At 44.4% G+C, this 58,583-nt stretch overlaps 1 protein-coding gene across 2 annotated transcripts; it reads right to left on the bottom strand.

Annotated features, from left to right (window-relative positions):
* Window positions 1-1,423: 1,423 nt before the first annotated feature.
* On the bottom strand, window positions 1,424-57,511 carry CNGB1 (cyclic nucleotide gated channel subunit beta 1). 2 transcript variants are annotated; one of them, XM_073307381.2, is made up of 18 exons: window positions 57,266-57,511; window positions 55,204-55,360; window positions 38,851-38,958; window positions 32,978-33,135; window positions 31,909-32,079; window positions 31,054-31,262; window positions 30,375-30,425; window positions 29,608-29,694; window positions 21,555-21,619; window positions 20,555-20,677; window positions 19,712-19,853; window positions 19,162-19,321; window positions 17,457-17,554; window positions 17,286-17,369; window positions 15,881-15,999; window positions 12,875-13,021; window positions 9,764-9,959; window positions 1,424-3,318 (listed from the first exon to the last, which is right to left on the bottom strand). In XM_073307381.2, the coding sequence occupies exons 1-18, from the start codon at window positions 57,495-57,497 to the stop codon at window positions 3,109-3,111; spliced, it is 2,517 nt and encodes an 838-aa protein (XP_073163482.1). In that variant the 5' UTR covers window positions 57,498-57,511; the 3' UTR covers window positions 1,424-3,108. The 2 variants fall into 2 exon arrangements, with proteins under 2 accessions (XP_073163482.1, XP_078704208.1); XM_078848082.1 differs by lacking the exon at window positions 17,286-17,369.
* Window positions 57,512-58,583: the final 1,072 nt, after the last annotated feature.

The raw sequence follows: 58,583 nt of genomic DNA, 5'->3' as shown, positions 1-58,583 counted from the left end.
CTGTTTGACTTCTTCAAGTGATTTAGGACCCTTTCCCCCCCAGATTAGACATTTTGACACCATTCCAGATTACCTATCATGTTGATTTCCCCCACATCCCTAAACAGCGTTATGGTAGGTTAGTGACATTCTGGACTTGCACGGGTGGCTTGGCTTTGCATTCCCTGCCTTTCATCAGTTCAGCTGAGGCAATACCGCTTTCATGTCCACTTCCTTAAAGATGAAAATAATTTAGGTTTTTAAGGCATATCAGCTCCATTGGCCAATTATTGGGAGTGGACCACAGCCACCCTGGTTGAAATGGCCCTGTCACCGCTGGTTCTCCACTTGTAAGGTAACTTCCTTCTCTTCATGTGTCAGTATATTTATGCCTGTATCTGTCATCTTCACTCCATGCATCTGAAGAAGTGGGGTTTTTTTACCCACAAAAGCATATGCCCAAATAAATTCGTTAGTCTTTAAGGTGCCACCGGTCTCCTCGTTGTTTTTACTAAGAAAGCAACACATGGAAACAACCGTGCTGTGTTTTCCAGATGGAAGATTGAAAAAAAAAAATAGGAGCCTGATTAATAGGCAAGGACAGTAAAGACAAAAGGGAGAATGAATCCATAATAACTGGCACAGGTGCTGAAATGGTAGAACGCATCTGCTGGAAACCGGAGGATCGGTTAGGGGTCCTCCCCATCCACAAATGCTAGATTTCAATGCTTTTAAAGTGACATTAAAGAATAAGGAAATATAAAAAACAGGAGTGGGGATAGAACTAAACACTGGCCTGAGCCAACACGTTTACCTTAAACTCAGTGGGACTATTGAGCATGTTGACTTTCTTTTTAAAACCTATTGTTATACAGGAAATTTGAAGCGCTAAGAGGAATAAAAGCATGCAGTTAAAAACTAGAAGCAGGGAGATGCTATGGGGAAATTGAGCCAAGATTTCACTCAGGGACTTTTTCAGGCTGTTAACCTCTGATAACAGTGAGTTCAAACATTAACAGTGGCTGCTATTAAAAATTTGGTGACAGTTGAAAGGCACTCTGAAACTTTTACAAAAATCAACCAACAAGTAAAAATAAGAATTCTGGGTGTATTGTCTAGCTAGTTGGCTTTATGGTAAATTTTACCACTGAACTTCTTGATTTGTACAGAGAAGGTGAGTCTGTCCAGGTGCTCACATGGAATATGGCATAAAGACTCATAGTTCTATGGCAAATTTGTAACATTAGCTTGGGGTTGTTCACGTTGTATATTTAAGTCTGAGAAAGTTCTCCTAAATGCTTGCACATAAAATTTGTTTTGTTGACATATAGCAAATTAATAGACAAAGCTAAAACTAAGCAGGAATTTTTAACACATTCTCTGTTCCTGAAATGAAGCCACACATGATGAACAATAATCTAAAAGTTTAATGAAAATGCTTTGGAATATGAAAGCCACTGCAGCAGAAGGCATATTATTCATTTAAACTACCCTTACAAACCAGATCAAAATATACCCAGGAATCAAAACCACATTTTCACCTACAATATTTGCACAGATTTTTTGACTTTTTAAATGTTTATATAGTGAAAAAATACTATACACTATCCACCAAAATGTAGGAAACTAAATAATGTACAAATCTTCATGGGATAAGAAATATTCAGGGAAGTTTCAATACTCTTATCAAAACTCAAGTTTTTACCTTGCAGTGTTAAGAGCAGTGGTGACTTCAGCTTTACTTGTAACATATCTGAGTTCCTTAAACATGCTGCAGTCTGTAAGAATTCTTAAGAGAAATCAAGATGCTGCTAATCAGCATTGACATGTATTTCTGCCCCCAGAGAAGCCCACATAGCTTCTCCGACGATCATTCTTGGGAGGGAGAAAACTTGTATGCATGATAGTAAATTGTGAAGAAGGTGTAAGGTAAAGGTCAGTAATTTCATATCCAAACTTTCCCTGTAAAAGAAGATCTTACAAGTGACAAATGTACAGTGTACACATGCATGTAATTCTTACAGTGGTATCCTACTCATTTAGCAGCATGGCCTTGCCATACATAAGCTTGTGAGGTCGGCACTACTAATTAGCGCATGAGTATTTGTTGAATGAGTGAACTTACATTTTAATACATTTTGGGACTGCCCCATGTAGCAAACACCTTATTTCTTCTTTATGCAAAGAAGAAGGGAAATGTTTCATGCAACCCAAATGAAATTTCTTGGTTCAGACACTAAACCAAAAGATCAATCACAGTACTTTCTATTGGCTGAGGACTGAACCAAAGAGATGACAAGCACAGTATTACAATAACAAGCATTGTGCAAAGCAGTAGCCTGCTTCCTTAGAGGCAGAGGGTCTGAGATCCAACAAAGGAATTGCAAAGATGATGTTAAAAATGTTGATAAGCCTATGAAACCAAGCTATGTTCATATGGTGACACATACACACCCCCCATTGAAAGAAATTAATTATACACTTGTTTGCATATCTCGGAATTTGGAACTCGGGAGAAGTCCTGTCTTTCAGTGCTGCAGTCAGTTATGCTAATTTTCTTTGCTGTTCTTTAGAACCACATCGGTTTTTCCATCATTTCCGCGTCTTACACAGCATCGCCTATGACAACTTTGCAACAAATGGGCAGGAATCTTGGCTTTTCTTTTGTTTGTTTTTAGTAAAGTATGAGTCACATTTAGGGGGGGAAAACAACTGCAACCTTCAGAAGGGGCTGCACTGATATCTGATAAAAACAGACAGTAACCCTTCAGAACTGTAAAAAGCCAGTATTCGTTACTGCAGGGCTCCCTCACTGTAAGGCTGGATTTGGAGGCAAGAGGGTTGGCCGGGTATTTAGTGGGAATGTTTATAAAGGAGTTCAATAAATGTTGGACTTCCAAAGTGCAGAAGCTTTGTACAGTTCTAGGCCCTATGGCAAAGATCCTTATCAACAGCGGTCTTGTGGTCTAAGTACCCAAGAAAGGCAGAGCATATCAAGTTGGCTTAGTGAGCGATGCTACTAGCCATTGCACAGAAATCGGTAGCCAGTAAAAGCTTCTAGAGGATGCAGTTGTCTGGCTGAGACTCATGGCAGTGGCCTTCTAAGAAGGACAGGGCGTTGTTTGCTTCTCATTTCTTTTCTTCCTTTTCTGAAACCTCCACAGAAAGAATCTGTTCGTTGCTTTGTGGGGCAGAACTCAAGCGAATAAAGACTGAATTATCTGAAGATTTTGAGACGATCTCCTCCTCCTCTTCAGTGTGGTCACTTGATCTGCAGGGTGCTTTAAATGAATGATGGCGGACTGGTAATTTCAGCAGAACTGGAGTGGATTTGGGCTCCTGGAACACAAATAAATCGAAGTAAAAGTGATGAGGCCCTAGCCCATGATTGGGATCCTTAGGAACTACCACAGCATTGGTAATATGAATTAATATGTCTGGCAGAGAGAGAGAGAAAGGAGAATTTCAAGCCATTTTACTGAGTCCGAACTCATTATCAAGATTTTGTCTCACTATGATGTTTTCCCTTTTGGTATGGGAAGGTGAATTATATGCGCAAGAAACAGCTAGAGATCAAAGACTCACAGACTTTAAGGCCAGAAGGGACCATCGTGATCATCTAGTCTGACCTCCTGCACATTGCAAGCCACAGAACCTCACTCCTGTAATGGACCCATAACCTCTGGCTGAGTTACTGAAATCCTCAAATCAAGATTTAAAGACTTCAAGTTACAGAGAATCCACCATCTTCTCTCGTTCAGACCAGCAAGTGACCCAGGCCCCATGCTGCAGACAGAGGAAGGCGAAAAACCTCAAGGGTCTCTGTCAATCTGACCTGGGGGAAAATTCCTTCCCAACCCCAAATATGATGACCAGTTAGACTCTGACTTTGTTGGCGAGACCCACCAGTCTGACACCTAGGAAAGAATTCACTGTAGTGACTCAGAGCTCTCCCCATCTAGTGTCCTACCTCCGGCCATTGCAGATATTTGCTACCAGCAGTCACAGATGGACCACACGGTATTGTAGGCAATTGCATCCTACCATCCCCACCATAAACTTATCAAGCTCAGTCGTGAAACCATTTAGGTGTTCTGTCCCCTCTTCTCACTTTGGGGGCCTTCTTCTAGAATGTCACTCCTCAGCCGGTTGGAAACCTTTGTCTAATTTCAAGCCTAAACTCGTTGATGGCCAGTTTATATCCATTTCTTCATGTGCCAACATTGGCGCTTAATTTAAAGAACTCATCTCCCTAGCGGGTGTTTCTCTCTCTGACAGAGAGTGATCATATCTCCCCTCAGCCTTTGTTTAGTTAGGCTAAACGAGCCAAGCTCCTTAAATGTCCTCTTGTAAGGCAGCTTTTCCATTCCTCTGATCATCCTAGTAGCCCTTCTCTACACCCGTTCGTTTGAATTCATCCTTCTTAAACATGGGAGACCAGAATTGCGCACAATACTCCAGGGAGGTCTCATCTGTGCCTTGTATAATGGTAATAACACTTTCCCTATCTTCACTGGAAATGCCTTGCCTGATGCATCCTTGGATTGCATTAGCCTTTTTCATGGTCACATCACGTTGGTTGCTCCTAGTCATCCTATGATTGACCAATACACCCAGGTCTTTCTTCTCCTCTGTTGCTTACAACTGATATGTCCCCAATTTACAGGAAAAAAAATCTTGTTGTTAATCCCTAAATGCATGACCTTGCACTTTGCACTATTAAATTTCATCCCATTTCTGTTACAAAATAATCTGGATGACCTTGAAAGTTAGAGTATGATATTCTGGTCCTCCTCCATATTGGCAATACCTCCCAACTTCGTGTTGTCTTCAAATTATGTTAGCACATTCCCACTTTTTGTACAAGGTCATAATGAAAATATGAAATAAGATTGGTCCCAAGACTGATCCCTGAGGAACTCCACTAGTAACCTCCCTCCAGCTTGACAGTTCACCTTTCAGTTTGACCCATTGTAGTTTCCCCTTTAACCAGTTCCTTACCCACCTTTCAATTCTCCTATTAACCCTCATCTTCTCCAATTTAACTAATAATTTCCCCATGTGGAACTGTATCAAATGCCTTATGGAAATCCAGATAGATGAGCTCTACTTCATTTCATTTGTCTAAAAACATCAGTTCTCAAAGAAAAAGATCAGGGTGACCTGGCACCTTATGATAACCCTTGTTGTATTTTATCCCAATTACCTGTATGTCCATAACAGCTTTTTTTTTCTTCTTCAAAATCTGTTCCAAGACCTTGCATAGAGTTGAGGTCAAACTAACAGGCCTGTACTTTCCTGGATCACTTTTTTCCTTTCTTAACAATAAGTACTATATTAGCAATTTTCCAGCCATAGGGTATGAATTCCGAGTTTACAGATTAATTAAAAATCCTTGATATTGGGCTTGCAATTTTGTGTGCCTGTTCCTGTAATATTCTTGGATGGAGGTTATCTGGATCCCCCGATTTGGTCGTATTAAGCTGTTTGGCTTTGACCTTCACCTCAGATGTGGTCACTTCTACTTCCATATCCTTGTTCCCATGAGCCACCCTGCCACTACCCCTAAGCTCCTCATTATCCTTATTAAAAATTAAGGCAAAGTATTTGTTTAGGTGTTGGGCCATGCCTAGATTATCTTTCACCTCCACCCCGTCCTCAGTGCTTAGCTGTCCCACTTCTTTCCTTGTTTTGTTTTTATTTATATAGCTAAGAAACATTTTACTATTGGTTTTTTAAGTTCCTTTGCAAGGTCTAAATTTGCTTGGCTTTTGGCAGTTCTCACTTTTCCCTTACACTTTCTGACCTCCAAGATATAGCTTTCCTTGCTGATCCATCCCATCTTCCATTCCTTGTAGGCTTTCTACTTTCTCTTAATAACCTGTTTGAAGAGCATCTTCATCCAGTTTGGTCTGCCTTCCCTAGGAATTTTTCCCCCCTTGCTTGGGATGCAGGCTTCAGAGAGCTTCTATAACTCTGACAAAGTAATTCCAAGCTTCCACCACATTCAGATCCTTGAGTTCTTCAGTCCAGTCCACTTCCCTAACTACTCCCCTTAATTTTTTAAAGTTTAACCTTTTGAAATCGAGGACCTTAGTTGCAGATCTATTTTTGTTTATTCTTCCATTTTTAAATGGAATTAGCTCATGATCACTCAAACCAACACTGTCCTGTACAAACAGTTCTTCTGAGGTCTTCGCTACTTACCAATACTAAACCTAAAATGGCCTCACCTTTTGTTGGTTTGGTGACTATTCGGTGAAAAAATCTGTCCGCTATCACATCCAGGAATATCTGGGCCCTACTATTACTCGTAGTCCTTGTCCTCCAATCTATATCTGGAAAATTAAAGTCTCCTATAATCACTCAACTCTCAGTAGTATTTATTTCATTAGAAATATTTTAAAAGTCTCTATCTATATCCAAATCAGACCCTGGGAGTCTCTAGCAGACCCCAAGCACTATCTCAGTCGCATCTCCGATAGCTTTCTTCCCCAAAGTGATTTTGGCCCAAAACAGATTCCGTTTGATCTATACCATGATTTGTAATTTCTTTACATTCTGCCTTGCCATTGATACACAATGCGACTTCAAACACCTTTACTTTTATTTCTGTCCTTCCTGAACATCACACCCCCTCAATACCTGTGCGCCAGCCATGACGACTAGTCCACCAGGTTTCCATTATCCCTAGGATATCTCTCGTCACTTCCTGCACCAGTTGCTCTAGTTCCTCCATTTTGTTACCCGGCTCCTTGCCTTGATCTACAGGCATCTTAATTGTTTCTGCTTGGCTTTGCCCAGATTCCTCGTCTGATTAGGTACAGTCATTCTACTGGCAGTATCGCCAGCCTGACTGTTGATGCCAGAATCAATGACACTTTCTCCTACCCTGTTGTTCCTTTCTCCACTGCTGTATCCTCTCTTACTTGATTTTCCTCCTGCTCAATATTAGAATGAGGCTTGGAGATTACATGAGCATCTCTCAAACATTGCCCCCAAATTCCTACTTTAAAGCTCTTTTAATCTGTTGCCAACCTCCATCCCAGATGTCTATTTCCCTCCCTACTCAGGTGGAGTTCATCCCATGAGAACAGTCCTCTGACCACTGGGAGGCATTCATGGACAAACATCCTAAAGCCCTCCTTATTGCACCACTGCTTGACCCATCTGTTGATCATCGTCACCTTGTCTCGCCTTCGTTCTCCTCCTCTAGGGACAGGCAGAATCCCACTGAAGATAACCTGAGCCTCCATTTCTTTAAGCGTCTTCCCCAGCCTGGCATACCCTCCCCATTCATGCATTCTAATGAGACTCTAGAGGTATCATTTGTTCCCACATGAAGGACAATCAGTGGATTCTTTCCTTCTCCCATTAAGATAGTCTTCAGCTTCAGATCCACATCCTGTATCTTAGCTCCTAGCAGACAGCACACCTTCCTATTCTCTGGATCACCTTTGATGACAGGCCTGTCTGTTCTTAGTAGGGAGTCTGCAGTCATGTAGACCTGCAACTTCCTGGTGTTGGTGCAATTCTCCAGCCTTCCTCTTTCACTTCTTTCTGGCTGCAAATCCTGTTGTCTTTTGTTCTCATTTGCGGTCTTCTATCAGACATCCTCTATTCTCTCGAGGCTTTGAACTCTGGCTATGTCCCATGGACTTTTCCCCTCTTCCTGTAGGACTAGCTGCTCTTCTCTTCTTCCTTGCCCTCCCACCAGGGTCGTCCCTAGCTATTCTGGGGCCCTACGCAGCCCCCCCCCATGGGGGGAGGCCTCTGCAGGAGGGAAGCAGGCCCCAGGCCTCCGGGGGTGGGGGGGGAAGCAGGCTTGGGGGGGCAGGGGAAAACCACCTCCCAGCACTCACCAGCAGCACGGCTGGGGCCGGGTCGCTGCACTTCCCACCGCCGGCGAGTGCAGGCCCGGCCCTGCTGCAGAGTCGGAGGTGTAGGGGTGTGGCTGGGGGCAGGGGCCCTGGGGAAGAGTCAGAGCAGGGCTGGAGCAGCACGCAGCTGTGCAGGGCACCAGGAAATTTGTGCCCCAAATTTCCTGGTGCCCTGCGCAGCTGCATACTTTGCGTATGGGTAAGGATGGCCCTGCCTCCCACCCTCTGTTATGGCCCACTGCACCCCTTTGTTGTCCAACTCAGCAAACCTGTTTCTCAGCTCTATTTCTCCTTTGCTAGCCCGTCTTTTCCTCTGCCTTGTTCTTATAGCCATATGCTTACACCAGCCACTTCCTCATCCACCATCTACCCTCCCAGTTCTCCAGTCCAGCTTGCATCTGCAAGTCTCGAGATTTCCCTTCAGCCTCCCCTCACCTTCCCCCCCCCCACCCAATCAAACCCCCTTCAAAACTCAGCCATAGTTTCCACCTGCATCTCCAAACCTTGGATCTTCTCTTTCAACAGATCTGTCCGGCAACACTTTAAACAAAACACCTGTCAGGTACCCTATCCAGGCTAATGTACATCCCGCAGGTTCCACCTCATTATAGTGCAAGTTAAGTGTGAAAGCTTTCTTTATATGGTTTAGTCATTGTACTTCAATTCTAATCTGAAATATCCCCAGGATTTATCCTAGTTTATCATAGTACTAGTTTTCCAACAATGTGTAACAGTCTACTGGGTAAGTTGCCAGCTGGATCTCTCTCTCTAAAAGCATAGGCCTCTCCAGCTTACATCAATTAGCTGGAAGCAGCAGCAGTCTCAGAAACCTCTTTACGCGGACCAGCTACTGGAGAAGGACAAAGACCTACCTGTGTTAATGTGGGTTATGAATGGAATGCCTAAATTACGGAATTCATTCTCCGTTACTATCCAGAATGTGTCGTGTATGTCAGCATCTATATTCTCTGCCACTTTTAACTATTCTTTCATTATTGTTGCAGCATTTAATTGTATGAAGCCTTCTTATTCTTTTACGAAGGACACTAGAAAGACATTGCATTGTTCTGTGTCTTTCTAGATACATATACGGCCCTCTTTACCATAGTAGCTTAAACACTACTACTAAGCAAAGACTTTCAGTTAGGATACTGTCTGTATAATATAGTGGTTATAATACACAGGTATATCTAATTAATAAAATCACAGTCCTTTAGCATAGTCATATTAAGGCTTTTACTTTCTTAAATTCAGCAAATCATATGAAGATAGAACCACTATTGAATCCTGGAGCATGACTTCTGCTACAGTTATACATCTACAAAGTTGGACCGATAAGATTTCCCTGTGGATGCTGGATATCTGGCTGTGTACTTGTCTGTCACTTTAACATAATATGGATTGGCTCTATGAATGTTACACAGTAGAGTGATTGTGTGATGTGGATATATGTCCACTGCAGACTAGAATGAGACCTAAATTTTTCACATTATTAGGATCTCCCCAAGTGAAAAGCTAATGTGTTCTCCTACTACATTAGCCCACTGGATTACAATGCCTTCCTGCAAGGGTTTCCTCAATCCATCTAGGACCACTGTTCCATTTATTCCATATTGCTCTCAAATTTAGTCTGACTTCATGTGAAATGAGTTGATTATCTCAGCTGATTTCCTGACGGACACATTTCTGTCCATGATTGCCATCAGTTGGTGCCCTTGTAGATAGTCCCAGCAGAAAAATGAAAGAAAGAATGAACGTGTAGATTGTGATTAGCCAGCGGTTCATTGTTGTTCAGCTGAAATATAGACTCTATGCTGTTTCTTGTTAAGTCTCCATCAACAGTGTTGCAAGATGATAGTTTCATTGTGAATGAAAGAACAAAAACTCCAATCCTTTGTTCTTACCTGCATAGCTTGCATTGCTTTCAGCTCTCTCAATTTCCATCTGATATGGGCAAGCTTTCCTTTGCCTCCAATCTTTCCTGCAGCTACCAGGGCAGCTTGAAAGAGTTTAGGTGTCCCAGGTCTTGGAGGAATGATAAGCGCATCTTTTGGCATGCCTTTTTCTTCTTTGGGTTTATTGTTATTTTTCAGCATTTTCCTAGAAAAAGAAAGAGACTAATTTTGTCCAGAGATATGCAATATTGGATTAATTTTCTAACACAGACAGTTCAGTTTTGCAGCAGTTAAAGGCACTCTCAAAACATTAGACTTGGTTGCAGAGTAGAGCTGGGAAAATTATGAGAAAAAAATCCCTGTGAATATGAAATTCAACAAAGACAAATGTGCAGTGCTACATTTAGGGAAGAAAAACCAAATGCACAAATACAGAATGGGGGGATAAGTGGCTTGGCAGCAGCACTGCTGAGAAGGATCTGGGAGCTGTGGTGGATCACAACCTCAACATGAGTCAGCAAGGTGATGCTGTTGCAAAAAATAATAATAATAAATTTAAAAAAATACAATTTTGGGTTGCATTAACAGAGACATAGCATGCAAGTCACAGGAGGGGATAATACTGCTCTACTCAGCGCTGGTTAGGCCTCAGCTGGAGTACTGTGTCCAATTTTGGTCACCAATGTATAGAAAGGATGTAGAGAAACTAGAAAGGATCCACAGGTGAGCAACAAAGATAATGAAAGGGATGGAATGCAAGCCATATGAGCTAAGGCGGAAGGAACTGGGTGTGTTTAGTTTGAAAAAGAGGAGATTAAGGGGGGATATGACAGCGGTCTTCAAAAACTTGAAAGGCTGCCATAAAAAAAGATGGAAAAAATTGTTCTCTCTTGTCATAGAGGGCAGGACAAAAAACTTCAAACTGCAGCATGACAGATTTAGTTTATATCTCAGGAAAAACTTCCTAACTGTAAGAACAGTAGGACAATGGAACAAACTGCCTAGGGAAGTCCTGGAATCTCCTTCACTGGAGGCTTTCAAAAGCAGGATGGATAGCCATCTGTCTTGGATGGAAAAGGAGTACTTGTGGCACCTTAGAGACTAACCAATTTATTTGAGCATAAGCTTTCGTGAGCTACAGCTCACTTCATCGGATGCATACTGTGGAAAGTATAGAAGATCTTTTTATACACACAAAGCATGAAAAAATGGGCGTTTACCACTACAAAAGGCTCTCTCTCCCCCCACCCCACTCTCCTGCTGGTAATAGCTTATCTAAAGTGATCACTCTCCTTACAATGTGTATGATGGAAATGGCCCACCTTGATTATCATACACGTTGTAAGGAGAGTGATCACTTTAGATAAGCTATTACCAGCAGGAGAGTGGGGTGGGGGGAGAGAAAGCCTTTTGTAGTGGTAAACGCCCATTTTTTCATGCTTTGTGTGTATAAAAAGATCTTCTATACTTTCCACAGTATGCATCCGATGCAGTGAGCTGTAGCTCACGAAAGCTTATGCTCAAATAAATTGGTTAGTCTCTAAGGTGCCACAAGTCCTCCTTTTCTTTTTGCGAATACAGACTAATACGGCTGTTACTCTGAAACCTGTCTTGGATGGGTTAGACACAACAAATCCTGCATCCTGGCAGGGGGCGAGACTAGATGATCCTGGCAGTCCCTTCTAACCCTGTGGTTCTATGATTCTGCTTTGGTTGTGTTTGTTCCCATGTTGCATTCACAGTTCCTGTGTACATTCGAGTGATAAAGTTTTAGTGGTACAAATGTGTACAGAAAACAAATTTAGTCGCATGCATCATTCTCTGCAGAAGCCAATTTTAAACGTGCATACACAAATTTCAGAGCCATATTATAGCTACATTAGCATGTACATATGTCCATGTCACTTGCACTTTGCCCACCTTCCCATGTCCCTCGGTCTACTTCTAACATTCCAGCATGCCAGCTAGGCAGTAGTAGAATTCCAGACCTCTGTGCTGCTGAGTTGAATAGAATGAAAATTAATTAATGAGATTAAATTACTAGAGGGGAAAATTTAGGCTGAATATCAAGGAATAATTTTTCCTCAGGATGTGGTAGCAGCCCCATTGCTTGACACGTTTAAACTTAGACCATACAAAACACCAGTAAACAGGGAACAATTCTGCAATGTCAGAGGAATAAACTAGATGCCCTAATTAGTCTTTTCCATTCCTGAAGTGTAAATGATATCCTGACACACCTAGGATGAAAAACAGCAATAAATTAGGAAAGGAAATTAATAGCATTCTCCTCAGAGGGGATTTTTAGTAGTCAGAATGTAATTACTTAAGACTCAATTGTGACACCATCCCCAAGGAAGGATAGTTACACTGCTGCACGAGTGGAACAGGAACCAGCCTGGGATTCTGAGAGTCCCAGGCTAGCACCCTGCTCTTGCTCCAAGAGGAGGTGGGAATAATCTGCTCACCTCTATACCTAGTTCAGTGTACTGGCCTTGACACATTGGCTCAGCTGCACTGGCTGGTGCATGAGTGGGGCGAGCCAAGGCTCTGCTCACTCCCCAGTACCATAAATGTGAAACAGGAAGTAGTCACTGTTCACCCTGTGTTGCTGCTTGTGATTTGGATTTTATATGTAGGGGAGCAAAGTGATTCCTAAAGTTCCTGCCTGCAAATTCAGCCCGTGTTGCCGTTTGGCCCTTACAGTAAGTTTTCTTGTAAAAAGTGCCATGGAAGTTTTAAAATGACCCCAATTATTAGTACCTCAGTTTAACATCCCATCTGCAAAACACCGATTCCAACAGCACCGCCATTAGCTCAATGCTAACTCAAAGAGAAGAGCACCATCTGCTGAAACATCAACAATTCCCATAGCACCTACGGTTTTCATCTCTCTCCAAGTCCCGATCAGGTTCAAGTCTGCTTCGTTTATGAGAACTGAGGCCCAAAAAGAAGATGTATGTATAGTCTGGGGTGCTTAGCATTGAAAATTTTCCCTTAACATTTTGTAATTTCTCCAGTGTGCATCCCCAAAGATCACCTGTTCTTTCAGAGTTTGAAAATTGTACTATATCTGCATGTTTATGAGAAATGACATTTTAGCAACATCCTGTCACTCACCTCGCCTTCTTACGCAGCAGCTTCTGAGATTCTGGATAATGCACCAAAATTTCATTCAAGTCCTTCTTCTCCAAGATGAAAAGGTTAGTAAATCCATGAGCCACAACATTTGCTGTGCGACGATTTCCACCTCCCACTGCCAACAAGCTAATTAAAATACCAAGAGATGTTAAAACTATTGTATGTTGGGCCAATACAGTTTTTAATCATTTAAAATCTGAGCTTTTACATGGTTTGATAGCAGAGTTTGTTGCAGGAGACATGTCGCTACTGTACTTGGAGCTCAACTTTTGCCAACCGTGACATTTTACGCATCTAACATTTTAAGTGTTTTGGTGATACATTGGTATGACAGGTTTCAGAGTAGCAGCCGTGTTAGTCTGCTAGTCCGCAAAAAGAACAGGAGGACTTGTGGCACCTTAGAGACTAACAAATTTGTTGAGCATAAGCTTTCGTGGCCTACAGCCCACTTCATCGGATGCATAGAATGGAACATATAGTAAGAAGAAATATACACACGTACAGAGAAGGTGGAAGTCGCCATACAAACTGTGAGAGGCTAATTAGTTAAGATGAGCTATTATCAGCAGGAGAAAAAAACTTTTGTAGTGATAATCAAGATGGCCCATTTAGACAGTTGACAAGAAGGTGTGAAGATACTTAACATGGGGAAATAGATTCAATATGTGTAATGACCCAGCCACTCCCAGTCTCTATTCAAACCCAAGTTAATGGGATCTAGTTTGCATATTAATTCAAGCTCAGCAGTTTCTCACTGGAGTCTGTTTCTGAAGCTTTTCCATTGCAAAATTGCCACCCTTAAGTCTTTTACTGAGTGGCCAGAGAGGTCGAAGTGTTCTCCTACCGGTTTTTGAATGTTATGATTCCTGATGTCAGATTTGTGTCCATTTATTCTTTTGCGTAGAGACTGTCCAGTTTGGCCAATGTACATGGCAGAGGGGCACTGCTGGCACATGATGGCATATCTCACATTGGTAAACGTGCAGGTGAACGAGCCCCTGATGGCGTGGCTAATGTGATTAGGTCCTATGATGGTGTCACTTGAATAAATATGTGGACAGAGTTGGCATCAGGCTTTGTTAAAAGGACAGGTTCCTGGGTTAGTGTTTTTGTTGTGTGGTTGCTGGTGAGTATTTGCTTCAGGTTGGGGGGCTGTCTGTAAGCGAGGACTGGTCTGTCTCCCAAGATCTGTGAGAATGAGGGATCATTTTTCAGGATAGGTTGTAAATCTTTGATGATGCGTTGGAGAGGTTTTAGTTGGGGGCTGAAGGTGATGGCTAGTGGTGTTCTGTTATTTTCTTTGTTGGGCCTGTCCTGTAGTAGGTAACTTCTGGGTACTCTTCCAGCTCTGTCAATCTGTTTTTTCACTTCAGCATGTGGGTAGTGTAGTTTTAAGAATGCTTGATAGAGATCTTGCAGGTGTTTGTCATTGTCTGAGGGATTGGAGCAAATGCAGTTGTATCTTAGAGCTTGGCTGTAGACAATGGATCGTGTGGTGTGTCCTGGATGGAAGTTGGAGGCATGTAGGTAAGTATAGTGGTTAGTAGGTTTCCAGTATAGGGTGCTGTTTATGTGACCACTACTTATTAGGACAGTAGTGTCCAGGAAATGGACCGCTTGTGTGATGGCCATCTTGATTGTCACTACAAAAGTTTTTTTCTCCTGCAGATAATCGCTCATCTTAACTAATTAGCCTTTCACAGTTTGTATGGCAACTTCCACCTTCTCTGTATGTATATATATTTCTTCTTACTAGATGTTCCTATATGCTGTAGCCCACGAAAGCTTATGCTCTAATAAATTTGTTAGTCTCCAAGGTGCCACAAGTCCTCCTGTTCTTTTTATGGGTATGAAAATCACTACATAAAAGTGATTTTATTGTAGTTATTTTATAATATTGTTCTTTAAAAACTAGTTTTATAGACAGAAAAGTACCCACTACTAGTGTGTTACAAATCACTACGGCACTCTGGGCTGCTCTGTACAAGCATTGGATATTAACAATAGTAGTGACTACATACTACTGTAGAAACCACCTTTATGTAGGATAACCAGGTCAGCATTTTAGTTCCACCCTTCTTTATTACCACTGCAGAGTATGTAGATCATGACCACCAGGGATGTATAGATTTTTTTAAACTATAACATTGTTTTCATATTTGTATCTCAAGCTCTTGTTTCTGCTTTGGGGTCGGAGGACCCGAACAGCCAGCCTAACTCATTGTTATCAGGAAGAGAATATATTTACAACGAGCTATTTTCACCGTGCTTTGATTTCACCCATTCTCACTCACATGGATTCCCTACCTAAAGCCATATCAGCACAGGACAAATGGCCTAGAACAGGAAGCTTGCAATGATTTCTTTTCACTCTGCTGGTATTGGAAAGGGGTGATCAAAGGTGGAATAATCAGTTTTCTCCATTTATCTTCCACTTTTTTGAAAATCAACAATACAGTTTATTGAGTGATTTGTTTTTATGCAGGGAGCCCCTCAATATCCTTGTTGCAGGCTTGTGGTATCCCCATTTTTATTTATTTCCAATCATATTGTGGTCAGCCATCTTTTCAGCTGATAAGCACTGCAGAGGACTCTTGTCAATGCTGTTTAATCAGCCAGGATGGTTGTTGATGACCAATATACGAGTCTTTCCCTATTTCTCTTCCCCAAGAGAGTTGCCTTTGCAACTGTCACTAGACAACCAGGTCAGTTCATACTGTGTAGACTCACATAGAATGGAGTCAGGGAGACAATGACAGTTCAAAAGTTTAAAATTAAAAAGTGGAATTTGTGTTAACAGATCTCGGTGTTAAATTGTGACCCCTCTTAATTATAGCAGCAAATAGGTCCTAGCAATGGATCCTCCTTTCCAGATCTTATTTCCAAAATTTTATTTTTTTCCACCTCTGACTTATTTCCCCAACTTCCTTCTAATCTTAGTCTTGGTCTTTATTCTCCCAATTCCCCATCGATCCTCTCTCTGACCTTATTTCTCCAAACACAGATCCAGCTTTCAGAGTCACAAGCACAGTTTTGCCATCAGGTCCTCCAAGCACCTGCACCTGTCCAGCTTGTATAATGTACATCTCTCGGCCAATTTCCCCCTGAAACAAAGATTAGAACAACTTGTGGGGTGTGCACTGGTTATCCTGCTAGAACCCAGAAAGAGGGGAAGAAAGCATATGGAAAAATGTACAGAGACCCTGATCCAAGTTAAACTATTCAATTACTTCATGAATGTTGTTTTATTCTGTCTCAAATCTTTTCATAGCTTTCCACTTGCTGGTCATAAATGCAGGAGGTTCCAAAAGAGGAATAGGGTTTAACTCTTTTTTTTCCCCTAAATATTTCCTTTTGTTGTTTTATCCTGCTTATTCTCAATTGTTATTGTTTAATGAGAATGCACAGCTGCTTCCCCCCCCTGTATTTTTTCCAATTAGTGTTAATGCTGTGCACCTTGAAATCAGCAGAGGTCACTCTTTGCACAATGTGATCAGTATCACCAACACTAAGTGACACAGAGCACATCTTTGCTTTGAATCTCCCTTGCACAACTTAATCAGTTCCTGGTGTGTTAGCCAAGCCTGGCTCTTCTCATTGTTTCAGGTAGCTCTCAGGAAGAGCAGTACGGCAGGTTAAACACAGGAGTGGCCAAAAGGGGCTATACTGTTCTGGGAACTGTTGTGGCTCCCGACATAACCTAAAATAGTGGTTCTCAGACTTTTGTACTGGTGACCCCTTTCATATAGCAAGCCTCTGAGTGTGACACCCCTAATAAATTAAAAACACTTTAATATATTTAACACCATTATAAATGCTGGAGGCAAAGCAGGGTTGGGGGGGGGAAGGGGGCTGACGGCTCGCAACCCCGCATGTAATAACCTTGCAACCCCCGAGGGGTCCCAACCCCCAGTTTGAGAACCCCGGACCTAGAGGCTGCCTTACTTTACAGCAGCCTTGTACAACTGCCTATGGGCGGCTCTACAGCTCACAAGAGCTGGATCACTTTGTACTCTATTCGCTCTCTCTCTTGTCCACAACATAACTCTTGCTCCGATCCACATGCCCAGTATATACCCACTCAAGAGGCTGCACAGGAGGGTAGTGTGAAGCTGCATAAGCCAGCCCTATGCTACTTCTGCACCGGGGGGAATTCCCCAGGAGGCCTTTCTGATCTCTCTCCGACTCTTTGTGGCTGTAGCATCAACCACAATAGGACACCAAGCTAACCAAGAGATGGTACGTCTCCTTGCCAATGCGCTGGCCAACAAAATCCATGTCATTCCACCAACGAGCTTCCATTTCTGGCCCTGCCTCTCCCCCACCCGCATATAGTGCCACTTTATTCCGAGTCTCTAAAGAGACTTTATGTAAAGAAAATGCTTGTTACCTTCTTACACACATAATCATTAGGTAAGTAAACAACAGATCGGAGCCTCTTCAACATGTCGAAAATCATCTGCCTGTCACAGCCCTGAACCCAAAAGAGGAAGTGGAATTACTTAATTTGTAGGAGCCTCTCAGGAGTCAGGTAATGTCCAAGCGGAGAAGTAGACAGTACCTGAAAGAGCGCCACCTTGCTGACTATGTCGTAGTTGACATCAATAGCAATATCCAGCCTCATCTTGTCTGGCAGCTGCCCCATCAGCTCCGATTCGTCTGTTAAAAGGGGAAACAAAATAAAGAACTGGCTACTTACAGAAATGTTACTAAGCTCCATATTGGAAAGCTAGGTACAAGTCAGTGCAGATCGTGCTTTTCCACAACAGGATGCGTTAGCAGGAACAGCAGGTTGTTCCTACACAGGCGGTTGTGATTTGGCAAACAATCTCAATTCAGCTAACTTCATCTATAGAGGGGGGAGTTACAATCTTGGAATGCACTGTTGTGTGATCATGCTAGTTCACTAACAGGCTAGGAATTTGAATCCTGGTACTAGTGTAGTGGACTGTGTAGAAGTATGGGTAAAACAAGGAAGAAATAGAGAAATCAGTGAAATGAGAAAGAAAAAAAATCCCACAAAATCCTTAGGCTTAGTGCCCCAATGCTGTGCTGTCCCTGGTGTTGCAAAAGGACTGCAGTGACTTTCCAAAACTCAGCAGTGCCCCTTTGGGTTTAATTGGAAAAATCTCAGTGCAATTAACTGTGGAGGAGGGAGAATGACAGAATGACATCTCTTGCTCTAGACCAGAGGTTCTCACAACAAATTTTTCGGTGGCCTCAGAGTGCGTCCATCAACTCTTGCTGGTGGCCGCTACAACACTTCTTTCTAAAATATTTAGCTTTAGGAAAAAAACAAATAAATATGCACATATACATGTCCAAAGCATAGTAATTTATTCATGTAGGGTTTTTCCAGATTCAGTAATAAACAGAATGGACAGTTGTGTCTATTCTTTATTGGACCTAAAGAGAAGAGAAACACAAATAAGGTACTTCGCATGTTCTTGTCTTTTGTTGTTTTCTCTTTTGTTTTGGGGGTGTTGTGTTTTTTTTTTTTTAAGACTTGTTAGCAAGTAAGTCTGCTTCTGTGAAGAGTGATATTTGTATGTTTGTTAATATCACGTTTCACAGGGGCAGACTTGCTACCTAGCAGGGAGGCAGTGAAAAGTGATATTAACAAAATACAAATATCACTTTTCAAAGCAGACTTACTCAGGCCTGGCAAGCCAGGGGACCAAGCAAGCCTTGGTCGGATGGGGAGGTGGGTAGGGAGGCAGCGGGGGCCAAGGGTGATAGGGTGGATGGGTGAGGGACTGGGGGATGGAGCCTGCCAGGCTCTGTGGCTGTGTGGTCGAGCCCGTGGTTGGAACCTGCCACCACACAGCCAGAGCCCATGTCCAGAGCTTGCCACTGCATGGCCGGAGCCTGCCTCCCCAGCACTAAAGCCAGAAGTCTGAGCTCCACCACCCCCAGGAAGGTGGGGAACTCACAACAGCTGTCTGCTCCTGCAGCATTTGTGCTTCCAGAGGGGGGCATGGCCCAACCCCTCTGGGCGGCCCCAAGGGAGGGGGTGCTTAGCTCCCCTCCCAATCACTGCCCAGGAGGCAGTGGCCACAAGATAAGCCCTTGGTGGCCACATGCATTTGAGAAATGCTGCTCTAGACCATCTGTGCAATTGACACGGATAAGCAGTTCACAAAATGTTGTAAGCTGCCAGCTTATTTTGCTGTTCATAATGTTCATAGGCCAAGGTAAAAATATCAGAGAGATATGAACTTAAAGTCTTAATAAAGACAGTAACCCTAAATACAGCTAATTCTTACCTAACATGCCTTGTGAATGCCAAGTGTATTCATACCAGGTTTTGACCCGATTCTGAACAGATTTGGGGATTTTGTAGAAATTCATGTATTTAATGGTACTGTCCATGCAACTCCGATAATAAGTTTGTCCTGCAGTAGCAGCACCAACTACATCTCTCATCTGAGTTGGAGGAGGGAAGAGAACAAAAATTAAAGGAAATAACTATAAGTAATGATGAACAAACAAAGTATCCAAAAGACTATTAACAATGAGCTTCTTAGACTGAAGATACACCGTGTATCACGACAGTGGATTTTTAGCTTCTGCGTCCTCAGACTTATAAAACTATGGGCATGCAGCAGGCCAGGAGCCTCTCTATAGTAGAGAAACAAACCTTAAAATAATGTAAGAATGAACACTGATGCTACTGGAATTTTTCAATGTATGAAGATGGAAAGCCCAGGGGGTGCTTTCTGGGAAACACATGATTTCAGAGCGGTGACCTTAAAAACAGCAAGCACTGTGAACCTGCATCATACCAAAGGGAAGACAGGTTGATTATTCACTTACTTGGCCGATCATGACAGAGAAAGCAAAGACCCCTGTGAAGTAGTTCAGAAGCTGGAAGAGTATCTCAAACAGAGTTTGAGGGTCAGGCAGTCCTCCAATAGTAATTAGCGTCTTGACAGCCCAGTAATAGCAGCGGATATAACTATACAGGGGAAAAAAAGGAACAACTTTTCAACCAGTTCCCGTCGCTGGAAAAGTTAGCACCTGCTTGATACCATTAGAACTTGCCCGGGCACAGTCAGCAGGAGACCTCTTGGAAACTATAGCGAGAACAATTATGTGGTGAAAAGGGGAAAACTACGGGGGTGAAAGCCTCTCCTCTCCCTCAAATGAAAACGTGCCCGGAAAACCTACAGAGACAAAGAAGTTTAGGGGACAGCTGGAAAACATGGGGGCACTAGAGCTTCTTGGAGAAAAAAAGTCTCCAGAACTTTTTTTTCCCCCAATGGCAAAATATATTTTTCCCCCTAGTCTAGTTCCTCATAATGGCTGGACCATTTTGGTGGAAACATAACATGATAATAATCATCATCCAGACTGAGGCAGACACATGGCATGTAAAATGTCAACCTCAATGGTTAAAGTTTACCAAAGTTATAAGCAATGGAGTTATAATGGAAAGAGTCAGGCAACTTTAACAACAGGCAGCGCTACCAGCCCTGCCTATATAAATCAAACAGCGATGATATTGTACTGGAAATGTTAGGCTTTTGACGAAAAGGTGGACTCATGTGTCAATAGTGTGGTATTAATTCAGCCTTAGCTGCATCTTGACTGTCTCTCTATCGCTCCTATTCTGCTGCATTGGCCTATTCCAAAACAGAGGGCACGCATACTAAGTACCTGTTTCCCTCCCCGTTATAGACCCATATGGTAGAACCCAGTCCCTGGTACGATGATGCCCAGTAATACAGGCATGAGTTCACGTGTAAGCTGAAGAGTAAATAGGCTGTGGTCCTTATCACTCTGCAAAGAAAAGCAACAATGAAAGAGGAAAGATTACAAGGTACCCGATAATGAAAAACACCTTCAAATCCCCCAAAATACCATAGTTAAAAGTGAAAAATAATTAATAGAAACACAGGGCAACCACTGATATTTATAGTTCTATTAGAAAGAGAAAAAGGAGTGCTTCGGAACATTTGACTCTAATTATTCCAAAGGATTCCCCACCAGTCACACGGTAAAGCTCTGTACAACTCTTTAAAAATGTAGGGGAAAGTAATATTTTTACCGGCTGCTTTACACTGTTTATCCCCACTACTTCTGCTCCCAGTTGCTTTGGGAACAAAGGGATCATTTCAAATAATGTTGATAGCATTTATCACATGGAGCTGCAACTTGGAAGAGGTTAATGACTAAAGGCTATCATTAACATAGGTCATTTTTCTACAGTCATCTTTCATATTGTGGATCTGCGACATATCCTGGAAGCAGTGCCATGTGCTACCATGCGAAAGACAAGAGTTAAGAATGACTGAAAATGAGTCTCTTGCTTCTTGGCTAGGGAGAGCTGAAAAAGTAACATGCTTTGGGCTGCGGAGGCCCTAAGGTGAGGTTTGATTCCGGTGTTATCAACACTGTTAGTGTTGTCAGCCTCCCAGGAGATATTTCCAGTCTCAGGAGAAGTCACTGCGATTGTGGCAGTCAATAATGAGGAGGAAGAATTTTCTCTATATAGAATGTTCCCCATATGTGATTAAATCATAGTCAAAGAGGAACTATGTTTGGATGGAGATTGCTGGATCTCCACCAAATTGCACCTCTTCCCCCTCCAATAAAAGAAAAGTCCCAAAAAGATCTTCCTCCAAAAATAAAAATGTATCAGGGGGTTTTCCCTCACCTGTAGACATATGCCTTGCTCAGGATAGCTTCAAGCCGGTCATTAAACTCAAAGAAGGCCATGTACTGTTAAAGAGAATGATACAATGTGCATTAGCGTTCCATCAATCACAGCTGGTAACTAGTTTTCAATAGGGCTTGAATGAGAATCCTTTAATTCAGTGGCTCTCAATCTTTCCAGATTACTGTACCCCCGTCACGGTGCAGGACTCACCCCTGCGGCACCTCCTGCTGGTCTCTCAGGGAATTAGCTCTTCCAGCCTCCAGAGCGCCCTCTGCAGGCCGGTGTCCCGCTTGCCCCCGTGTCCCTCCCAGACCCCCATGCCCCTTTTACCCAGAGTGCTGCCCCCTAGCAGTACCCCCACAGTCTCTGGGTCTCCCCTCCCCAGGGAACCCCCACCCACTATCCCCACCTCACCTCAGTCTTTGGCTACTGCCAGTCACCATTGAGCCCCCACACACTGAGGCAGACTGCAGTGTATAAGCAGTGATGAGGTGCCAAAATCTTAACAACAGGTTCCCTCCTCACCCCTCGAGGGAATTGTTGCCCACCCCCGCCCCCCAGGACTCCTGCCCCATCCACCCCCCTCCCCTGACTGCCCCAGAATTGGGCAGGAAGGTCTCGTGGGCCATCATAGTGGGTGCCCACCCCACCCCTAAGAGCCAGAGGCACCTGCCGGGGGGGCGAGGTGTGGAGTCCCAGAGGTGCTTACCTGGGGCAGCTCCCAGGAAGCATCCAGCAGGTCCCTCTGGCTCCTAGGGACGGGGGAGCAGCCACTCTCCCCACTGATCACATCAAAAGTGGCATCTTAGATGCTGACTCCCTAGTGCTCCGGGGCTGGGGCACCCACGGGGAAAATTTGGTGGGTGCAGAGCACCCACCGGCAGCTCCCTGCCCCACACCTGGCCCCAGCTCACCTCTGCTCCGCCTCCTCCCCTGAACCCACTGCCTCGCTCTGCTTCTCTGCGCCCCCCTTCCGGCTTCCTGCGAATCAGCTGTTCGGCAGGAAGCCGGGGAGGACTGAGAAGCAGACGGCAGCTTCCCACTTAGGGCGAGGGTGGCAGAGAAGCTCCCTGCCGCCCCCCCCCCCCCAGTTACCTACTGCGGCGCGGGTGGCCCCCCTGCCCGACCTCCCCTCCGCGGGCCTGAGCGGGAAGCCACCGCTTGCTTCTCAGCCTGCCCCAGCTTCCAGCGCAAACAGCTGGTTCGTGGGAAGCCTGGGGTGGGGGGCAGAGAAGTAGAGTGGGGCGGCGTGTTCAGGGGAGGAGGCGGAGCGGAGGTGGGATGAGCTGGGGCCGGGGAGCTGCCGGTGCGTGCTCTGCACCCACCAAATTTTCCCCTTGGGTGCTCCAGGGCTGGAGCACCGGTGGAGTGGTGCTTAAGGTGCCACTTTTGGCCGGTAAAATTTAGAAGCCCTTTTAGAACCGGTTCTCCCCCGCGGAACAACCGGCTCTAAAAGGGCTTCTGAATGTAACAACCGGCTCTAAAACGGCTTCTGAATGTAACAACCGGCTCTAGCAAACTGGCTCCAGCTCACCACTGTGTATAAGCCACTCACAGGCAAGGGGGGTTTGGACCTGCTGCCTCCGCCTACCCATGGGCTGCCCCCTGCAGCCTCAGTACCCTTTTTGGCCTTCCACTAGGCCTGCAGTCTGGGGCTTTTCCAATCTGGAGCCTCCCAGCTCCTCTGGTACTCACCCCAGCAGCCAGGCCCTTCTCCCTCTAAAGGCAGAGAGAGAGTCTGTGCCTAGCCCACAGGCCTCTTATATGGGCCAGCTGAGCCCTGACTGGTGCGTGGCTGCAGCTGAGCCTGCTTCCCCCAATCACCCCGGGAACTGCTGGCTCCCAGCCACAGCCCTCTCCTGGGCTGTTTTAAGCCCTTTAAGGCCGGAGCAGGTGACCACCCCACTACAGCAGTCTGATCTGTCTTGCCTACCCCCAAGTTTCACCTCACTTAAAAACTACTTGCTTACAAAATATAATAATACAAAAGTGTCACAGCCCCACGAATACTGAAGAATTGCAAAGTTTCTTATTTTTACCATATAATTATAAAATAAATCAATTGGAATATCGCTATTGTACTTACATTTCAGTGTGTCGTATAGAGAGCAGTATAGACAATTCACTGTCTGTATGAAATTTTAGTTTGTACTGACTTCACTAGTGCTTTTATTGTAGCCTGTTGTAAAACTAGGCAAGCGTCTAGATGAGTTGATGTACCTCCTGGAAGACCTCTGTGTATCCCCAGGGGTACGCTTACCCCTAGTTGAGAACCACTTCTTTAACTGAGAAGAACTATGTTTCACCTCCAGGCACCCTCCAAAAAATCTCATTTCCCTTTCAATTGTACTTCTACAGTAGTTCTGTATCAAAAACTACAGAAGGTGGGAGATGAGAGATTCCGATGCTTCTTTTAATTATCACTGATCTTTTTAATTTTATTCAGTATTTTACAATTTTAAGTGGGTTTTAGGGTTGGGGTAAGGCGCTGGATTGACAGCCCTGGAGACTCAAATCTTCCATGAACCTTTCAAATCTTGGCCTTTCTCCTAAAGCCCAGTCCATTAGGGACCATCCTAAGTCCTGGTCTACACTAGTACTTTAGGTCGAATTTAGCAGCATTAAATCGATGTAAACCTGCACCCGTCCACACGATGAAGCCCTTTATTTCGACTTAAAGGGCTCTTAAAATCGATTTCCATACTCCACCCCTGACAAGTGGATTAGTGCTTAAATCGGCCTTGCTGGGTCGAATTTGGGGTACTGTGGACACAATTCGACGGTATTGGCCTCCAGGAGCTATCCCAGAGTGCTCCATTGTGACCGCTCTGGACAGCACTCTCAACTCAGATGCACTGGCCAGGTAGACAGGAAAAGAACTGCGAACTTTTGAATCTCATTTCCTGTTTGGGCAGCGTGGTAAGCTGCAGGTGACCATGCAGAACTCATCAGCAGAGATGACCATGATGGAGTCCCAGAATCGCAAAAGAGCTCCAGCAGGGACTGAACGGGAGGTACAGGATCTGATCGCTGTATGGGGAGAGGAATCCGTGCTATCAGAATTCCGTTCCAGTTTTCGAAATGCCAAAACCTTTGTCAAAATCTCCCAGGGCATGAAGGACAGAGGCCATAACAGGGATCCGAAGCAGTGCCGCGTGAAACTTAAGGAGCTGAGGCAAGCCTACCAGAAAACCAGAGGGGTGAACGGCCGCTCCGAGTCAGAGCCCCAAACTTGCTGCTTCTATGATGATGCCATTTTAGGGGGTTCAGCCACCACTACCCCAGCCATGTTGTTTGACTCCTTCAGTGGAGATGGAGGCAACACAGAAGCAGGTTTTGGGGACGAAGAAGATAATGATGATGATGATGAGGTTGTAGATAGCTCACAGCAAGCAAGCTGAGAAACCGGTTTTCCCGACAGCCAGGAACTGTTTCTCACCCTGGACCTGGAGCCAGTACCCCCCGAACCCACCCAAGGCTGCCTCCTGGACCCGGCAGGTGGAGAAGGGACCTCCGGTGAGTGTACCTTTTAAAATACTATACATGGTTTAAAAGCAAGCATCTGAAAGGATTAATTTGCCCTGGCATTTGAGGCTCTCCTGGATGTACTCCCAAAGCCTTTGCAAAAGGTTTCTGGGGAGGGCAGCCTTATTGCGTCCTTCATGGTAGGACACTTTACCACTCCAGGCCAGTAACACATACTCGGGAATCATTGTACAACAAAGCATTGCAGTGCATGTTTGCTGGCGTTCAAACAACATCCGTTCTTTATCTCTCTGTGTTATCCTCAGGAGAGTGAGATATCATTCATGGTCTCCTGGTTGAAATAGGGTGCTTTTCTTCAGGGGACATTCAGAGGACCCCGTTCCGGCTGAGCTGTTTGCCTGCGGCTGAACAGAAATGTTCCCCACTGTTAGCCACGGGGAGGGGGAGGGTTGAGGGGGTAGCCACACGGTGGGGGGAGGCAAAATGCGACCTTGTAACGAAAGCACATGTGCTATGTATGTAATGTTAACAGCAAGGTTTACCCTGAAAGACTGTAGCCACTGTTTTATAAAATGTGTCTTTTTAAATACCGCTGTCCCTTTTTTTTTCTCCTCCAGCTGCATGTGTTTCAATGATCACAGGATCTTCTCCTTCCCAGAGGCTAGTGAAGATTAGAAAGAAAAAAAAACGCACTCATGATTAAATGTTCTCTGAGTTCATGCAGTCCTCCCACACTGACAGAGCACAGACGAATGCGTGGAGGCAAATAATGTCAGAGTGCAGGAAAGCACAAAATGACCGGGAGGAGAGGTGGCGGGCTGAAGAGAGTAAGTGGTGGGCTGAAGACAGGGCTGAAGCTCAAATGTGGTGGCAGCGTGATGAGAGGAGGCAGGATTCAATGCTGAGGCTGCTGGAGGACCAAACAGTATGCTCCAGTGTATGGTTGAGCTGCAGCAAAGGCAGCTGGAGCACAGACTGCCGCTACAGCCCCTGTGTAACCAACCGCCCTCCTCCCCAAGTTCCATATCCTCCTCACTCAGACGCCCAAGAACGCGGTGGGGGGGGCCACCAGCCAACCAGCCACTCCGCCACAGACGATTGCCCCAAAAAAAGAAGACTGGCATTCAATAAATTTTAAAGTTGTAAACTTTTAAAGTGCTGTGTGGCATTTTCCTTCCCTCCTCCACCACCCTTCCTGGGCTACCTTGGTAGTCGTCCCTCTATTTGTGTGATGAATGAATAAAGAATGCATGAATGTGAAGCAACAATGACTTTATTGCCTCTGCAAGCAATGATTAAAGGGAGGAGGGGAGGGTGGTTAGCTTGAAGGGAAGTAGAGTGAACCAAGGGGCGGGGGGGTTTCATCAAGGAGAAACAAAGAGAACTTTCACACCGTAGCCTGGCCAGTCATGAAACTGGTTTTCAAAGCTTCTCTGATGCGTACTGCGCCCTCCTGTGCTCTTCTAACCACCCTGGTGTCCGGCTGCGCGTAACCAGCAGCCAGGCAATTTGCCTCAACCTCCCACCCCGCCATAAACGTCTCCCCCTTACTCTCACAGATATTGTGGAGCACACAGCGAGCAGTAATAACAGTGGGAATATTGGTTTCGCTGAGGTCTAAGCGAGTCAGTAAACTGCGCCAGCGCGCCTTTAAACGTCCAAATGCACATTCTACCACCATTCTGCACTTGCTCAGCCTGTAGTTGAACAGCTCCTGACTACTGTCCAGGCTGCCTGTGTACGGCTTCATGAGCCATGGCATTAAGGGGTAGGCTGGGTCCCCAAGAATACATATAGGCATTTCAACATCCCCAACAGTTATTTTCTGGTCTGGGAAGAAAGTCCCTTCCTGCAGCTTTTGAAACAGACCAGAGTTCCTGAAGATGCGAGCGTCATGCACCTTTCCCGGCCATCCCACGTTGATGTTGGTGAAACGTCCCTTGTGATCCACCAGAGCTTGCAGCACTATTGAAAAGTACCCCTTGTGGTTTATGTACTCGCCGGCTTGGTGCTCCAGTGCCAAGATAGGAATATGGGTTCCGTCTATGGCCCCACCACAGTTAGGGAATCCCATTGCAGCAAAGCCATCCACTATGACCTGCACATTTCCCAGGGTCACTACCCTTGATATCAGCAGATCTTTGATTGCGTGGGCTACTTGCATCACAGCAGCCCCAACAGTAGATTTGCCCACTCCAAATTGATTCCCAACTGACCGGTAGCTGTCTGGCGTTGCAAGCTTCCACAAGGCTATCGCCACTCGCTTCTCAACTGTGAGGGCTGCTCTCATCTTGGTATTCATGCGCTTCAGGGAAGAGGAAAGCAAGTCACAAAGTTCCATGAAAGTTCACCCTTACGCATGCGAAAGTTTCGCAGCCACTGGCAATCGTCCCAGACCTGCAACACTATGCAGTCCCACCAGTCTGTGCTTGTTTCCCGAGCCCAGAATCGGCATTCCACAGCATGAACCTGCCCCATCAGCACCATGATGCATGCATTGGCAGGGCCCATGCTTTCAGAGAAATCTGTGTCCATGTCCTATCACTCACGTGACCACGCTGACGTTGCCTCCTTGCCCGGTATTGCTCTGCCAGGTTCTGGTGCTGCATATACTGCTGGATAATGCGTGTGGTGTTTAATGTGCTCCTAATTGCCAAAGTGAGCTGAGCGGCCTCCATGCTTGCCTTGGTATGGCGTCCGCACAGAAAAAAGGCGCTGAACGATTGTCTGCCGTTGGTCTGACGGAGGGAGGGGCGACTGACGACATGGCTTACAGGGTTGGCTTCAGGGAGCTAAAATCAACAAAGGGGGTGGCTTTACATCAAGGAGTATTTCAGGCAGGACTTCACGGAGGGTTCCAATAAGAAATGGTGCACCTAAGTTATTGTTCTTATTGGAACAAGGAGGTTAGTCTGGCCTCTGATTGATACATGGCTAGATTTACCTCGCTGCACCTTCTCTGTGAGTGACTGCAGTGTGACCTAGAGGAATGAGTCCCCTGGACGGGTGGGGCGGGGAAGCAAATGAGTACAAAACAAATCTGGTCTATTTCTTGTTTTGATCCACTCCATCTATCTTTTACATCTTTGGCTGGCAGCAGACGGTGCAGAAGGACTGCATGCCATCCACATCTCATGGCTGCTCGGCAGAAAATAGTGCAATACAACTGCTAGCCATCCTCACCTCTTGCCTGCCTGGCAGAAGATGGTACAATACGACTGCTAGCTATCCACATCTCATGGCTGCCCGGCAGAAGATGATGCAATAGGACCGCTAGCAATCCGTATCGCCTGCCTGCTCACCATAAGATGGTTCAATAGGACTGATGGCAGGACTAAAGAGAATGACCTGGTCAAGTCACTCCAAATTTAGTCCCTGCACCCATGTCTGCCCAGGCGCTCCTGGCCGATGTGGCCAGGAGCACCTCGGACATGATGATGACGGCTACCAGTCCTATTGCACCGTCTGCTGCCAGAAGGCAATGGGTTGCTGCTACTGTGTAGCAATGTAGTACCGCGTCTGCCAGCACCCAGGAGACATACGGTGACGGTTACCTGAGCAGGCTCCATGCTTGCCGTGGTATGGTGTCTGCACAGGTAACTCAGGAAAAAAGGCGCGAAACGATTGTCTGCCCTTGCTTTCACGGAGGGAGGGAGAGAATGGGGGCCTGACAATATGTACCCAGAACCACCTGAGACAATGTTTTAGCCCCATCAGGCATTGGGATCTCAACCCAGAATTCCAATGGGCAGCAGAGACTGTGGGAACTGTGGGACAGCTACCCACAGTGCAACACTCCGGAAGTCGACTCTAACCTCGGTACTGTGGAAGCGCTCCGCCAAGTTACTGCACTTAATGCACTTAGAGCATTTTCTGTGGGGACACACACACTGGAATATATAAAACCGATTTCTAAAAAACCGACTTCTATAAATTCGACCTAATTCCGTAGTGTAGACATACCCTGAGACTAGTGACTCATTTCACATATGCCACAAAATAGGTGGTAATGACTTTCACTTGCTACTAACGTGGCTTAGATTTGAACTAGTGACTTCATAGCCCACTGAGCTGTCTAATCTTCTAGCTGAAATTAGCTTTCATATGTCCTCAAATTTTTGAAACATTATTGTTCTTTCCTTTAAAACCTTAATTGCTTCAAAATCTCTCACAGGAGAGTTGTTCCCTGCTTACCTCAGATCCCATTACAGCAATGTGGAAAATTTATAATCATATGATATGGAACTCACTCCTCTTGTCATTGGAATCAATGGCAAAACTTCCATTATCTTCAATAGACACAGGATCAGACCCTTAGTATGTCCTCCCCCAAATAAAAGAAATTATGATGCTCCTAATGACAACTAAAATGTATGGCAACTTTTAGTAATTCCTTCAAAAGGACAAACCTCTTCCCCTCCCTGCCCCCATGCAATTATACTGTCATCTACAATTAATCTACTTCTGCAGACAGCAAGAGTGCATCAAAAACAGTACAAGATTCTGCCACATTAACTAAAAATGCAGTCCCCTCCCCCCTTGTTTTTGTAACCTCCTGACTTACCTTAAAACAGCGAGGCAACCGCAAGAGAGAATTTACGCCAACTTTGAAGTAAAAGAAATCCAGGGGAAGAAGGCAGAACACGTCCATCTAAAACTCACATGTGAGATCACAACAGAAAACACAGTGGTGAATTGAAATCATCATGGGGCTCTCTTGCTTCTATCAGTACTCAGGAAAGGGTGTTCGGGACCCAACTCTGGCTTCATTTACTAGGAAGCAACTTCCATTGAAATCAATACGGGGATCCAGGGGTGCAGCAGGGTAAGTCAATGGAAATAAAACTCATGTTCTGCACAAATTAGCCACAAACTTCCATAAATTTGTACACATAACAACCGGGGCGCTGGCAAAGCCAACATTGCAACAGGATCTCCACCACCCTTAAATGTGTGCAGCCTGCTGTCTTGCCCACCTCCAACTAGCTCTCCACTTCCTAGCCCTCTCTGAGGAGGCTACTGCTGCCTTTGGCACTGACATATCAAAGAGCGATCTCCAGTTATATATGGCTAGCCCTTGTCCAGACACACACCCAGGGTACGAGGAAAGGCTCCTAGCCTCCTTTCCATTCCTTTCATACCCAGACAGGGCCATCCTAAACCTGGCCTACATCTGTCAAGATAACTATCACACAGATTTTAAAAATTATTCTGGTCCTAATATGCAGAGGTGTGACTAATAACATGAGGATATGGATTTCAAAATATGATTGTAATGTGTCCTTTAAATAATAATAAATATGTGTAAAAATCAAACACAGTGTGTCAGACCTTGAAGCGTCGGGATTTCAGGTAGTTCTGTCGCATGGCCTTTTTATCAGTCTAGAGGAGAACAGGAAACAGAGGGAAACATCATCACTGGTTGGCGGTGAGGTTTACTGACCTGCACCTGACTGAAAAGGCAGAGAGGAGGTACCTACACGATATCACCAGATACTTCCTTCCTATTATATAGAAGAGGGGCGCAGAAGAGTCCTAATTATGTGGGGAAGGGATTGGGATGGGAAATGACATCATCTCCCCACCACACTATAGATATTGCCATGACCTCGCCACAGTGAACATGGTGGTTCTTCTGTATAAGGAAAACAGGGAGATGTGGCTTGATAAAAGGAGGGCGGGGTTGTTGAGGAACAGCCTCACTTAGCTGCACATTCTCCTTAGGACACTGAGTAAATTGTAGATCCCAAAGCCTCTTTCCATAGCTTCTCCTCTGCACAGTGAACATTTCATGATGTACTCTGTGAGTAAAAAAATTCACTCAGGGCCAACGAAGTAAATAAGGGAAGAGGTGGGAGAGCTGCCTTTTTGCTATATGTTCTTATCTCCCAATTTTTGCCAAAAAACCTTTCTATGGACTTCAAGAATTACAACAGGAGGTACCCAAAGCAAGCCAAAGTCCCGTTTGAAATTTTGCCTTGTGAGGGAACTGCTACTAGCTGCTACTTACGATTATGTCTCCTCCTTGGACAAACTGCAGGCGGACCTGAAAGACAGTGATGTCCAGAAAGTAGATGAGGTCGCAGAGATAGTCTACAAGTAGCCACCAATGGAGGTTTTCAGGCATCTGGTATGGAAAGGCCCAGCGTACTGGAATCAGCCAGCAGTTCCAATTCCAGGCCAGAACAACAAAGAACAGCCACAGCACATACATCAAATCTAAACAGAGGGAAGCACAGGTCAAAATTAGTGAGCAGCTGACAGGGAATAGCCACATATTGTCCACAGGGGTGACTGTAAGGTGAATGAATTAGGCACTAAAAATTAAAGGGAACAAAACTTACTAAATTCCAAGCACTTTATTTCAGGCTGCCTTTGCTCTGCTTTCAGATTATCCACTTTTTTTTTTCTTTTGCAACTACACTGAAATAGCTGCTGGCTTTTGGAGAGAGCTGACTCTTAGAAATGAGCCAGGTGGTTAAGAAGAGTGAGTAGCTGGCAGGGAAGGAACTGGGTTTTCAGGAGATTTTCAGAGCAGTCTGACAAAGTCTGTCAGACAAAGTGGCCAAAAACCACTGGTGCATTGCTGCCCTTGCCAGCTGTGGGGCAAAAACTGAGGCTAGCTATGATACCTAAAAGCATTTATCACTTCCTTCTGCTCTTCCAAATGAAAAAAATTCAATCATAGACAGGGTCTAAATCATTCCTTTCTTCCTTCCTTGGTGTCCTTACCACTCTCCCAACTCTCCCATTTCTTTCTCCACCTCTCCTCCTTTCTTTCCATTCTATCTCTACTTTTATCTTCCCTTTCTCATAAATGGAGCAGCAGCATTATCTCAACCAATCAGATTTTTCAATTACTTACTGGTGAGAGGGTCTATGCTGCTCGGGAACCGGTACTTTCTCACATGGCTCAAACAGGGGCGGCATCTGAATTTGCAGCACAGCATCTCACAGTAATGTTCCTCCACTTCAGCTTCTGCCTCTTTTCGTTCTGGTGGTGGTAGTGGTTCTGGAGAGGTTTTCCTGGAAGGGGCTATGAACATTCATAGAATTACTGAAAGCAGCCCAAACTTCTCTGACGGGCTGAAGTTCTCATGTTTGTCCCTGGTCATTAAACTTTTCTCTTATTAACATAGCCTCTTCCTGAAAGGCCAGTCTGCATTCCTAGCTAAGAGCTTTGTTAATGTTCATGACTTTTACATTCTCTTCACAGACCAGCCTCTCTCAAAGACTAAGAAACAGCTCAGCCTTCATGCCAGCTCACTCCTGGGTCTTTCATAATTATAATATAATACTCTGCACTTATACAGCTGTACATTTCAAAGCACTGTCAAACTATTGGTATATTCATCCTCACAATACTCTGTTGCAGTATGGAAGTATTATTACTCCATTTTACAGATGAAACACCCGAGGAACAGAGATTAACCTGAATTGCTCAAGGTCACACAAGTCTGTAGCAGAGTAAGGAACAGAACCCAGCTCTCCTTAATTCCAGCCCTTTGCCTTAAACAGAAGACCATCGTCCCTCCCTTTTTGTTGGGTAATGATTGCTAATTATGCCATGTCATCTGGAGCAGTGTGTTTTGTTTGTTTGCAATGTGCATTTTTTTTGCCTATGGAACGATACTGAAGTTACCAATCATTTCACTGAGGATCTTTCAATAGACTTGAACACCGCTCTAAGAGGGCTATTCGTACTCATTGAACCATCATGTCCACACACTTCTACACAACAATTCCGTCTCCTTGTACGTACCCTTTATCTATTCTTGGAAGACAGGTAAATTATTAAATTTCCAGGCTACAAAACCAAATCATCATTTTTATTACTTGGGCTTTACCAAGCCAGTTTCTCCAGCTCAGTAACTTTTGCCTTTTGCTCAGCATTCCCTGTCTACTGAGAGGTCCCAAACCCAGCTGTAACTCACATGCCACCGGGGTCTCATCATCAGAGGTAGTATCTGGGTCAATCAGTTTCTCTTTCACTTTCTCAGTCCTGTCTTTAAAGAGCCTCACCAGCTCCTGCAGCCGGTCATTGATTGTTGAACTGTTCTGGCTTGTTGCTGAACCTACTCGCTTTGGCAAGCTGCAGAAAAACCATTAGAGAATTTACTAATGTAAAATAAAAGAAGAGTGTCAGTTCAAAGCCCTTTTCTTCACCTGTAGGATCCTTAGTTAGGATTCAACCCTGTCAGTGTTGCTATTGCATAACTGTACACGGTCACGTGTGACCACTAAAGTAAATCCAATCTCATGGATTACAGTCAGAGAATCATAGAAATGTAGAGCTGGAAGGGACCTCGAGAGGTCATTGTCTCCCCATGCTGAGGCAGGATCAAGTGTACCTTTAGACCATCTGTGACAGTTATTTGTCTAACCTCTTCTTAAAATCCTCCACTGATGGGGATTCCACAACCTAAGTAGTGGTAACCCATTCCATTACTTAACTAGAGTAACAGTTGGAAAGTTTTTCCTAAGACCTAAACTAAATCTCCCTTGCTGCAGATTAAGCTGGTTACCTCTTGTAACTACCTTCCATGGACATGGAGAACAATTGATCACCATCCTCTTTGTAACAGCCCTTAAGGTATTTGAAGACTTATCGGGTCCCCCCTCAGTCTTCTTTTCTCAAGACTAAACATGCCCACATTTTACTCTTTCCTCATAGAATACGGACCCTGGACTTCAGAAAAGCAGACTTTGACTCCCTCAGGGAACTGATGGGCAGGATCCCCGAGAGAATAACATGAGGGGGAAAGGAGTCCAGGAGAGCTGGCTGTATTTTAAAGAATCCTTATTGAAGTTACAAGGACAAACCATCCCAATGTGTTGAAAGAATAGTAAGTATGGCAGGCGACCAGCTTGGCTTCACAGTGAAATCCTAGCTGATCTTAAACACAAAAAAGAAGCTTACAAGAAGTGGAAGATTGGACAAATGACAAGGGAAGAGTATAAAAATATTGCTTGGGCATGCAGGAGTGAAATCAGGAAAGCCAAATCACACCTGGAGTTGTAGCTAGCAAGAGATATTAAGAGTAACAAGAAGGGTTTCTTCAGGTGTGTTAGCAACAAGAAGAAAGTCAAGGAAAGTGTGGGCCCCTTACTGAATGAGGGAAGCAACCTAGTGACAGAGGAAGTGGAAAAAGCTAATGTACTCAATGTTTTTTTTTTGCCTCTGTCTTCACGAACAAGGTCAGCTCCCAGACTGCTGCATTGGGCAGCACAGCATGGGGAGAAGGTGACCAGCCCTCTGTGGAGAAAGAAGTGGTTCGGGATTATTTAGAAAAGCTGGACATCCGAGAATGCTAAAGGAGTTGGCGGATGTGATTGCAGAGCCATTGGCCATTATCTTTGAAAACTCATGGCGATCGGGGGAAGTCCCGGACGACTGGAAAAAGGCTAATGTAGTGCCCATCTTTAAAAAAGGGAAGAAGGAGGATCCTGGGAACCACAGGCCAGTCAGCCTCACCTCAGTTCCTGGAAAAATCATGGGGCAGGTCCTCAAGGAATCAATTCTGAAGCACTTAGAGGAGAGGAAAGTGATCAGGAACAGTCAGCATGGATTCACCAAGAGCAAGTCATGCCTGACTAATCTAATTGCCTTCTATGATGAGATAACTGGCTCTGTGGATGAGGGGAAAGCAGTGGACGTGTTATTCCTTGACTTTAGCAAAGCTTTTGACATGGTCTCCCACAGTATTCTTGCCAGCAAGTTAAAGAAGTGTGGGCTGGATGAATGGACTATAAGGTGGACAGAAAGCTGGCTAGATTGTTGGGCTCAACGGGTAGTGATCAATGGTTCCATGTCTAGTTGGCAGCCGGTATCAAGCGGAGTGACCCAAGGGTCGGTCCTGGGGCTGGTTTTGTTCAATAACTTCATTAATGATCTGGAGGATGGCGTGGATTGCATCCTCAGCAAGTTTGCAGATGACACTAAACTGGGAGGAGAGGTAGATACGCTGGAGGGTAGGGATAGGATACAGAGGGCCCTAGAGAAATTAGAGGATTGGGCCAAAAGAAATCTGATGAGGTTCAACAAGGACAAGTGCAGAGTCCTGCACTTAGGACGGAAGAATCCCAAGCACCGCTACAGACTAGGGACCGAATGGCTACGCAGCAGTTCTGCAGAAAAGGACCTAGGGGTTACAGTGGATGAGAAGCTGGATATGAGTCAACAGTGTGCCCTTGTTGCCAAGAAGGCCAATGGCATTTTGGGCTGTATAAGGAGGGGCATTGTCAGCAGATCGTTCCCCTCTATTGGACATTGGTGAGGCCTCATCTGGAGTACTGTGTCCAGTTTTGGGCCCCACACTGCAAGAAGGATGTGGAAAAATTGGAAAGAGTCCAGCGGAGGGCAACAAAAATGATTAGGAGACTGGAACACATGACTTATGAGGAGAGGCTGAGGGAACTGGGATTGTTTAGTCTGCGGAAGAGAAGAATGAGGGGGGATTTGATAGCTGCTTTCAACTACCTGAAAGAGGGTTTCAAAGAGGATGGATCTAGACTGTTTTCAGTGGTAGCAGATGACAGAACGAGGAGTAATGGTCTCAAGTTGCAGTGGGGGAGGTTTAGGTTGGATATTAGGAAAAAAATTTTCACTAGGAGGGTGGTGAAACACTGGAATGCGTTACCTAGGGAGGTGGTGGAATCTCCTTCCTTAGAAGTTTTTAAGGTCAGGCTTGACAAAGCCCTGACTGGGATGATTTAGTTGGAGATTGGTCCTGCTTTGAGCAGGGCATGGGCTAGATGACCTCCTGAGGTCCCTTCCAACACTGATAGTCTATGATTCTATGATTCTGTGATAGATCACATTTTCTAAATCGTATAACATTTTTGTTGCTCTTCTCTGAACTCTCTCCAGTTTGTCTACATCTTTCTTAAAATGTGGCACAGGCACAAAATTGACCACGGTACTCCAGCTGAGGCCTTACCAGCGTAAAGCACAGCCGAACAATTACCTCTTGTCTCTGACATACAACATGCCCGCTGCTCACCTTTCTTGCAACTGAACCACATTGTTGGCTCATATTCAATGTGTGACCCATTATAACCCCTGGATCTTTTTTTGCAGTACCACTGCCGAGCCCATTATTCCCAAGACAGGTAAAAGTTGATGATTCTTTTTAAAAAATCAGATTTTTTAATTTAAATTAGATTTTATTTTAATAAAATAGAGGTTTTTTAAAAAAATAAACCTACTTACACTTAATTTTGAAATTATGACAACCTATGTTAGCCCTTAACTTACTCTAATCTATTGAAATCATTGAAAACATTTTTTTAATTGCGCAGTATATGTTTACTGCCAAAGTTTTAAAGAACATCAAACCACTGAACTGATGGAAGTCACTGGCTAAGCACCTCAAGCCCGGGTTTGTTGAAGTGCTAAACCATCTTTTGACAGCAGTAGCCTCTTCTGCAGGGGAGAGAGAATATTTTCTTCATTTACGTTTATTTAACTAGTCCAATTCAATGATAGTTCATTCAAAGTTAAAAACCAATAGGAAGTAGAAAAAACCAGGAAAGCTTGTTTTCCTCTTCTAATCTATGAATAAAAACTAGGTGTGAGAGGATGAGATCCACTATTTCTAAAATCTTAAAGGACACAATCAGTTCAATTCACTAACTACTGATAATACTTCCTTTGTTTACTAAATTAGTTTTAAATGCAAAACATGTTTTGATCAACTTTTTTCTTATGTATGCAGCACTGTTAAGGTAGTTTTATTTAACTAATTAAAAACACCTTTAACATGCTCGGTTTTTTGCATTTTTAATTGCATTCAAATTCCCATCCAAATAGAGCTTCACACAAATCACAAATAAAAAATTAATCATCTAGTAAATAAGAAATGCATTATTCACCATTTTCTAACATAATATAAAATGTAAAAAATCAGACCCTGAATAAATGTAAGTTCAGCTATCTCACTGCTTAAATAAATGTATATGGAAATAGTGTATTCTCCTGGTTTGCAAAAAGAAGCACCAAATTTAGTGAAAAGGCTTTATTTAGTTGCCAATCAACTTCTTTTATTGTTACCAACCAATTAGAATCCACCTTTCTTGAGGAACATAACTAAAAAGTACAAATGCAAAACATATTAAAATCTGATATTTAAATCAAGGTTTGCTGCTTGCTGATTTAAATCATGTTTAAAATTTGTCAAGAACAAATCATCCCAAAACAACCTAATTTCCTTCTTTGACAGGGTTATTTATTATTTATCACTGTATTATCCTGCCTGCTATATTTTCCACTCCATGCATCTGATGAAGTGGGTTTTAGCCCACAAAATCTTGTGCCCCAATAAATTTGTTTGTCTCTAAGGTCCCACTAGGACTCCTCATTGTTTTTGCTGATACAGACTAACATGGCTACCACTCAAACCCAGGTGCTTACAGTGTCACAAGCCCATATAGTATGTTTGCTTGAAAGGGAAGACAGTGCTAGAAAAGACTAGGTAATTACTAAGAACACATGCTACTTTCTGCCATCACTCGCCATGCTCTGTCATATCAGGAGAGGGCTTTGGTTGAGAACCACTGGATGGAGCTGTAGGGGAAGCCTGTGGACATGTAGGGGGAAGCCTGTGGACATGTAGGCTGTGAATTCCCCTTTCAGTCTCTCACAGCTTGTCTTGACTAAAAAATTAGGTCAGGTTAAAGTTAGGTTGTGTTAACTAATATGATTGCAAAGTCATGTTTAACTTCAGTGTAGACAGAGACAAGTCATGTTTAGCTGCATGTCAACTGGGTGTTGTTAAAGCTAGGGTTCTAATAGGGTTTATTCATGATCAGCTGACACAACAATTTCTGGTTTCAGAGTAGCAGCCGTGTTAGTCTCTATTCGCAAAAAGAAAAGGAGGACTTGTGGCACCTTAGAGACTAACAAATGTGTTTGAGCATAAGCTCACTTCATCGGATGCATGAATTTCTGACTACATGGATTGCTAAATCATGGTTAACATTGTGTTAGTTCAAGCGACTCCTCAAGGCCATGGTCTCGCATGATCCAATTTTTTTAATAAAGACAAGCACTCAATGGGTGAGGTTCCTCTCAAGACTGTTGCATTAGTGGAATAGTGTTAAGAAGTCCAAGACTGAGTACACATGATGTAAAATGCCCTCTCATTCCAGAAAGGAGAAAGAGGATGTTTCTGAACAACTAATACAAGTCGGCAGCACTGCATTTCTATAACACTGTTCACATTAAAAAAGCAGCTATCTTCTCTGCAAGCTAAGCCAAATCTTTCAGTGATGTCTACAGATCTGGCAGCACTTGGCAATGGTATATTTTTTTAAAAAAATCTTCCTTAAATATGAACCTGTATTATAAAATAGAATAGATATTAAATGCAGCTTTTAAATGAGTTCTCAACTCTGTGATTCAAAATTAGATTATCCTTTCACTACTTATACAGTCTATGGTTTTTGATGCAAAAGTTCTAGGCCAGCAAAATCACGGAGAACATTTTTCATCGCGGTGCATGAAGAATAACAGGAACAGTTTCAACTTTGGTAACAGCATATTTCCTAACCCACTGTGCTGAAACATCTTACATCAGTGCTAGATATCCATCCATTTATCCACCTATCCATTTCTCTGTTGTATCTTAGGTATTTCTAAGGTGCCAGTCACCTTTGTATCTATGCACCAAAGGTGCCACAAGTCCTCCTTTTCTTTTTGCGAATACAGACTAACACGGCTGCTACTCTGGCACCAAAATATGAAATCCTAATAACTACACTGATTCATGAATCTGGGCCTCTCATTCTAGAATTATACCCAACTCACTCTTTTCTCTGTAGGTTGGACCGGCCAGGTGAGGCTCTGACTAGAGACGTAGCTGGGGATGGCACAATTAAATCCTCTATACTGTCCTCCTGGGAGCGTAGCTTCCTCCTAAAGAAAAATGAGTAAATGGCATCATGAACAAAAACAATCAGAAAGAAAATGTTCTTTGCCCCTCCTCCTCTTTCTCTCTTTCTGTCTCTCACACACACAAAACACACACACACTCACAAGCCTCCACGAGAGGCTTAAAAAAAGTTAACTGAATCAGAGTAATTTACAACGGAAAATAACAGAACTGCAGAGAGAGCTTTAGTATTGTTGGCTGTAACTCGGCAACTCGTGGTATAGGACGCCATCAGGTGGTCAAGGGACATCTATTTAGAACACATCACCGAACATCGGCAACACCAGGAGGGGTGAGCTGGAGTGCCATTGAGAAGCAAAGTCGGGAAAGTAACTGAAATACTTCTCTGGGGGATTGTATTTACTGAGGGACAACCAATCCTAAATTCTCAATTACTGAGGGACAATCTACACTTATTGCTATATTTGCTTTCCACAAGCTACTCTTAGTATATCCTTTTATGAGTGCTGTATCTGAATATTTGGATGCTAATATCTAAACTGTATCATTACATTTATTAACCTAAATTGGGGATATTGCAGATTCTGTACTATATTTATTGTATGACTTTTACAACAAACTTTGTACTTTTGGATAATTTAAGTATTATACCTAGATGTATAGACACTCTTTCCTTAACCTGTGTATTAGATCATTTTAACGTTAGCTTCCATAATAATTTTTAAATCTGTTCTTGTCTCTTGTATCTCAGTGACAGAATGCTCTGAGCACTTTGGGGCCCAGATTGCTAATGGGGCACTATTTAATATAAATAATAAATAATGAAGGACCAAATGCTGCCCTCAGCTGATTTCAACAGACTTAGAGGTGAAACAAACAATACTCTGTGTTTTGCATGGGTTTTATGCAGCTGATGGTTCTTAACAAAGCTAATTCACCGAATAGAGATCTGAAACCTCACTGCACTGTACTGGACTTAAATTTTAGATACAAGACATTCCAGTGACTTGGTACCAAAACAACTCATGTGAGTCATCGCTGGCCTCCTCATTGTATAAGGATGCCTTGCAGTCAAAAAATGAATTAACATGGGGCTTAGCAAAAGACAAATTTGCACCCATAGAAACTCCAACATATTTTCACTAATTGCGTATGTCCTTTATTATTCAAGCCCACATGTTTACAAGAATGCAAATATTATAAAACAGTACACTGGTCTGCAGAGTTGGTCAAATGTCTTTTTGAAAGTAACAGTCATTCTTTAAGGAAAAGCAAGCATCCTGCTTTGTTGAAAAAGTACAACCCCCTCTTTTCATTTCCTTAAAGACTCTTACCTGACACACTTTAAAATCAACCTTCACATCCACCAGAATATGCAATCTGTCTTTTTGTGTCACGTGAAGTTTGGGGAGAATGCCTCTAAATTTATTTTCAAATTAACACAAATGCCCTTGCGGAGATAAGAAAGAGATATCTGTCCTCTAGAAATGCTGAATGTCTGGGGACTCAGAGAAAAGGCTTTGATAGTCTGCTGTGGCTGCAACTCACCTACTTTCCTGGCAGATGTTACAACCTACCAATGTCAAGTCAAGGAGAGAGCTGGAACATTAACTGTTAAGTAAGCTAGCAGGTTATGCACAAACTGGTAGTTACTGTTTGTTTTAAACTTTGAAACACTTGTTTTAACGTCTAAAAGCTGCATGAAAACGCCGACTGAATGTAACTAACTTGTACAGGGGACACTCAAAATATATAGTTCCCTTATTTTAAAATAAAATACTTAACACTAAAAAAAAAAAAAGAAAGAAAGGAGTTTAAAGTTTAGCTGATTTTAAACACTGGTGGGGGAGGGGTTCTGTGGGAACCTGGGGTATCACGACTAAATACCTTGAAGATATGCATGTGTGTGTAAGTGGGTTGAGGAAGTTAATATTTTTAACTGGCCTCAGTTTCTTAATTGCCTGAGAAAGTACTGAATCTCTGTGTGATACTCCCATTAGAATATACAAATGGCATACTGGGTCAGACTACCAATGGTCCACCTAGCCCACTTTCCTGTCTCTGGCAGTGGCCAGTGCCAGATGCTTCAGAGAGAATGAACAGAACAGAGCAATTTCAAGTGATCCATTCTGTGTCATCCAGTCCCAGCGTCTGGCAGTTGCAGGTTTAAGGAGACCCGGAGCATGGAGTTCCATCCTGGCTAATAGCCATCGATGGACCTATCCTCCATGAACTTATCTAATTCTTTTTTGAACCCAGTTATACTTTTGGCCTTCACAACATAGAATCATAGGACTGGAAGGGACCTCGAGAATCCTCTAGTCCAGTCCCCTGCACTCATGGCAGGACTAAGTATTATCTAAACCATCCCTGACCGGTGTTTGTCTAACCTGCTCTTAAAAATCTCCAATGATGGCGATTCCACAACCTCTCTAGGCAATTTATTCCAGTGCTTAACCATAGTATCCCATAGCAAAGAGTCCCATATGTTGGCTGTGCACTGTGTAAAGAAGTTCTTCCTTTTGTTTGTTTTAAATCTGCTGCCTGTTAATTTCATAAGGTGACCCCTAGTTCTTGTGTTACGTGAAAGGGTAAATAACACTTCCTTATTCGCTACCTCCACACTATTCATGATTTTATAGACCGCTTCATACCCCCTCTTCCCCTGCCCCCCCCCCCCCCCCCGCAGCTGCATTGGCCCATATCACTAATGATTTTTGTTGCCCTTCTCTGCAAGACTCTGTGAGCTGATTTTGCCCTTAAATACACGATGGCTGCACCTTCAATCGAAGTCAATATGCATTATGGCTCTATAGCGAAGGTCAAACCTGGGCTAGAAAGACTAGATTCAAAGCCCATTAAAATCCACTGATTTAAATGGGCCTTGGAACAGGTCCTCTGTGGCTAAGATGGCATAGCTATTTAATAGGAGTGTGTTTCCATGAAGTAAAAGTTAAGCACGAAAGAGATTAAATAAATAATCAACAATGCAACCTCAGGCACAAATTCCAAAGTCTGTTCCATATATACGAAATTCTGCACACTTTTCCACTAAATATACTTATTAGTACCTATTTGAGCAATCTAAATAAATGTAGAATATTGTTACTGATTGACTTATAAAGTAGCTTTCACAGTGCTGTTGAACTCAAACCCAGCAGAGCTTTGCAGCCATGAATCTTAAAATAACTAAAGGAAAAGAAGCTTTTAAAACACAGAGTGTGATGCACAGGCAAGAAGATACGCACAGACCACAAGGCACAAATTTGAAGGAACTGAAGTATGAAGGATTTTGAATACAAGCAATAAAAATTTAAATTGCATCTTCAAGTTCACAGATAGCAAAAGGAATTGCCTAAATAAAGACAGGTTTCAGAGTAGCAGCCGTGTTAGTCTGTATTCGCTACAGCTCACTTCAGCTTATGCTCAAATAAATTGGTTAGTCTCTAAGGTGCCACAAGTACTCCTTTTCTTTTTGCCTAAATAAAGACACCACATGCGAAATGTGAAGTCTTGGGCAGGGGAAAGGGAGGAGTCATGCATTTTGCAGCGTTCTGAAAAGACTGTCTTGGAAAACCTGACCAGCCAGGGAAACCAATAAAGAAATCAATGCAATGCTTCAGTGGCAATAGAGCAAAAGCATGAACCAGAATGTCAGCAGGGTCAGAGATAATTCTCTGAATTTTGAAAAGACAAAATAATTAGCAGAACATGATCTAGTGCAAGTGTCAGGGTGAGTGGCCAAAGATCGCCTAGTTCTAGTCTGGTATGCCTAAAAGCTATCAAGTTTGTCCTTGTGGCAGATCCTTTGGCTCATATTGACTGTATACTGGAAAATGATTTTTTTTTAAGGTTAGCTTCCCTATTGTGTGTTTTATTGCACTATGCTTGGATGCTTATGATCGGTACCTTACAAATATATCATTTATATTACTGTAGCAACGAAAGCTCTAACCAAGATCATACTGCTCTGTTGTACTAGGCACCGAATGCTATAAATGGAATGGGGGAGAGTCCCTGCCCTAAACAGCTTACAAGCGAAATAGACAAGAAAGACAAAGGAAGTACTATTTCATGGATGGGAAACTGAGGCACGGAATGATTTAATGATTTGCTTATATCTATGGCAGCTGGAAACTGAACCCACTTCTACTGAGTCCCTATCCAGTGCCTTAACCACGAGACCATCTTCCTCTATTAAGTATAAAAATTAGGGCTGTCAATTAATCGCAGTTAACTCACGTGATTAACTCAAAAAAATTAATCGCAATTTTAAAAATTAATTGCAATTAATCACACTCATAACAATAGAATGCCAATTGAAATTTATTAAATATTTTGGATGTTTTTCTATATTGATTTCAATTACAACACAGAATACAAAGTGCACAGTACTCACTTTATATTATTATTTTTTATTACAAATATTTGCACTGTAAAAATGATAAACAAAAGAAACACTATTTTTCAATTCACCTCATACAAGTACTGTCGTGCAATCTCTTAATCGTGAAAGTGTAACTTACAAATGCAGATTTTTTTTTGGTTACATAACTGCATTCAAAAACAAAACTGTAAAATTTAGAGTCTACAAGTCCACTCAATCCTATTTCTTATTCTGCCAATCACTAAAACAAACAAGGTTGTTTACACTGACAGGAGACTACTTCTTATTTTCAATGTTACCTAAAAGTGAGAGCAGGCATTCGCATGGCACTTTTGTAGCTGGCGTTGCAAGGTATTTACATGCCAGATATGCTAAACATTTGCATGCCCCTTCATGCTTTGGCCACCATTCCAGAGGACATGCTTCCATGCTGATGATGCTCATTAAAAAAATAATGCTTCAATTAAATTTGTGACTGTACTCCTTGGAGGGAGAATTGTACGTCTCATGCTCTGTTTTACCCGCATTCTGCTACGTATTTTGTGTCCTAGCAGTCTGGGATGATGACCCAGCACATGTTGTTTGTTTTAAGAACACTTTCACAGCAGATTTGACAAAACACAAAGAAGGCACCAATGTGAGATTTCTAAAAATAGCTACAGCACTCGACTCAGGGTTTAAGAATCTGAAGTGCCTTCCAAAATCTGAGAGGGATGAGGTGTGGAGCGTGCTTTTAGAAATCTTAAAAGAGCAACACTCAGGTGCGGAAACTATAGAACCCGAACCACCAAAAAAGAAAATTGACCTTCTGCTGGTGGCATCTAACTCAGATGATGAAAATGAAACATGTGTCAGTCCGCTCTGCTTTGGATTGTTATCAAGCAGAACCCGTCATCGGCATGGACGCATGTCCTCTGGAATGGTGGTTGAAGCCTGAAGGGACATATGCATTTTTACTGCTTCTAGCATATAAATATCTTGTGATGCCCACTACCAAGAGTGCCATGCAAACGTCTTTTCTCACTATCAGGTGACATTGTAAACAGAAGCAGGCAGCATTAACTCCTGCAAATTGTAACCAACCTGGTTTGTCTGAGTGATTGGCTGACCAAGACATAGGACTGAGTGGACTTGTAGGCTCTAAAGTTTTACATTGTTTTATTTTTGAATGCAGTTATTTTTTGTACATAATTCTACATTTGTAAGTTCAATGTTCATGATCAAGAAATTGCACTACAGTACTTGAATGAGGTGAATTGAAAAATAATTTTTTTGTTTTTTACAGTGCAAATATTTGTAATCACAAATAAATATAAAGTGAGCACGGTCCACTCTGTATTCTGTGTTGTAACTGAAATCAATATATTTGAAAATGTAGTAAACATCTAACAATATTTAAAATAAATGGTATTCTATTGTTGTTTAACAGCGTGATTAATCACGATTGATTTTTTTAATCGCTTGACAGCCCTAACATAAATAAATATAAAACCTGCCACTGGGACTTATGCAGGATTCTGTGACAGAGAAAGAATGAATACAGCTTTATCTATGTGCTATTTTACAGCTTCATGAGAAGCATTTTGGGTTTTTAGAGAGAGTTAGAAGATTGTTCACACTTCACCTCAAAAGTATTTTTATTAAACTGTGCCAAAGATCAGTGAGATGATTGCCTTTAAGAAGCTGCGTGAGCTGGTTATGAGACAGGCTCAAGCAGAGAGAGGGAGCATCAAAGAATAAGGCTTATGATTACTCAAACAGCTCAAATACTCCATGAAGGACAAATTTCACTGATTTTTTTTAATCACTCTCAGACAAAATAAAATTTGCATTGTGCTTGCTCAGTGCATTAATGGACTGTGTTTTAGTGCATCAGCCAATTGGGAACATTGACAATGGCAAGGAAGCAAGGAAAAGAAAAATGTATCAAGATCAGACCCCGGGTCTAGGTTCTGCCTATCTATCTGTACATCTAGATATTTACACTGGTCTCTTCACCAAAGTATAGGAACTCTTTAGAATCCAATTCTGTTCCCAGTTATGCCACATCCTTTCTTTGGGACCTTGAACAAGTCATTTAACTTTGACGTGCCTCAGTTTCCCCTCACATGTAATACGGAGAACAATATTACCATATCTCATAGGGTTGTTATGGAGTTTGATTCATTAATATCTGCAAAGTGCTTTGAAATCCTCTTTTGGAAGGTACTAAACACTTGAAGGATCTGTTGGTGAAAACGAGTGGGGAGATTTGGGAACATTTTCATGATTGTTTGTTTGTTTTTCAACCAGTTCTACTTTTATAGCCCATTAGCCACTGGCCAGGATGCATTCATCTTCATCAAAAAATGATCAATATGCAACGGATATGAATGTTTAATAGCAGCAGCAGTCAACTGCAGGGTCTATGCTAGAAAAGTATTTGTGAACTTTGACATTCATGACAAAATCACACCAAACAACTGACACTCGTTTCAAGTTCAAAACTTCCACTGGTTTACAGAGAATTTTAGTTTTCTATGACAGTACACAACTCATTGTGGTCACAAATAAAAGGAATGGTGTGACTCATGGAAAATCTGTATCTGAGACACTTATTTAACAAATTGTGAATCATTCAGCATGATATTATAGATCTAAACCATGTATGACAAGTGTCACTGTATCAAAATGATGTCCCTCTTAGTCATCAGATGACAAAGAAATGAGACAAATGGACGAAGTTCATGGAAAAACAGGCTATTGATCAGTGTGGAAGTTACACCACTTGATTTAAAGGAAAGCCATCAAATAGTTATAAAGTAGCCAGGGACTAGTAACCAATCTATACGGTTTGATCCAAGACCACTTATCAAGAAGAAAGACATTCTTGTCACTTCCATAAATAATTATGATGAAAAGGACAGTTACCTGTTCCGTAACTGGCATTCTTCGAGATGTGTTGCTCCGGTGTATTCCACAGTAGGTGACTCCAAGCTATATCTGTTGGAGGTGGGTAGGAGTTTATGAGTTCCCAGGACTCAGCACCACCTTGCCCAACCCAGCGTCATCTCTAGTTTGGGAGACGATCGCATAACGCGACGTAAACATGTGGACTGAGGACCAACTGGCAGCACTACATGTGTCTTGGATAGGGACATGGGCTACATAGGCCATCGACGAGGCCTGAGCCCTCGTAGAGTCTCCCTGACGATTGGTGGCGGGGAAACCCCTGCCAGATCGTAGCATGTGCGTATGCACAAGGTGATCCACCGAGAAAGGCACTGGGTGGAAATGGGTTGCCCCTTCATATGCTCGGTGGAGGCAACGAACAGTTGTGAGGATTTCCGGAAGGGCTTAGTCCGATCTAGATAAAAGGCCAGCACCCTACGCACATCGAGCACATGAAGGCGGCGTTCCTCATTGGAGGAATGGGGCTTAGGACAGAGCACTGGAAGAAAAATGTCCTGCTCCATATGGAAGGCAGAGACCACCTTCGGGAGGAATGCGAGATGTGGGCGAAGCTGGACTATATCCCTGTGGAAGACCGTATATGGGAGTTCCGAGGTCAAGGCTGATGTGATTGCTACAAGGAATGCTACTTTCCATGAGAGGTAAAACCAGGAATACATGGCCAGGGCTTCAAAGGGGGGCCCTGTGAAACCTGACAACACCAGGTTTAGGTCCCATTGCCGTTCGGGGGATCTAGCATATGGGAATGAACAGTCTAGGCCTCTCAGAAAGCGAGAGGTCATAGAGTGGGAAAAGACCAAGTGGCCTTGCACCGATGGGAAGAGCAGGTGAGCAACCTCCGAGTGCAGCGACCACTCGTACTGGGGGGAGAAAATCTTGCTGAGGCAATTGGCTCTCACATTGCGGACATCGGGCAGGTGAAAAGCTCACAGGGAGATATCGTGGGCTATACAGAACTCCCATAAGCACAGGGCTTCCAGACAGAGGGCCGAGGAATGAGTCCTGCCTTGTCTGTTGTTGTAGTATATTGCCACGGTGTTGTCCATAAGAACCCTGACCACCTTGCTGCGAAGGTGCATGCTGAAAGCTACGCATGCCAAACGAATCGCTCTGAGTTCCTTGACATTTATGTGGAGGGACAATTCCAAGGCTGACCGCCTCCCTTCAGTTTGCATGCTCCCTGTGTGAGCTCCCCAGCCCAAGACTGATGCATCAAACACCAGGTCTAATGACAGGGTCACCTCCTGAAAGTGAACCCCTTGCAGCATATTGTTTGGGTAAGACCACCATTGCAGGGAGGTAAGTATTGGGGACGGGACCGTGAGAACCTTGTCTAGCCCGTCCCAGGCCTGATAGAACTGGGAGGCTAACCAGAGCTGGAGGGGCCTCATACGTAGCCTGGCATGGCGGACTACATACGTGCATGCCGCCATGTGTCCCAGGATCCAAAGGCACACTCTCGCCCTTGTCACCGGGAACCCCGTGACCGAGGCAATGAGGTCTCGTAGGGCCTCAAACCCACTCAGCGGGAGAGATGCTGAGGCCCTGGAGGAGTCCAGCAGCGCCCCGATGAACTCTATGCACTGTACCGGAACTAACGTTGATTTGGTCTCGTTTACCACTAGGCTGAGAGCCGTGCATGTGGACCTGAGCAGCTCCACATGGGCCCTTACCTGGGCCCGAGAGTTGCCCTTGAGAAGCCAATCGTCCAGGTATGGGAAGATTTGTACCCTTTGCTGTCTGAGGTAGGCCGCAACCACCGCCATGCACTTTGTGAAAACCTTGGGCACTGTGGAGAGGCCAAAAGGAAGGACTGTAAACTGGTAGTGGTCTAACCCCACTAGGAAGCGGAGGAAGCGCTTGTGCCCCTCGAAAATGTGAATGTGAAAGTACGTGTCCTGAAGGTCCAGGGCCGCGTACCAGTCTCCCGGGTCCTGGGAGGGGATAACAGAGGCCAGGGACACCATGAGGAACTTGGAACGGACCAGGAAGCGGTTGAGACCCCGTAGGGCCAGGATGGGCCTGAGACCCCCTTTTGCCTTGGGGATCAGGAAATACCTGGAGTAAAAACCCTTTCCCTGGAATTCTACCGGTACTCTTTCCACCGCACCAAGGTGCATTAGCCGTTCCACCTCCCGCCCTATGAGGTGGGCATGTTCCGGGTCCCCCGAGCCCATCGGCAAGGTGGGGTGGTTGGGCGGGGGCTGAGGCGAACTGCAACGTGTAGCCCCTGGAGATGGTGTTGAGGACACATTGGTCCGATGTTATACGGGGCCACGTCATGCGGAAAGCAGAACACCAGCTTTATTAATGTGGGGGGGTCCCCCCGGCAACCGCCCTGGTACCCCCCGGCGTAGTCAAAACAGCCTCTTTCCCTGCTTCTCGCCCTTGAAGGGCCCGGGCTGTGGGGCAGAGCAGGACTGACACTGAGACCAACGCTGCTGGTCTCTCGGCCTCTTATACGGCGGCTCGTATCTGCTCCGCGCAGGTTGGGCCGATGTTTGCAGCTTGGCCTTGTCCTTAGCCGGAGGCATGTAGAGTCCCAAGGTTTGCAGGGTGGTACGGGAATCCTTCATCCCGTGCAGGCGGACATCTGGTGAATCGCGAGGAGAGTCCCATGTGCGACGTCTGGCAGATCAGGAACTCGAACGGGACCATCAACGTCGACGGTGTCAGGACCGGCTGCAGTAGCTGCGATGCGAGGAGAAAAGTCTACGGCCACCTCTCAAGGTGCCTGCGTCTGCTGCTACGCGGCATGGAGATTCCCTTGAGACTCCCTCCTGGGCGGCGAACTGGTTGGCCTGACTGGCGTCGAGAGCAGGTGCGCGCTGTGAGGTGACCGACCACTACGCGTCGAACGAGGCAAGGAGTGGTCCTCGGAGTGGGAGCTGCGCCGCGCTGGGGAGGTCTGGTGAGCACCCAGCGGCGGCTGGCCACGGGACCGAGGTCCCGTCATCGGCGGCGCCCCGGGGACCGGCAAACTCAAAATGTCTCACGTGGCCTGGAGAGCCTCTGGCGTCGATGGCATCCTGACTGCCAGAGACGCACGCGCAGACAGTGCCGGGCTGCTCCGCTCATCACGAGTCGGAGGCTTCGGGCCCGGGGGGGATCAAGGGCTGCCCAACGCGGGACCAGCCTCTCCCCTTCCCTTCCCTCGGCGCCGCTGCGAGGCACAGCTCTTCCCCTGCTTCTTGGAGGGGGAGCGGTGCCGGCTGGAGGAGGGGACTTCACTGCGCACGGAAGACGCCGTGCCAGGTGCCGAATCCATTCGGCGTGCCGGAGTTGGGGCCAGCGCCGATTCCATAAGGAGAGAGTGAAGCCTGATGTCCCTCTCCTTCTTAGTCCGCGGCTTGAATGACCTGCAGATCTTGCAGCGCTCACTCACGTGAGTTTCACCCAAGCCGCGAAGACACTCAGCATGCAGCTCACTCCTTGGCATGGAATGGAGACAGGAGCCGCACGACTTGAAGCCAGGGGCACGGGGCATACCCCAAGCCCACTCTAACACTAACGAGAGGTACTACTAAGAACACTGGGAAAGGCTGCAGCGGAGCTGGAGCAGAAGTTCTGACTACCTTCACTGGCGGCAAGAAAGAACTGAGGGTGGGGGAGTGCGCAGCTCCCCTCATCGCGCGATATAGAGGTGCCGCTCCAGGGGTCGCAGCGGTGCTCCCCCCGTACGGGTACTGCTAAGGGAAAAAACTTCCGGCACCGGTGCACGTGGCGATCGTGCCCACCTACTGTAGAATACACCTGAGCAATCACTCGAAGATGAACACATAATTCTCCAAGAGACAGCAAGCAACCCAGGGCTAAGATAAACTTCCTCAGGCCTGTAGGCAAATAACTGTTGACACACACAAGACTCCTTCCAATAGAACATCTATTACCCGGCAGAGAAACCAGCGCAGGACTCCTAGGAGACTAAATAAAGAGGCCTGGGAATCTTGAATGAGGACTCAAAAATGTTGTAGCACAACTGAAATACGGTTTTCATCTTTTATGATGCTTTCTTCCCAGTGCATGACCTGCAAATTGTTGAATGCAAAACACTTCTAATAGATTTTTCCCGCTATTAAAATGAATTAGATGTATATTTTCCCCTCCAAAAATGGGTGATGTTGTCCCTATGAAAGGTTCGAGAGAAGATAATTGACTGTGTCTTAGAATCCTAGTATAGGCACAGGACCTCTATTGGTCATCTTAAGAAAGTTGAACTAAAAAATCACACAAACAAGATATATCACACCCTGCGAGTATACTGTCTGCTCCTTTAATAAATACTCAAATAGCAGGCAGCTTGAAATGCTCCAAACTGTATGCACACTGTGGATTTAAAAGTTATTTTTCTCACATCACTGACAAGGAATGCTCATTAGCTAGGCAGTATTTATATGGGATCCACCAATCCAGGACAGTGATCTGTACTGTCTGTTCCTCCTCTGTCTACTAGGTGTCAGCATCACAATGAGGTATCTTGCTATAGATGAAGGGGCTATACAGAGAAAATTTAAATGAAGGTTCTAGTGTGCACATGCTAAACAAGACTACTCCAGGACACACAAATATCTAATCTAAATATCTAAAAGCCACCTCTATAAGAATAGATGGGTCTGAGCCAAACCCCAGGATCTGATTATGCCTGAACTTTGTGGAGGTTTAGAATCTGAATGCAATTCTGAAATTTCTGCCAGGTTCCTATCTCTACAATAGTCCAAAACTAAACCACAGATCCTAAAGCCTCTGATTTGGGGGTGATTGAACACTGGGTCAAAATATTGCATCTCGGTCCACTTTTAATAACAAGATGCCATATTAAGCCAGCTCAAGAATTCTTAGGAGGAAGGTTCCTTGAATCTGAAATATAAGCACCAGGAATACAGTCCAGGTTTTGCAACAGATTTAAATATATGGAAGTAGCTGGACCTCTCACCTGCAGCATAAGGCCTTGTTTATACTAGTCCCTGTTGCTGACAACAAATGTTAGCAAGGAATATTAATATTCCATGCTGACAATGGATATCAGCAACAGGTGCAGCTAAAAGGGATCTGAATTTGGTTTAAACTGCAATTGTAGCCAACTACAAACCAGGTTCAGCATTGTTTTAGAAACTGATGGCTTCTGAAATGGTATGGGAAGTGCTTTGTCTGTGGCTACACTTGCAGTCAAATCATTTTCAGCATTAGTTCAACACCACTCATTGCTGATGTCCTTGCAACAGGTCGTTTCCCTAGCTTAGACAAGAGTTCAGAAACTTTTGAATTGCGTGTCTGCCTCTGTGGTTAATCTCAGTGTTTCCTCTGCTGCGGCACTGCAGCAAGAGGAAAAAGGAAGGAGAACGGTCTGTGTTACTGACGGGGGTGGAAGAGCCTTCTCTACAGGGTTTTGTTAATGACATAAGAGCTGCACACAGAGAGCCAAAACGGACGTACTGCACAAGACAGTGAGCAACTAAGCAAACCAAAGGCTGACATACTCGCCAGTGGGGCTGTAAAACACATGGCTTTTCTGTCTCAAAAACTTACCCCTCATTTTCATTTTTCCAAAGGTGAAACACTCATCTGGGCCAGTGCATTTAACTTGCCACTGACTGCCGCTAAACTCCCTTTAAAGTCCTTTTTATTAGAGCTCTCTGGAATTAAGACCAAAGGTAGAAACGATTGTCTGCCAACTCTAGAAGCAGCACTGCATAATTTTGACGCCTGTAAAGATGAAATCCTTTCACTCACCAGTCACTCACTCAGCACAGGGCGTTCTATTAATCTGTTTTAGTGGGTTTTTTAACCACATGCTGAGCTTAAGGCTGTTCAGTGTCAGATTAATGTCACCGGCTCTCCAGCTGTGATCACATTGTTACCGGAAAACCTTTAAATAAAATCCCCCTGTGGTGAAATCCAGTGACTTTTTAACAATAGATCTTCTTAATGCTGTCAGCTATTTGCAGTTTGGCATTTCACTTGATACTTCTCAATCTATTTTATTTCCAATTCTGATAAACCTATTCCGTAAACTCAACTACCGTGATTTTTGTTCTTTCGTTGTGGGTGGTCTTAGGGGCCTGGAAAACAAAAGATCCATTAAGATAGGACAAGAATATGTTTAAAAGTGATCTGCAAAGGGAAAACGTGCTTTGTTTTTGGTTTATATTGGTCCTATATGATGCAGAAAGACAAGGAATTTCACCTCTTTAAAGAAAAAAGAAGTTTTTTTCTGCTGCTTTTTAGGTTAGAAATATGAGGGTTGGTTTTGGTGGAGCATCCTTTGGGAGACTGGAAATCTGGGGTTGGGGTAGTTACCTTCCAGCAGACTGAAATCTGGGCTGCAGTTCTCCCAGCCGTCAGGAAAGGAGGCAGGGGGTGCTGAGTCATAGACTGTCTCAGCGAAGGGCTGAGAAAGTTGCATCTTAACTCTCAGCCTCTTGTGATGTTCTGTCCCATTCCGATCCTCCAGCAAACAAGGAAGTGAAGACTGCTGCAACAATCCATTTGTTTCCCAATGCGCAGGCAAATATCCCTATTTGTAGGCCCCAGTGGAGCTACGCCAGTTTTCACCTACTGAGGATCTGGCCCTGATGTATCTGGAGCCCTCGGAGCTATTCATTGTGAACAATTTATTAGGGCTTGTCTTCACGTACAGTGCTCCAGCGGGGCGGCTAAGCCTCTGTAGTGCTTTAGTGAAGACACTGCTCCACCGATGGGAGAGCTTCTCCCGCTGGTGTAGTTACTCCACCTCCCTGAGAGGTGGCAGCTCTGTCGAAGGGGAGATGCTCTCCTGTTGACATAGCACTGTCTGCATGGCGGGTAGGTCAGTATAACTATACCGCTCAGGGGTGTAGATCTTTCACACCCCGAGTGACGTAGTTATACTGAAATGGGTCTGAAGTGTAGACCTGGACTCAGATTTCATACTTCTTTTTGTCCACGGATCATCCAACAACAGATCTGGCATTTTATAAATGCAAGCATCATTAGTAATTTTGGAACAAATAGTCTTTACGGACATCTGGGGTTCAAGCTGTGTGACTGGTCAACTCAATTTCTGTTCCTTGATGAGAGGCCAGCAAGCAATAGCATCCTAGTTCTTCCTGACAGTGGTGGTGAGGCTCACAACCCCACTCCCTGCCGGCAATCTTCTGACATCATGCCAGCAGGAGCCTTCATGACCATACACATGCCCCTGTGTCATGTGTAGAGGAGGTTCCACAAGGGAGTTGCACCTGGTGCTATTCCACCCTCCTCAAGATCTGTCCATGGCATCAGCATGTTGCTGTAGGTCCTGAGGCTGGAACATGTTCAAAAGAAGTCCAGGCAAAGGATTTCTCTCTGTTCTGCTTCTCGCTATTACTCATGTTGATGTTGTAGTTATTTAGGGCTTGTCTACAAGGGGAACTTTTACTGGCATAGCTATACTGGTACCATTATACTGGTATAACTCCGCAGGTGGACACACTTCCTCTGGAATGAGAGTGCCTTTTTCTGGTTTGGCCTAAACCACTTCCAAAGTGACATAAATTTCCCCATGTAGACAAGCCCTTAGTTAGTTTCAGTGATTCTAAAACACACCCGTTGTCTCTCCCTACCTCTGAACACTCTCATTTCAAACACATGGATCCAGGGAGAGGCTGAGTGAGTCCTCGCCGTCCAAACATGCTCAAACACTCAACAATGCATTTGTTTCCCAGTGTGCAGGCAAATATCCCTATTTGTATGCCCCACGCGCATTTGTGCAGAGGGAACCCAGACACGATGTTCATAGAAAAGCAGACAAAAAGATTTGAAATGGGTCAGACTGAATCACGTCAGACACTGACAAGTTCGCAAATCATTTTTTCCACTCTTTGCCCAGCTCCAGTCTCAAATACAAAAAACAAGCTTACGCAGGGGCTTGAAGAGCAGTCAGGAGAACAGGGAAGGGTTCCTCATCCCCCAGGACCACCGGCAGTACTGCTGACCTCGAATCCTTCTTCCATCCACATTCCCCCCCTTCCCTGTGGCCCTTTGGAGGACAGCCCCAGTCCTTCCCACACTAGCAAGTTGACAGGAGGGACCCCCTCCTGCACATCTCCTCGTCACTACAGGAGGCCCTGATCCTGAGGACCGACAGAGATTCTCAGGACTGGAGCTCCCATTTTGCAGACCATATGAGACCAGAAGCATCAGGACACAAGATGGTGCGTGATGACAGTGGTTAGCAGAAGGCTCGGTGACCAGCAGACTAAGGGGGCATTTCCCCCAGACCTCCTAAGGTCTACTGGTTTGGTTGTCCCAACTTGTGGACCTGCTACAGTTTGCAGGAACAGAAAACATTGCAACCATTTTTTAAAAAAAAATCTAAGGAAATTCATTTCCAAAAATCCTTGTTCTGGTGAAGTTAAAGCTTCAGGCACACAGCACAGATTTGAGTACTCAAAATGCAGAATTAAGTTTGCACTTTTCAAACTAGGCACCAAAACTACCTTAACTTTTCCAGTCGCCCATCATCTCTTTTTTGGCACATAGTTTCACAGTGGTGCACCACTGAACATTGGTTTTCTAATCTGTTTCCTACCACCTTCCTCTCTGATGCTAAGTGACCTACTTTGTCACTGACTGACCTCTGCTCTCCTCAGGGAAGCGCTCTAATTTCACAGTTTAGATCATATGACGTTTGTATATGGAGACCCCCCTCCAGCTCTGTGTCAAACGGTAGCTGGAAAATAGACCGCTACACTGAAACCTCCTTAACAAAGATTTTTGTCTTGGTATCTGTAGCCACCTGCAATCTCCCAAGCATGGAACAACAGGTGCCACATTTGTGGGCAGACTTGAAGAGAATGGCTTCAAGACAACCCTAGGTAACTGTTAAAGGTCTGCTTGTCAGGATATGATGTTCCCTAGAGCTAAAGCCGGGCAGAACCCAAAGCATTTAAGGCATTTTCCAGAACCATACCTCTTCGGAGCCACAGGCATGCCTGGTACCGTGAGAGTGTGGGAATTATTCCGGGAGGGCGGGGGCAGATGGAGGTCGTGTTTTTGCACCCCTGCAGAGCTGCTTTTGGCGTCGACATCCTTGATGTTTACAGTGGGATATCTACTGGATGATGGCTCTTGGAGAGAAAAAACACAAAAGGAATCAGAAAAGGAAAAGGGCTACATTAAGGGGCAAAAATCTCTCTGGAATCACTTAGGACCAGTGTTTTTGCTCAAAGTCAAAATTAGTCAACCTGTTGCCACTGACGTCAATCTAAGCTGTCTCCAGGCCTTATATATTTCTGTATATCGAAAGCACATGTCGTACCATTCACCTTGGAAAGAAACTGACAAAATCACAAAATTCAAAGTTAAAGTCCATCCGGAAAGGGGGGGAAACCAGGCCAGATGCTCAGTTGGTATAAATCAGCATATCTTAATTGACTTCAGTCACCTACATCAGCTGAAGATCTGGCTCATTAAGCACCACAACATGAGTTGATCGAGATGCTTCTCTTGTGCTCTCATAGCTTGAGACTGCTGTTGTCTTTTAAATATCCTGAACAGATTGCAGTTGTATGGGGCAAAATATGGTGAAGTGACTCAGATTATCAACATCAAAAGCTGCCAGCTAGCTATCCCTAAGTAAAATCCCTCAACTCCTACATACACACATCCATAAAGTTTCCTAAGGGGTATTACATCAGAATTACGTTTTTAGAGTTCCAATCCATACTGTTGATTTCAAATTGCGTGACTGCTTGCTTTTACACAAAATAAGAAGTTATTTAAATAATAACTTGAAGGTTCTCGCATCAATCCAGCAGGAATCTCAAAACAACCAGCCACACATGTTACAGTTAGGAGCACATCCAGCACCCGGTCCCACTCTGCATGCCAGGCCTTCACCTGCCGAAACCACAGTGGCTCTTCTCAGCACCTGGGACTCAGAAGCAGGATGGGACCTGAGTCTCATCAGCAGGATGGGGGACCTAGCGGCTCCCTCGAGAGCTCCTGGAAGTGGGACAGACCCAAGGCTCATCAGTCATGCTAAGACACTTTTTCTTGTTCGGGGAGTGGCCAGTGGCCATTTGTATGTGTCTCAGCGGGGGAAACCCTCTCCTCATCCGGATATCTAAAATCACAGCCAGCAAGTCCTTGCCAATTTTATTTACAAAAGGTGAAAATTCAGCCTCGTGTGTAGAGGGCCATGCACCACTTATGCTCAGTGCGTGGCTTTCTGCCCAAGGATGATTGTCACCCAAAAAGCACTGGAGAGAGAGTCATATACACAAACAAACCCACTCAAACCTTTACATTGTTTACCAGAGAAGATATTCAGCTAGAAGTGACAAGGCGAGCAAAACACAAGAAATGTCACACAACACACACTACTGAGCCTTAAAGGGCCATTAAGAGGCAGGTTCTGCCACCCGTACTCATGCAGAGAGGTGAATGTCCATGTCGTTCTATCACATCGGCCAAAAGTAGTTGCATTCGTTTCTGTGGGGCTATTTGTGAAGGATGCTAATGTTTGACATAAGAATGGCAGAACCTGGCGCTTTCGTTGTGAAACAGACCCACAAAAGCAAGGTTAACGCTTATGGACTAAACTGCTTATAGCAAGACTTCCCCTTCCCATTCCTTTGTTCTCACTGAGCCTGTATGTGGGTGTGTTAGCAACAGAAAGTGTATGCGTATTGGAGATTTAATCCTTTAACTGTGGATTTGCTTTTGAGGAGCGAGAAGGGGAGTGGTGGGTTTTTTGTTGTGTGGGGTTTTTGTTGTTGTTGTTTTGGTGGGGGTTTTTTTGCAACCCAAACATTTTTTAACGTTCCTTGTTGGGCGAACTTGACAATACAGTAATTATAATTCAGTGATATTAACACAAAATTATTCCATTATAAAAATAACATGTGTCACTATGTTGCAATATGGAACATGGGTTTTTTAAAAACAAGAGCACCCGAAAGGACACACACAGATAAAAGCCCATGCCCAAAGCCGTGCAAGCACATCAAAAAAGCCATCCTCTATACTACCTAAAGGATGAGAAGGGGACCATTCCTCATTCAAAAAACTGGGGTTCACCACACCAGACTTTTGCTTTTTGGAGATGAGGACTGGGATGTGGGAGGCGGTGGAGAATCGGTAGCTGGGAACATTGGGTAGCTGCTCTACTGTGCCTTGGAAGGAAGGGGAGGAGCTCCTGCGGTCAAGCGGCTGGTCATGCACCAGGTGATCTAACTCAACGTCTCTGGTTTGCTTGGACATGATGCTAGGAGCCTAGGCGCTTCAAGCAAAGGACAGGGCATCTGAAGCTGCAACAAGAAACACAGAATCAGGTGAGACAGTGTTGTGTTATTTCCAGATGAGCGGTTTCTTTACAAGAGAAATACAGCGTTGGTGATGATTTTTGTTTTAGTGCTCACAAGGGCGAAAACTAACAGCACTGGTTAGAGTCAGGAACAGAGCTGGCAAGTGCCATACAGGCTTCCCTTATACATGTAACACCGGCGGGTGGGGTCGAACCTGGGACCTCTGGAGCTAAATGCATGAGCCTCTACTGCATGAGCTACAAGCCATTTGCCTCTTAGCTAAGGCTATACAGCAGACTCACTCATCTCTCTCTCTCTAAGTGGTCTCAACGCTGCTAGAGGTGACAGAACACCACACCCAGGAGGTGTGTGGGTTACACACAACTTTACTAACGGGCCTCCGTCCTGATTTTCAGCACCCGGTGTTATTTCGCTACTGAGTCTCATCTAAACAGAGACTGACAGTCATGACAAAATTGCAAAGGCAAATGTCCGCTGAGGAACTAGACTGTCACCATCAAATACATCTCCTGTCTGAGCCAAGCAATGGTCTCGAGACGGGAAAGGGCAATTAACCCTTTCCACTGCTTCACCTCCTCTCCCTGCTCAAAGCCCACTGTTTTCACTTTAAGGCCTTTCCAGATCTAATGTCTCTCATTCATCAATTGCCCAGATTACAAAACAAGCAGTCTCCAAAGCACAAGTCCTAGTGGAATATGAATTGGGTCAGTCTGAAGGGCAGACATTCATGATCCCTATTCCCATGCAGCTGAAATGAATCTGTATTACAGATAAGTAGGGACCCAAAGATTAAAAGAAGCATTAAGGGTCAAATGTTCCAAAATGTCTATACATTCTAAGTGTCTCTATTTTTGGAAGCTCACCTCAAGACTCCCAGGGGCCTGCTGCTACCATTGGCTACAGCAGCAGAAGGGGGTACTCAGCACCTTGAAAATCATGCCCTAGGTGCTTCAAAGCGGACACCCAAAAACTGAGGCACCTGGAATTAACGGACACTTTTGAAAACTTTGTTTGGAACATA

This window comes from Lepidochelys kempii, chromosome 12 (genome assembly GCF_965140285.1).
Source record: "Lepidochelys kempii isolate rLepKem1 chromosome 12, rLepKem1.hap1, whole genome shotgun sequence".
Classification (NCBI taxonomy): Eukaryota; Metazoa; Chordata; order Testudines; family Cheloniidae; genus Lepidochelys; species Lepidochelys kempii.
The sequence above is the reverse complement of the archived record's forward strand: the minus strand, read 5'-3'. Positions and strand labels throughout refer to the sequence as shown.

What these genes read in the sequence shown, in the direction of transcription:
- CNGB1 (XM_073307381.2), bottom strand. Translation starts at nt 57,497, where the DNA reads ATGTCCAAGCAAACCAGAGACGTTGAGTTAGATCACCTGGTGCATGAC. An exon ending in TGATGAGACCCCGGTGGCAT is followed by an intron (nt 32,080 to 32,977) that starts GTGAGTTACAGC and finishes GAATGTTCATAG; the next exon opens with CCCCTTCCAGGAAAACCTCT. An exon ending in TCTCTGTCATGATCGGCCAA is followed by an intron (nt 19,322 to 19,711) that starts GTAAGTGAATAA and finishes CCTCCAACTCAG; the next exon opens with ATGAGAGATGTAGTTGGTGC.